A 72,089-nucleotide genomic window follows, 5' to 3' on the forward strand; every position below is an offset into this window, starting at 1 on the left:
ATGCCCAGAGGTATGCTGGTGATACGGATGCCCAGATCGTGAATATCCGGAGCCCCGTATCATTCCATGAGATGCTTCAGCAAGTCCGGCACCTTGAAGCGTGCCATCACTCCTTTGCCTCGGGAGCTGCGGCTCTTGGCCACGAAGGTCCTAAACTCTGCCGCAAACAACAACACGAGCGGGTTACGCAGAGCGCATGCTAGGGGAGCAACGACGACGCATTGATTCGGACGTGATCATTCATCCTGAAGATCGCGATATGCACACCGGATCGCGTGCGTAAGAATTTATGTTTTTGATTTGTATACGTTGCGTGTCATTGTTTCACATTGTCCAACACCCACCCACTCCAGTCACTAGAGCCGGCTGTGTTCACGTTTTAAAACAAGGCGTTGAATCTAGAATTTATTCACGAGCCCTCAATCGCGATAATCGATTGATTCGCGACATGGGTGGCTGGGGTGGCGCGTATCGCTTCTGTTTATGTCTGCAAGGAATCACTTGCTGAGCCTTCGTATCATTTCAAATACCAAACAAATTCATGCATCAGTAGCACTGGTGCCTTGAAAAAGGGAAAAAATCCGATAAGCGACGTTTCGGGCAATGACCCTTCTTCATATTGCATAGAAAGGCCAGAGAGATTGAGTCAACAATAAGAATTGGAAACTGCACTTCACAGCGATTACCGTGTTTCAAAAGTTATTAGGTAACCATTCATATGAACCTTATGGTGGGACCCCGGGGTCCCATAAGTCTCCGGCTTTTGCATAAACATTATATTATATATAATGTAAACAATGTATTATAATGTAAACATTATATTATATATTATATATAAACATTATATTATATATAATGTAAACATTATATTATATATTATATATAATGTAAACATATTATAATGTAAACATAAACTGTGGTCTTTTTCACCAATGGGTTTGAAGGATGGTGGCAAGTGTTGACTTGTTAAACTATGCCTTTAAAACTGAAAACTACTTACCTACAGTAGCTCTATTTAAATACACTATCGAAAACATAATCTACTCCCCTCTGTCAATCATCGTGTTTCTCAGTGTGGATTTGTAAACACACTTGTTAAACAATACTTAAAATAGTACGCGTTTTCAATGCGCTGTTCATATTGTAAAATGCGTTTATACCAATGTGACTCTACAGCAGTTGCACAGCCGCACTTTTATATAATTCAGGTCAAAGCCAGATAAACAGTGGAGGATAAACATCGCATGAAGGCGGGGCAATTGTTGTGCAATCATTTCAGGTCAAATTTACAGGTGCGTTTTATTCATGCCACACAGGTAGAGAATTGAGAGTGAAACCTGGCCCACTGGCATCGTGAATCATGGATCATGAGTCACCCGGACTTGTTGTGTTTGATTATGGTTGCTATACAAGCCATCAAATCTACACCACGAAGAGAGTTGATGAACAAGTAGGAGAGTGTGTAACTGGATTACATTCATGTGCACAGGCGTTTCAGATGTGAATATGAAATAAGGTCGACTCAAACGCCACTCTTTAGGATTTGGCACACTCAATAACATTTTAATTGATAAATTAAGATCAACAAACCATAATCAAATGGGTCATGCATCGATGTACCAATTGTGGTTACGGACTGCTTAAGAAGAAAATGATGAATGCAGATTCGAAGCGAGTTTAAATATGAATCTACACCATTTAAATATATTTTAAACAACCCGTTGCAAACATGACAGTAATTTGAAATGTAGCACTGTACATCAGAACAATTTGAAAAACGTTAGAGATTTTAAACTGTCCAAAAAGAAAGGAGGACAATAAATGTATTTTTACATAATACAGGTTTTTTGGGTAAGATCGCGTAAATATAAAAAAATGTCGGTAAACCCACCACCACCCGACACAGCCAATTAGTAAGGTTTGTCACTTAAACAGAACATGCCAATTCGTTACTAGTACAGCACACCGGTTGTGTGTTAGAGAGCAAAGCCACAACATTAACAATCTGAGTACGACGTTTCGCCAGTAATTACAACCAGCATCATCAGGAGGCAGCCAGATTTGTGGATTTTAAAATGTAGATTAATTTAAATCTAAATTTAAAAACATATAGAGAAACTGGAACATTATTAATACAGAATTTGGTGGGACATATGTTGAAAAGAGACTGACTCCAGCTTAGCTTGCAAGAACTAAGAGACACTGTGTGGCCATGTGGCCTTAATGAGAGAGACTGACTCCAGCTTAGCTTGCAAGCACTAAGAGACACAGTGTGGCCATGTGGCCTTAATGAGAGAGACTGACTCCAGCTTGGCTTGCAAGAACTAAGAGACAGTGTGGCCATGTGGCCTTAATGAGAGAGACTGACTCCAGCTTAGCTTGCAAGAACTAAGAGACACAGTGTGGCCATGTGGCCTTAATGAGACTCACTCCAGCTTAGCTTGCAAGAACTAAGAGACACAGTGTGGCCATGTGGCCTTAATGAGAGAGACTTACTCCAGCTTAGCTTGCAAGAACTAAGAGACACAGTGTGGCCATGTGGCCTTAATGAGAGAGACTGACTCCAGCTTAGCTTGCAAGAACTAAGAGACACAGTGTGGCCATGTGGCCTTAATGAGAGAGACTGACTCCAGCTTAGCTTGCAAGAACTAAGAGACACAGTGTGGCCATGTGGCCTTAATGAGAGAGACCGGCAGAACAAAGTTGACGTTGGAATGAAGACAAATGGACGAGGAAGGACACGGACTGCGTTTCACGCATCGCCGAGTGCGTCTCGAAACCTTACCACGCCTACATATATTAACGGACATCGATTACAGTGGTCCCATTAGATTTACAATTAGTCTGAATCTTTAGTACAAATTTAATGCCTAGGAATATAAAACATGTTGTAAGAGAATACAGGTCGCTTAAACAAATTCAAATATTGCTTACTACAACCAAAGCTCTTTGAAGAGTCGTAATTTAAAATCAAATGGCAGAGCAAAAGATTTTCATTAATTTCACTGCTTCCATTATAACATTAACGAACCTGTGGTGGGCCCATTGCTTGCATATTAAACACTCAACACGAGTCATTGTTATTGACTTCTTGCCGTTTCAGTGGCACATATCGCACAATATATACACAATTTTGCCATCTTCTTTGGTTATTTCGGTAAAGTCACGTAGAATAAGATAAAATAATAAATTGATAAAATAAAATAATAATATTCTCACGACGTTTCCGCCACAACACAAGTGGCCTTCATCAGACAGTCTCGTCCCCTTCACCTGATGAAGGCCGCTTGTGTTGTGGCCGAAAACGTCGTGAGAATATTATTGTGTTATTTTATTTTATCAATTTATTATTTTATTCTCATTCTACGTGACTTTACCGAAAGAACCAAAGAAGATGAATCCTTGCAGTCACGAAAGCTTTAAATCGAAATTTTGCCATCGTCTGTTTTGCAAAATATCGTCGCCAGAACATTTATCTTAAGTGCATTATTCCTGACCAAATGTTAACGATTAACAAAAGCGCAATAATTAAGGTTGCGCATAAAAACCTCACACGAGGCGAAAAATCCCTCAAGGGCCCATAAACTACAATCGCGTTTAAACACATAAACTGTACGTATATATCAATGCACACATTGTGTAGCAGCAGCATGATTATTATTAAACTCACCTTTAATAACGAGGCACATAAACACGAGTAAAAGTGTCAATATTAATGTGCCACTGTACACGACGTGACGTAGCTGAGGCCCCGCCGCCCCCCACGGTGAACGGTGACGCAACGCGTACAGTGCCCGCGTCACGGATTGGCGCCTCGCGTACACAGAGCGAGGCAGCAGCAGCAGCAGAGCCAGAGGGGGGGCGGCGTTGCCTAGGCGACGTCGGCACCCTCACGATCGACTCCACGGACAAGCTGTGTGTCACGTGGTGACGCCCACACCACCAACACCACCCGCCCCTTACTGGACGTCTGTGAACAAGAGCTTCATAGCGCTTCGGATTTCTCCAGGGTCGATACAGCGTGCGCGGCACCTGTACGCGGCGAGTCCTCGTTTAACGCGGTAGATGCGTTCCTTAAAAGTGCCGCGTTAAGCGGAAACTATTTTCCTCCCGTAAATAATAATAATGTCCACGCACGGTAAGATGGGGGTCCAAATAACTTGAGGGGACGCCGCCGCCGCGTTACCGTCTCATCTCGCTCAACCGCGCAGCTCAAGAAAGTAGTCCGCTCAGAAAGCGCGTTGTGACGGAGAAAACGCGTTGTAGTGAAAACGCGTTATCGTGTGAACACGCGGGACAGACCCAGGTGTTGTGGGTTAACTCCCCGAGATAAACTTTCTTCCAAATTTGCGTTTCATACGCCCGGCGCTCCGCCAATAATTGTTGTGAGCGTCGCTCCTCTGCCCTCTGTTGTTCATGGAGGGAGACTGCACCCCAGTGCCCAGTATCATCCTCCGCGAGCCTCTTCAAAATGCTGATCTTGACACCGCTGGAAGAAGTCATCGGCCTTGACCTCACCTCACAACAGTGCAATTTTAACAGCTCAACATCAAAACACAATGATGTGTCGCTTGCACCAATCGCACAACACCACAGCATTGACTCTCAGCTGTTACATTTTGATTTAAAGCTTTAGTGACTGCAGAGATTCATATTCTTGGTTCTTTCAAATTTTCTTGTGGTTTTCACACCTGATGATGATTGCTTGTGTTGCAATCAAAAGGTCGCGAGAATTTTATTGTTTTATATTTGTATTATTTTATTGTTTCCCTTCGACGTGACTTTCCCGAAAGAACCAAGAATATGAATCCTAGCTGTTTCTTGTGTAGAGGGGGTCACGTGTGTCACCATAATTGCCCTTATCCTACAACTCGTGCTGCGTAATATTTTCCTTTCCATATTACCTGTGACACACATAATGAGGACAACCGGTAAGTCAAATGAAACCAGAGGTGGGAAACCTGTTCTTTATAATATTTTTAATAAGCAATTTTAACACGACTTTTAGAAACACCGATGCAGCTATACACGTGCCACATTGTCCAGAAATTCAGTTGATACTAATAGGGTTTATTTGCCAGTATTGTACATTATTTAAATTACATTTGTTTGGGCGGCAGGGTGGTGCAGTGGTCACGCCCGTGCATGACATCTTCTGAAGGACTGCCTGGCTTCGCTTTTCTCATTCTGGTCCCTTTCTCTGTATGGGTTTACTCCCATAGCAAAACAACAACATACAATGTAACTGGTACTAGCCAAACATCCAAATTACTTCTGCGAAAAGTTGGCAGGCCCCTCCTGAACAAGAGTCTTGAGACTCAGTGAGATTGCTTGTGTGGCGATCGAAACATCGTGATCCATTATTATTTTTTCTACTTACGTGACTTTACCGAAAGAACCAAAGAGTAAGGATTCCTGCAGTCACGAAAGCTTCAAATCAAGATTAATGAGTGTTTACATGTGGGAGGAAATCGGAGCACCTGGAGAAATCCAATCAAATGCTCTATCACAAATCTACAGATGGAACAGGCAGAGTCCACATTATTCGACACCGCCTTCTCTACCTCCTTGACGACCAAGGGGTGGGAGTTGTCGCAACATTTTTGTAATCCACCAACCCTCACCTCCACGTAGTCGTGGATTACAGGCATACATAGCCACCACAACCATCCGGCTAAAGTAGCTGTAATGCACATCTAAAATTCTACAAAAGTTGACGGGGCAAATGTCGTAGGTCAATTGGTTTGATTTCTATGCGCATTAACCAGTCTCTAACGTATGCACATTTAGATTCGCATTCGGCCGCCAATGGAACAGGTGGAGTCCAAAAGCTAAGTGGATGTACTGATTGTATCTTCATTGCGGGACTCATCCAGCAGTGGATTGACATGGGTTTCAGGTATCCACGTGGAGACGGGCAATAAACACTGGGGCCACCTGGCGGTAAATGTTTGCCGGTGCACATTGGGACCGGCTTACACGTCACTAGCCCCAGGCAGCCCCCAGCCACTGGCGTGCAACACAGCGAAGGGAATCTCCCACCAATGAGAACCACGCACAACCCAGGGTGCAGTCCTATAACTTGGACTCGCAAACACAACAAAACCCATAGCCGCCAACCCACACGGTTTACCCGTATTCTGTTGGGGGGGAGTGAGTTGTCAGGTCCATACGGCAGACAGCCGTTTCAATACGGGCAACATTTTGTTAAGTTTATTTGTGTGTTTCTCCCTTGTCATGGGACTTATAAGGGGCACGGGGTGACCAACAAGGTCTGAATTATTCTGTAATAAGGTAGGCACTGATGAGGGGTTGACAGCGATGCAAACCCCACACAATACAAAACGCCAAACGGCCAGTAACAATAAAAAATAATACATAACTGTCCAATGAGTAATTAGATAATTAAGATCAAAGAAACGCGTTCCTTAAATTGATCAAGTTTATTGTTGCAAGAGTTTGGGAAAACAGGAAGACCGGGTGTGGATTCCAGAGTGGAGCAGTGCAAACTGATAAATCTGAAAAGAAGAGTGAGGTGACCTGCATGGTGGTGAGCGGGTGGGTGAGTAAATGGGTGAGTGTTTGAGTAAACGAGTGGAGGAGTGTGTGATAAGGTGATTGAGTCAGTGACCGGATGAGTGGGTGACTGGATGCGTGGGTGACTGAATGCGTGGGTGATTAGATGAGTGGGTGATTGAGTGGGTGACTAAATGAGTGGGTGACTAGATGAGTGGGTGAGTGGGTTATAGGGTGATTGCGTGGATGACTGGATGAGTGGGTGACTGGATGCGTGGCTGATTTGATGAGTGGGTGATAGGGTGATTAAGTGGGTGACTGAATGAGTGGGTGACTGGATGAGTGGGTGACTGAATGAGTGGGTGACTGGATGAGTGGTTAACTGGAGGAGTGGGTGATAGGGTGATTGAATTAGTGACGAGATAAGTGTGTGATAGGGTGATTGAGTTAGTGACTGGATGAGTTAGTGACTGGATGAATGTGTGATAGGGTGATTGGGTTAGTGACTGGATGAGTGGGTGACCGAGTTGTTTAGTTGAGTGCGTTGTTGTGAACTGCAGTGAGGCGCGGTGGTTGAACGCGGAGTGGATGAGACGAAGCGGTCAAAGTGTCTGGTAGACCGAGTCCCTTAACGTGGGTGGAGGGGGGAATCAACGAGGGGAAGTTCACTGCAACATTCACCACGGTGGTGCTAGTAGTCGCAGCGAAAAAAAGTGATACAGGGCTGACTGAATGAAGGTTGAGGCCAGGATGCAAGGTGGTGTAGAGGAGGCGAAGAGGAAGGTAGAGGAGGTGAGGTGGTGAGGAGGCGTAGAGGAGGGTGCCCCGCTCGTGGCGTTGATCTTGGTGAACACGTGTCCGCGCCCCGTCTCGTAGCTCTGCCCGGTGCTGATGCAGCCTCCACCGGCCGCAGCGCCCAGCGGCCTCGCCGAGTCCGTGCACAGCTCCGCTCTGAGCAAGCTCTCCATTGCACGCTGTCTGCTCGCAGCGACAAACACAACGTTAAACTTCCCCACCCCCCCCGTCCCGTGTGGCCTCTAACACAGGGGTCCTCAACCCCCGGGTTGCAAGAGCACTTGCTTCAAGTACATTAAAACCCACTTTTTGGTGTAGATATGTAGATGACACTTTGGTTGTCTGGCGACATGGGAAGGATACACTTAATGAATGAATGTCTAAATCATCTCAATTCACAAAAACCGGCCATCCAGTTCACCATGGAAATGGAGGTGAATAACACACTCCCTTTCCTGGATATTTTGCTCGGACGAGGCCTAAATGGTAAAGTAACACACACAGCATTTACCGAAAGGGAACACATACTGATGCCTATCTGAATGCAGATTGGCATCATCACCCCGAACAGAAATCCTTTCTCAACAAGATGCTCATACATCTGGCTAAAACAGTGTCAGATGGTCAAAGTCTGAGGAGAGAGATTAAACATGTCAAAGAAACGCTACGATTGAATGTCTACAATAATGCTCAAATTAACAGAGCAGTGAATGCTAAACCAAGATCAAACAGTAATACTGCTGAATCAGGTTATTAAATAATTAAAATACCATATATCGTGGGAGTAACTGACAAATTAGCTAGTAGTCGCAGGTAAAAAAAAGTGATACATTAATGACAGGGCTGAATGAATGAAGGTTGAGGCAAGAATGCAGGGTGGTGTAGAGGAGGCGAAGAGGAGGGTAGAGGAGGTGAGGTGGTGAGGTGTTGAGGTGGCGTGGTGAGGAGGTGAGGTGGCGTGGTGAGGAGGTGAGGTGGCGTGAGGAGGTGAGGTGGCGTGGTGAGGAGGTGAGGTGGCGTGGTGAGGTGGCGTAGTGAGGAGGCGTAGAGGAGGCGAGGAGAAGGGTAGAGGAGGTGAGGTGGTGAGGAGGCGTAGAGGAGGCGTAGAGGAGGGTGCCCCGCTCTTGGCGATGATCTTGGTGAGCACGTGTCCGCGCCCCGTCTCGTAGCTCTGCCCGGTGCTGATGCAGCCTCCACTGGCCGAAGCGCCCAGCGTCCTCGCCGAGTACGTGCCCAGCTCCGCTCTGAGCAAGCTCTCCATTGCGCGCTATCTGCTCTCAGGAACAGACACAACGATAAACTCCCCCCCCCCCCCCCCGGTCCCGTGTGGCCTCTAAATACTTATTTCCTTGGGAGAGGTGATTTATCGGACGAGGCCTAAATGGTAAAATAACACACACAGCGTTTACCAAAAGGGAACGCATACTGATGCCTATCTGAATGCAGATTCACATCATCACCCCGTACAGAAAACCTCTCTCATCAAAATGCTCATACATCTGGCTAAAACAGTGTCAGATGGTGAATGTCTGGGGAGAGAGATTGAACATGTCAAAGAAACGCTACGATTGAATGTCTACAATAATGCTCAAATATCGATTTAAAGCTTTCGTGACTGCAATGATTCATCTTCTTTGGTTCTTTCGGTAAAGTCACGTAGAATGAGAATAAAATAATAAATTGATATTTTATCAAATAATAAATTGATATTTTATCAATTTATTATTTTATTCTCATTCTACGTGACTTTACCGAAAGAACCAAAGAAAATGCTCAAATAATTAACAGCAATGAATGCTAAACCAAGATCGAACAGCAATACTGCTGAATCAGGTTATTAAACAATTAAAATACCATATATCGTGGGAGTAATTGAGAAATTAGCTCGAGTTTTGGAAAAGCAAAAATCTAAACATCTAAGTAAGATTTGGCACGGTACACAAAATTCAAAAAATAGTATCTTGTACTTAAGATGAATTGCCTAAGTTGTCAACGGATGGTGTGTATCGGATTAATGGCTTATGTGGCAGATGTTATATTGGACAGATGGGACGTAACATTAGCGTAAGACTAAAGGAACACCAAATAAATATTAAACACTCTCAAACATAACTGTCGGAAGTTGCAGTACATGCTTGCCAACAAGAACACTTAATGTATTTTGATAACGATGAAGTGTTGTGTAAAACTCATTATTACTGGTCAAGACTAATTCGAGAATCCATTGAAACTGAGAAAATTTGTATTATTTTAACCTCTCTGACAGCTACAGGCTTAGTGCGGCCTGCAAGCGTATTATTAAGTAATTGTAAGATGAGGAGATGAAGGCAGAAGAAGAAGACGTGGGGCGATGTGGTGATGCGGTCGAACGTGGTGGCCCGAGGAGCGGAGGGAGAGATGGCGCGGGACGGGGCGGTGTGGAGAAGGTGGCAAGGACGGCGGACCCCACGTGAGTGGAACAAACGCGTGGAAGAAGAAGACATCTCACATTTATCATTACTTATAGAGGAAACATACTAATTAAATGATTACTAATCAATTATATAATTTCAATAATCCCCCTCCCCGCCTCTGATTTCTGCACCTGATGGGTTATGAAATTAGGACAATTTATTAAATATATTGTATACCATAAAATACAGCAATTGACTAAAAATATACGGCAATAGATGTAACCTCGCAGCAGTGAACGTGACGAAATTTCATCATGGAAATGTCCGCTGCACAAAACCTTGAGTTCATCGCCCCACACGTGGTACCTCAGCCTCAGGATGAAATAAATCATCAGGGAGTTCTCCGTGAGCATCGTGCGCGCTCCAAATCCAGAGTTGAGCCGTGGTCTCGGCACCCAGCCAGACGCCTTCTCTTCTTGGGGCAGTCGGAGTCCAGCGCGCTATCGAAGGGCACGTGGTGAACGCTCAGGACGTGTCTCTTGAGCTTCGACTTCTGCATCGCTCCGTACGAGCAGTCACTGCACGGGAAGGGCTTTTCCTCTGGAACACAAGACATCCACCGTTGAGCACACGCACGCGCTAATACATAATTTATTTATCACCATGCAGTGGATGCCATAGCATTACTATGTATATGGGACGTTTTATCAATCACGGTTGCTGAGCACAGGCCCAAAGGCCCAAAATGCCAAATGGCCAGCAACAAATACCTCCGATTAGCACGGTTGGCTACGTATGGTACGAAAGAAGTTCAACATACGTACAAATAGTAGAAAAGCAAGATACTGATTTCCTGAAAAATATCATAATACATTTTTGGGGCTTATTTTGAAGCCCCAACATTTTGCACTTCTTCGTGTGGTTGATGTTGATGCAGAGCAACAACTATAATTAACATTGAGGTGGTTGAGCCAGATTATTCTATTACAGCTCATTAATTACACAATAATTACCTGCAATAGAACGAGTAAATACACATGGAAGTTAGGTGTGAGTACAATGAAGAGGAAATTCCCATCGTGGAAATGACTCGGTCTATACATTCAAAAATGTTCCCTAAATCTACCCACTTGTTTAAGTAAAATTTACCGCGGTTAAGAAATAGATAATTTTTGGAATTTGTCAAGCAATGTATTTTTATCAGTTTCCTTCCAATGGTGCTATTGGCTCCATGTCATGAGATGAAGTATCCCTGTGCAACTCTCACACAGCAGTGAACCACCTCATGTAAGGGAACAGCTCGTGGAAGGAGATATCATTGCACTGCTCATGACATCCCTTCGTGACCGTTTTTTATCCACTAGGAGGTTATTGCAATTTCCTACACATCACGCGACATCAGAAGTGTTTGCTGGAAGAAGTGTTTGGTAACTGGATAAGACCATCAATGAGAAGCCAGTTTAATCATGGCTCGGTGACTGAAACCCAGAGTTTCATGGTTTAACCCAACATCCGAGCAGCACCACATCAGATCTCTAGACTCCTCAGCGCAGGCATACAGATATGGTCAACATATGCGTACATTAACTAATTTGTTAAATTATGAATTACATCCAAATTAAATGTAGTGTGTGCATTACTCGGACGTACCGAAAGGTGCCAGGTTGGGTTCATCCACCTTGGGGATGTTCCGCTCCACGCAGCCTCCTGCTTCCGTGCAGTCCATCCTCTTGATGTCCGAATTCTGGCTGTTGCTACTGCTGCAATTGGTGACGCTGGTGGTGGTCTTCTTTTTTTTAATGGACTTAGGTCTACGTCGCTTTTCCTTCTTCTTCTGCTGCAAGGCCATCAACACTTTCATGCTCGTAATAGGATCGAGAGCAGCGTATGGTTTATTCTCACTGACTGGTGAAGCAGTTTGTTGATGTGGAACTAGGCCAAAGCATTCAAGAAAATTGGATTTCATGTCATTTATCTTAACGCCGCTATCTTTTGTCGAAGCGTAATCATGTTCAGGCTTCGGTCTGTACAAGAACTGTGCGTGAAGACTTTCATGAGTTTTCAGGATTTCAATAGGACATAAAACTCCGCAGACTGAGCACATCTCATAGGGCGATGGTGGATTCAACACCGCATTGGCAAAACTGCCGTTATTCACCAAGCCTGGTGCACCCTTTATCACGTAATCCTTCTCGTGGGTCTTCACATGGCTTTTAAATTTTCCTAGCTGTTCAAACCTTTGTCCACATATGCGGCACCATTGGTCATGGGTCTCTTTGTGCGTTGTTACGTGGGCTTCTAGGCACCATGCCAGTTGGAATTTTTTCCCACAGACGTCACAAGAGATAAGTTTTTTCGGTCTTGTAACTCTACCGGATTGAGGTGGGGTTGAGACGGGTGCTGATGAAGTGCCATCGATGGTAAAGGCAATTCTCCCAGCACCACCATGACTCACAGCGGAGTTGCTCTCGCACATCTGAAACAAAGACAAAGGTCACGCGCATGACACCCGTGTCACGAGTGTACTCACAAAGGCATACTTAAGGTGACATAAGATTAATATATACTACAACTCATTATACCAGAACTCCACAATATTGCAGTTCCTATCATGTACGATTTTACTCCTCTTACACCCAAATAATATTTTGTTTCTAAACAACAATGACCAACTACCTCCATTTTCCTAATGTTACCCACCAAATAGGCCTTTCTGTATATACACACCAACAATATAATGATTGCACCACACGTTCACTCCACTATTCACAACACTCTGACTTGCAATCTCCATAAAGATTGTAATATCATTTATGTACGAGGGCCAGTTAAAAAGTTTTGAGAATGGACACTTTTTTTACAAACAACTACGTAAAATAGTCTTCAATAAAAGTACAGTATAGTACTATTAATGGCACTTATACGTGAACGTCATTATCTCTCATGCTAATTATTACAATGTTAAATAGTTACCCAGGAAAGCTTCATTGAGTCTAAGTACTGCATTTTCAGAAAGGTCCCATTGCATTGAGATGTTTGTGTGAGTGGAACCCAGAGAGACCCCACCTTGCAAATGGGGAAATAACACAACTCCGCACTAATGGATTCAACCTACAAACTCAAAGCATTCCCTGTTCAACAAAGTATTCAAATCAAGTTATTTTCTTTTTACCACAGTACTTTATGGAATCCTCAATAATTAATGCATTTTAGAAGTATTAAACTATACTTGAAGATGTGTGAGAATGTAATTCTGCAGATGCAAGCACAGGCAAACTCGTATCTGCATATACAAGTTTCTGGGCCTCCTCACTTCACCAAACCCGCATTGACCGGCATGGTGAAGTATGGTTAAACAACTCCCACGAACGACATGGTGTGGGGGAGGCCTCTATCAAAACGCTGGATCGACAAAGGGCTGATACATGTCACGACATTGTACATTAAGACCGTTCTCTCGTCAGCACAAGCCGTCTATGTGGACAATAGAGGGCACGACACACGTGTACACGATGTTTGTGTGCGTATATTCAGCGTGTGCATCACGTCATAATTATATAAGGTCGCGATTATGCTCAAAACGAACCAAATGTATAACATCACGAATAACTTTGGAGGTCTCCAGAGCCTGAACAATATTTGAAGTAGACACTGACCCTTGTCACGAGTTCTTATGAACTATAAACTAAACTATAAACTATTTTTATTTAACCAGGTAAGGCCCACTGAGCTATATAACTCTTATCAGAAGCGACCTGGACACAAATGATAGCTCAACGAAAGTGGCTTATCATGTGGACATTTATAGCAGTCAAGTACTCTAAACTCACGTTTCTAAATGTGGAGGGGAAAACCGAAGGACCAGGAGAAGAATCTACGCGACCACAGGGGAAAAAAATAAACAAATACAGAGCAGGCGTCAGGGTCTCGATGGAACCTCCACGCTGCTGTAGGCCTAGCGAGGTAGTTAACATCTCGACACCGCGGCGCCCCTTATTAAAAGATTAACCATGTCTAGCAAGGTTATTGACTGATTTCACTCGACTCACGGCACCACAAGTAATGTATTAAACAAATAAAACAATAATAAAGTAGAGAGGCGCTACTTACATTTAACAATGTTGTTGTTAACTTTAAAAGGAGCGCGCTTCTGTCTGGCTTGCAGTCCGGCGATCGCGGTCTCCACTTCCTGGATAAGCCACGCCCGTCGCGGCTATGCCCCGCCCACTGTCGTGCAAGCCACGCCCCTGCGGATCGGGACAAGCTCATCCACGGTGAAAGCCCCACAATCGGAATCTTTATTTACAGACAGTCCTCGACTTACGAACGCCCAAATTACAAACAGCCGCCCTTCAGAACCAACTGGCATGAAATATAAATTATTTTATATCGCCTGAAAACGCGAACTCGCGCTTGTGAGTGAGTGCGCGTGCGTGAGTGTGAGCAGGGGGCACAGGTGGTGCATCAGCCAGTCATCTCAGTCATCTCAGTCAGTCGACCCGTGGCACCACCTGGATCTGCCCCGTGACCTCCTGCCAGCGGGCGTTCGACACTTCACGTGGCCTCAAGGTGCACATGGCCTGGCACAAGCGTCGTGGTGACGTCACCGCCACTTAGTGGCGAATGGCGGTTGTTGTTGTTGTTGTGAGACAGTGAGAGAGTGTGAGGTCGACTCAGCCTCAGATGAGTTCCTGGTGAGGAGTGGAGTGAACACCGCTACTGGGGGAGACAAAGGCGACCGTGGAGGAGAAACCTCAAGGTGCTCACTGATACACTCACCAACTTTACCTCACCAATTACACCTCACCAATCACAACACTCACCTCACTCACCAAACACCAACTCCACTAACCGCACAAATGGCACTCATCACACCTACTACACTCATCTCACCCACTACATTCACCACACCACCCACTACATTCACCAAACCAACCACTACATTCACCACACCAACCACTACATTCACCACACCAACCACTACATTCACCACACCAACCACTACATTCACCACACCAACCACTACATTCACCACACCAACCACTACATTCACCACACAACCCACTACATTCACTACACCAACCACTACATTCACCACACCAACCACTACATTCACCACACCACCCACTACATTCACCACACCAACCACACAGTCACCATACTGACTGCACCCATCTCATCCACTGCACCAACCTCACTCATCTCACCAATCAAAACTCATCTCAACGACCGCAATTCACCACCTTACATGCTGCCATCTACATCAGTGGCCAGCAGATGGCAGCATCTACAGGCCACATTCTTGGCCAGTCGATGGCAGCATGGAACGGAGGTTACCGAGCAATCTATAAACGTACGATATTTATTTTGGCTCTCTACGAGGCGTGAGATCTCAGGTAGGTCTGGTTACTCACACGTACACATTATTTGCTGAGGAATTGGCAAGACATCCCAAGCAGAATCCTAAAAATTAGAGACTCAACAAGGCATCTGTGGATGAAGTCAGGCCCGTGTCTGTCTGCTCGATTATTTCATATCTGTCAACCCCTTATCAGGGCCGAGCTTATCACAGACCAATTCATACTTTATTGGTCACCCCGTGCCCTTATAAATCTCAACGTAGTGAAAACGCGTTATCGTGTGAACACGCGGGACAGACCCAGGTGTTGTGGGTTACCTCCCCGAGATAAACTTTCTTCCAACTTTGTCTTTTATACGCCCGGCGCTCCGCCAATTATTGTTGTGAGCGTCGCTCCTCTGCCCTCTGTTGTTCATGGAGGGAGACTGCACCCCAGTGCCCAGTATCATCTTCCGCGAGCCTCTTCAAAATGCTGATCTTGACACCGCTGGAAGCAGTTATCGGCCTTGACCTCACCTCACAACAGTGCAATTTTAACAGCTCAACATCAAAACACAATGATGTGTCGCTTGCACCAATCGCACAACATCCCAGCATTGACTCTCAGCTGATACTTGTGTAGAGGGGGTCACGTGTGTCACCATAATTGCCCTAATCCTACAACTCGTGCTGCATAATATTTTCCTTGCCATATTACCTGTGACACACATAATGAGGACAACCGGTAAGTCAAATGAAACCAGAGGTGAGAAACCTGTTCTTTATAATATTTTTAATAAGCAATTTGAACACGACTTTTAGAAACACCGATGCAGCTATACACGTGCCACATTGTCCACAAATTCAGTTGATACTAATAGGGTTTATTTGCCAGTATTGTACATTATTTAAATTACATTTGTTTGGGCGGCAGGGTGGTGCAGTGGTCACGCCCGTGCATGACATCTTCTGAAGGACTGCCTGGCTTCGCTTTCCTCATTCTGGTCCCTTTCTCTGTATGGGTTTACTCCCACAGCAAAACAACAACATACAATGTAACTGGTACTAGCCAAACATCCAAATTACTCCTGCGAAAAGTTGTCAGGCCCCTCCTGAACAAGAGTCTTGAGACTCAGTGAGATTGCTTGTGTGGCGATCGAAACGTCGTGATCCATTATTATTTTTTCTACCTACGTGACTTTACCGAAAGAACCAAAGAGTAAGGATTCCTGCAGTCACGAAAGCTTCAAATCAAGATTAATGAGTGTTTACATGTGGGAGGAAATCGGAGCACCTGGAGAAATCCAAGCAAATGGGGGGCCAACGCTCTATCACAAATCTACAGATGGAACAGGCGGAGTCCACATTATTCGACACCGCCTTCTCTACCTCCTTGACGACCAAGGGGTGGGAGTTGTCGCAACATTTTTGTGATCCACCAACCCTCACCTCCACGTAGTCGTGGATTACAGGCATACAAAGCCACCACAACCATCCGGCTAAAGTAGCTGTAATGCACATCTAAAATTCTACAAAAGTTGATGGGGCAAATGTCGTAGGTCAATTGGTTTGATTTCTATGCGCATTAACCAGTCTCTAACGTATGCACATTTAGATTCGCATTCGGCCGCCAATGGAACAGGTGGTGTCCAAAAGCAAAGTGGATGTACTGATTGTATCTTCATTGCGGGACTCATCCAGCAGTGGATTGACGTGTTTTCAGGTATCCACGTGGAGACGGGCAATAAACACTGGGGCCACCTGGCGGTAAATGTTTGCCGGTGCACATTGGGACCGGCTTACACGTCACTAGCCCCAGGCAGCCCCCAGCCACTGGCGTGCAACACAGCGAAGGGAATCTCCCACCAATGAGAACCACGCACAACCCAGGGTGCAGTCCTATAACTTGGACTCGCAAACACAACAAAACCCATAGCCGCCAACCCACACGGTTTACCCGTATTCTGTTGGGGGAAAGTGAGTTGTCAGGTCCATACGGCAGACGGCCGTTTCAATACGGGCAACATTTTTGTTAAGTTTATTTGCGTGTTTCTCCCTTGTCATGGGACTTATAAGGGGCACGGGGTGACCAACAAGGTCTGAATTGTTCTGTAATAAGGTAGGCACTGATGAGGGGTTGACAGCGATGCAAACCCCACACAATACAAAACGCCAAACGGCCAGTAACAATAAAAAATAATAATACATAACTGTCCAATGAGTAATTAGATAATTAAGATCAAAGAAACGCGTTCCTTAAATTGATCAAGTTTATTGTTGCAAGAGTTTGGGAAAACACGAAGACCGGGAGTGGATTCCAGAGTGGAGCAGTGCAAACTGATAAATCTGAAAAGAAGAGTGAGGTGACCTGCATGGTGGTGAGTGGGTGGGTGAGTAAATGGGTGAGTGTTTGAGTAAACGAGTGGAGGAGTGTGTGATAGGGTGATTGAGTCAGTGACCGGATGAGTGGGTGACTGGATGCGTGGGTGACTGAATGCGTGGGTGATTAGATGAGTGGGTGATTGAGTGGGTGACTAAATGAGTGGGTGACTAGATGAGTGGGTGACTGGATGAGTGGGTGATAGGGTGATTTAATTAGTGACTAGATGAGTATGTGATAGGGTGATTGAGTGGGTGACTGGATGAGTGGGTTATAGGGTGATTGCATGGATGACTGGATGAGTGGGTGACTGGATGCGTGGCTGATTTGATGAGTGGGTGATAGGGTGATTGAGTGGGTGACTGAATGAGTGGGTGACTGGATGAGTGGGTGACTGAATGAGTGGGTGACTGAATGAGTGGGTGACTGGATGAGTGGTTAACTGGATGAGTGGGTGATAGGGTGATTGAATTAGTGACGAGATGAGTGTGTGATAGGGTGATTGAGTTAGTGGGTGACTGGATGATAGGGTGATTGAGTTAGTGACTGGATGAGTTAGTGACTGGATGAATGTGTGATAGGGTGATTGAGTTAGTGACTGGATGAGTGGGTGACCGAGTTGTTTAGTTGAGTGCGTTGTTGTGAACTGCAGTGAGGCGCGGTGGTTGAACGCGGAGTGGATGAGACGAAGCGGTCAAAGTGTCTGGTAGACCGAGTCCCTTAACGTGGGTGGAGGGGGGAATCAACGAGGGGAAGTTCACTGCAACATTCACCACGGTGGTGCTAGTAGTCGCAGCGAAAAAAGAGTGATACAGGGCTGACTGAATGAAGGTTGAGGCGAGGATGCAAGGTGGTGTAGAGGAGGCGAAGAGGAGGGTAGAGGAGGTGAGGTGGTGAGGAGGCGTAGAGGAGGGTGCCCCGCTCTTGGCGTTGATCTTGGTGAACACGTGTCCGCGCCCCGTCTCGTAGCTCTGCCCGGTGCTGATGCAGCCTCCACCGGCCGCAGTGCCCAGCGGCCTCGCCGAGTCCGTGCCCAGCTCCGCTCTGAGCAAGCTCTCCATTGCACGCTGTCTGCTCGCAGCGACAAACACAACGTTAAACTCCCCCCCCCCCCCCCCCCCGTGTGGCCTCTAACACAGGGGTCCTCAACCCCCGGGTTGCAAGAGCACTTGCTTCAAGTACATTAAAACCCACTTTTTGGTGTAGATATGTAGATGACACTTTGGTTGTCTGGCGACATGGGAAGGCACTTAATGAATGAATGTCTAAATCATCTCAATTCACAAAAAACGGCCATCCAGTTCACCATGGAAATGGAGGTGAATAACACACTCCCTTTCCTGGATATTTTGCTCGGACAAGGCCTAAATGGTAAAGTAACACACACAGCGTTTACCGAAAGGGAACACATACTGATGCCTATTTGAAGGCAGATTGGCATCATCACCCCGCACATAAATCCTTTCTCAACAAGATGCTCATACATCTGGCTAAAACAGTGTCAGATGGTCAAAGTCTGAGGAGAGAGATTAAACATGTCAAAGAAACGCTACGATTGAATGTCTACAATAATGCTCAAATTAACAGAGCAGTGAATTCTAAACCAAGATCAAACAGCAATACTGCTGAATCAGGTTATTAAACAATTAAAATACCATATTTCGTGGGAGTAACTGACAAATTAGCTAGTAGTCGCAGCTAAAAAAAAGTGATACATTAATGACAGGGCTGAATGAAGGTTGAGGCAAGGATGCGGGGTGGTGTAGAGGAGGCGAAGAGGAGGGTAGAGGAGGTGAGGTGGTGAGGTGTTGAGGTGGCGTGGTGAGGTGAGGTGGCGTGGTGAGGAGGTGAGGTGGCGTGGTGAGGAGGTGAGGTGGCGTGGTGAGGTGGCGTGGTGAGGAGGCGTAGAGGAGGCGAGGATAAGGGTAGAGGAGGTGAGGTGGTGAGGAGGCGTAGAGGATGCGTAGAGGAGGGTGCCCCGCTCTTGGCGTTGATCTTGGTGAACACGTGTCCGCGCCCCGTCTCGTAGCTCTGCCCGGTGCTGATGCAGCCTCCACCGGCCGAAGCGCCTAGCGGCCTCGCCGAGTCCGTGCCCAGCTCCGCTCTGAGCAAGCTCTCCATTGCGCGCTATCTGCTCGCAGCAACAGACACAACGATAAACTCCCCCCCCCCCCCCCCCCGGTCCCGTGTGGCCTCTAAATACTTATTTCCTTGGGAGAGGTGATTTATCGGACGAGGCCTAAATGGTAAAATAACACACACAGCGTTTACCAAAAGGGAACGCATACTGATGCCTATCTGAATGCAGATTCACATCATCACCCCGTACAGAAAACCTCTCTCATCAAAATGCTCATACATCTGGCTAAAACAGTGTCAGATGGTGAATGTCTGGGGAGAGAGATTGAACATGTCAAAGAAACGCTACGATTGAATGTCTACAATAATGCTCAAATATCGATTTAAAGCTTTCGTGACTGCAATGATTCATCTTCTTTGGTTCTTTCGGTAAAGTCACGTAGAATGAGAATAAAATAATAAATTGATATTTTATCAAATAATAAATTGATATTTTATCAATTTATTATTTTATTCTCATTCTACGTGACTTTACCGAAAGAACCAAAGAAAATGCTCAAATAATTAACAGCAATGAATGCTAAACCAAGATCGAACAGCAATACTGCTGAATCAGGTTATTAAACAATTAAAATACCATATATCGTGGGAGTAATTGAGAAATTAGCTCGAGTTTTGGAAAAGCAAAAATCTAAACATCTAAGTAAGATTTGGCACGGTACACAAAATTCAAAAAATAGTATCTTGTACTTAAGATGAATTGCCTAAGTTGTCAACGGATGGTGTGTATCGGATTAATGGCTTATGTGGCAGATGTTATATTGGACAGATGTGACGTAACATTAGCGTAAGACTAAAGGAACACCAAATAAATATTAAACACTCTCAAACATAACTGTCGGAAGTTGCAGTACATGCTTGCCAACAAGAACACTTAATGTATTTTGATAACGATGAAGTGTTGTGTAAAACTCATTATTACTGGTCAAGACTAATTCGAGAATCCATTGAAACTGAGAAAATTTGTATTATTTTAACCTCTCTGACAGCTACAGGCTTAGTGCGGCCTGCAAGCGTATTATTAAGTAATTGTAAGATGAGGAGATGAAGGCAGAAGAAGAAGACGTGGGGCGATGTGGTGATGCGGTCGAACGTGGTGGCCCGAGGAGCGGAGGGAGAGATGGCGCGGGACGGGGCGGTGTGGAGAAGGTGGCAAGGACGGCGGACCCCACGTGAGTGGAACAAACGCGTGGAAGAAGAAGACATCTCACATTTATCATTACTTATAGAGGAAACATACTAATTAAATGATTACTAATCAATTATATAATTTCAATAATCCCCCTCCCCGCCTCTGATTTCTGCACCTGATGGGTTATGAAATTAGGACAATTTATTAAATATATTGTATACCATAAAATACAGCAATTGACTAAAAATATACGGCAATAGATGTAACCTCGCAGCAGTGAACGTGACGAAATTTCATCATGGAAATGTCCGCTGCACAAAACCTTGAGTTCATCGCCCCACACGTGGTACCTCAGCCTCAGGATGAAATAAATCATCAGGGAGTTCTCCGTGAGCATCGTGCGCGCTCCAAATCCAGAGTTGAGCCGTGGTCTCGGCACCCAGCCAGACGCCTTCTCTTCTTGGGGCAGTCGGAGTCCAGCGCGCTATCGAAGGGCACGTGGTGAACGCTCAGGACGTGTCTCTTGAGCTTCGACTTCTGCATCGCTCCGTACGAGCAGTCACTGCACGGGAAGGGCTTTTCCTCTGGAACACAAGACATCCACCGTTGAGCACACGCACGCGCTAATACATAATTTATTTATCACCATGCAGTGGATGCCATAGCATTACTATGTATATGGGACGTTTTATCAATCACGGTTGCTGAGCACAGGCCCAAAGGCCCAAAATGCCAAATGGCCAGCAACAAATACCTCCGATTAGCACGGTTGGCTACGTATGGTACGAAAGAAGTTCAACATACGTACAAATAGTAGAAAAGCAAGATACTGATTTCCTGAAAAATATCATAATACATTTTTGGGGCTTATTTTGAAGCCCCAACATTTTGCACTTCTTCGTGTGGTTGATGTTGATGCAGAGCAACAACTATAATTAACATTGAGGTGGTTGAGCCAGATTATTCTATTACAGCTCATTAATTACACAATAATTACCTGCAATAGAACGAGTAAATACACATGGAAGTTAGGTGTGAGTACAATGAAGAGGAAATTCCCATCGTGGAAATGACTCGGTCTATACATTCAAAAATGTTCCCTAAATCTACCCACTTGTTTAAGTAAAATTTACCGCGGTTAAGAAATACATAATTTTTGGAATTTGTCAAGCAATGTATTTTTATCAGTTTCCTTCCAATGGTGCTATTGGCTCCATGTCATGAGATGAAGTATCCCTGTGCAACTCTCACACAGCAGTGAACCACCTCATGTAAGGGAACAGCTCGTGGAAGGAGATATCATTGCACTGCTCATGACATCCCTTCGTGACCGTTTTTTATCCACTAGGAGGTTATTGCAATTTCCTACACATCACGCGACATCAGAAGTGTTTGCTGGAAGAAGTGTTTGGTAACTGGATAAGACCATCAATGAGAAGCCAGTTTAATCATGGCTCGGTGACTGAAACCCAGAGTTTCATGGTTTAACCCAACATCCGAGCAGCACCACATCAGATCTCTAGACTCCTCAGCGCAGGCATACAGATATGGTCAACATATGCGTACATTAACTAATTTGTGAAATTATGAATTACATCCAAATTAAATGTAGTGTGTGCATTACTCGGACGTACCGAAAGGTGCCAGGTTGGGTTCATCCACCTTGGGGATGTTCCGCTCCACGCAGCCTCCTGCTTCCGTGCAGTCCATCCTCTTGATGTCCGAATTCTGGCTGTTGCTACTGCTGCAATTGGTGACGCTGGTGGTGGTCTTCTTTTTTTTAATGGACTTAGGTCTACGTCGCTTTTCCTTCTTCTTCTGCTGCAAGGCCATCAACACTTTCATGCTCGTAATAGGATCGAGAGCAGCGTATGGTTTATTCTCACTGACTGGTGAAGCAGTTTGTTGATGTGGAACTAGGCCAAAGCATTCAAGAAAATTGGATTTCATGTCATTTATCTTAACGCCGCTATCTTTTGTCGAAGCGTAATCATGTTCAGGCTTCGGTCTGTACAAGAACTGTGCGTGAAGACTTTCATGAGTTTTCAGGATTTCAATAGGACATAAAACTCCGCAGACTGAGCACATCTCATAGGGCGATGGTGGATTCAACACCGCATTGGCAAAACTGCCGTTATTCACCAAGCCTGGTGCACCCTTTATCACGTAATCCTTCTCGTGGGTCTTCACATGGCTTTTAAATTTTCCTAGCTGTTCAAACCTTTGTCCACATATGCGGCACCATTGGTCATGGGTCTCTTTGTGCGTTGTTACGTGGGCTTCTAGGCACCATGCCAGTTGGAATTTTTTCCCACAGACGTCACAAGAGATAAGTTTTTTCGGTCTTGTAACTCTACCGGATTGAGGTGGGGTTGAGACGGGTGCTGATGAAGTGCCATCGATGGTAAAGGCAATTCTCCCAGCACCACCATGACTCACAGCGGAGTTGCTCTCGCACATCTGAAACAAAGACAAAGGTCACGCGCATGACACCCGTGTCACGAGTGTACTCACAAAGGCATACTTAAGGTGACATAAGATTCATATATACTACAACTCATTATACCAGAACTCCACAATATTGCAGTTCCTATCATGTACGATTTTACTCCTCTTACACCCAAATAATATTTTGTTTCTAAACAACAATGACCAACTACCTCCATTTTCCTAATGTTACCCACCAAATAGGCCTTTCTGTATATACACACCAACAATATAATGATTGCACCACACGTTCACTCCACTATTCACAACACTCTGACTTGCAATCTCCATAAAGATTGTAATATCATTTATGTACGAGGGCCAGTTAAAAAGTTTTGAGAATGGACACTTTTTTTACAAACAACTACGTAAAATAGTCTTCAATAAAAGTACAGTATAGTACTATTAATGGCACTTATACGTGAACGTCATTATCTCTCATGCTAATTATTACAATGTTAAATAGTTACCCAGGAAAGCTTCATTGAGTCTAAGTACTGCATTTTCAGAAAGGTCCCATTGCATTGAGATGTTTGTGTGAGTGGAACCCAGAGAGACCCCACCTTGCAAATGGGGAAATAACACAACTCCGCACTAATGGATTCAACCTACAAACTCAAAGCATTCCCTGTTCAACAAAGTATTCAAATCAAGTTATTTTCTTTTTACCACAGTACTTTATGGAATCCTCAATAATTAATGCATTTTAGAAGTATTAAACTATACTTGAAGATGTGTGAGAATGTAATTCTGCAGATGCAAGCACAGGCAAACTCGTATCTGCATATACAAGTTTCTGGGCCTCCTCACTTCACCAAACCCGCATTGACCGGCATGGTGAAGTATGGTTAAACAACTCCCACGAACGACATGGTGTGGGGGAGGCCTCTATCAAAACGCTGGATCGACAAAGGGCTGATACATGTCACGACATTGTACATTAAGACCGTTCTCTCGTCAGCACAAGCCGTCTATGTGGACAATAGAGGGCACGACACACGTGTACACGATGTTTGTGTGCGTATATTCAGCGTGTGCATCACGTCATAATTATATAAGGTCGCGATTATGCTCAAAACGAACCAAATGTATAACATCACGAATAACTTTGGAGGTCTCCAGAGCCTGAACAATATTTGAAGTAGACACTGACCCTTGTCACGAGTTCTTATGAACTATAAACTAAACTATAAACTATTTTTATTTAACCAGGTAAGGCCCACTGAGCTATATAACTCTTATCAGAAGCGACCTGGACACAAATGATAGCTCAACGAAAGTGGCTTATCATGTGGACATTTATAGCAGTCAAGTACTCTAAACTCACGTTTCTAAATGTGGAGGGGAAAACCGAAGGACCAGGAGAAGAATCTACGCGACCACAGGGGAAAAAATAAACAAATACAGAGCAGGCGTCAGGGTCTCGATGGAACCTCCACGCTGCTGTAGGCCTAGCGAGGTAGTTAACATCTCGACACCGCGGCGCCCCTTATTAAAAGATTAACCATGTCTAGCAAGGTTATTGACTGATTTCACTCGACTCACGGCACCACAAGTAATGTATTAAACAAATAAAACAATAATAAAGTAGAGAGGCGCTACTTACATTTAACAATGTTGTTGTTAACTTTAAAAGGAGCGCGCTTCTGTCTGGCTTGCAGTCCGGCGATCGCGGTCTCCACTTCCTGGATAAGCCACGCCCGTCGCGGCTATGCCCCGCCCACTGTCGTGCAAGCCACGCCCCTGCGGATCGGGACAAGCTCATCCACGGTGAAAGCCCCACAATCGGAATCTTTATTTACAGACAGTCCTCGACTTACGAACGCCCAAATTACAAACAGCCGCCCTTCAGAACCAACTGGCATGAAATATAAATTATTTTATATCGCCTGAAAACGCGAACTCGCGCTTGTGAGTGAGTGCGCGTGCGTGAGTGTGAGCAGGGGGCACAGGTGGTGCATCAGCCAGTCATCTCAGTCATCTCAGTCAGTCGACCCGTGGCACCACCTGGATCTGCCCCGTAACCTCCTGCCAGCGGGCGTTCGACACTTCACGTGGCCTCAAGGTGCACATGGCCTGGCACAAGCGTCGTGGTGACGTCACCGCCACTTAGTGGCGAATGGCGGTTGTTGTTGTTGTTGTGAGACAGTGAGAGAGTGTGAGGTCGACTCAGCCTCAGATGAGTTCCTGGTGAGGAGTGGAGTGAACACCGCTACTGGGGGAGACAAAGGCGACCGTGGAGGAGAAACCTCAAGGTGCTCACTGATACACTCACCAACTTTACCTCACCAATTACACCTCACCAATCACAACACACTCACCTCACTCACCAAACACCAACTCCACTAACCGCACAAATGGCACTCATCACACCTACTACACTCATCTCACCCACTACATTCACCACACCACCCACTACATTCACCAAACCAACCACTACATTCACCACACCAACCACTACATTCACCACACCAACCACTACATTCACCACACCAACCACTACATTCACCACACCAACCACTACATTCACCACACCAACCACTACATTCACCACACAACCCACTACATTCACTACACCAACCACTACATTCACCACACCAACCACTACATTCACCACACCACCCACTACATTCACCACACCAACCACACAGTCACCATACTGACTGCACCCATCTCATCCACTGCACCAACCTCACTCATCTCACCAATCAAAACTCATCTCAACGACCGCAATTCACCACCTTACATGCTGCCATCTACATCAGTGGCCAGCAGATGGCAGCATCTACAGGCCACATTCTTGGCCAGTCGATGGCAGCATGGAACGGAGGTTACCGAGCAATCTATAAACGTACGATATTTATTTTGGCTCTCTACGAGGCGTGAGATCTCAGGTAGGTCTGGTTACTCACACGTACACATTATTTGCTGAGGAATTGGCAAGACATCCCAAGCAGAATCCTAAAAATTAGAGACTCAACAAGGCATCTGTGGATGAAGTCAGGCCCGTGTCTGTCTGCTCGATTATTTCATATCTGTCAACCCCTTATCAGGGCCGAGCTTATCACAGACCAATTCATACTTTATTGGTCACCCCGTGCCCTTATAAATCTCAACGTAGTGAAAACGCGTTATCGTGTGAACACGCGGGACAGACCCAGGTGTTGTGGGTTACCTCCCCGAGATAAACTTTCTTCCAACTTTGTCTTTTATACGCCCGGCGCTCCGCCAATTATTGTTGTGAGCGTCGCTCCTCTGCCCTCTGTTGTTCATGGAGGGAGACTGCACCCCAGTGCCCAGTATCATCCTCCGCGAGCCTCTTCAAAATGCTGATCTTGACACCGCTGGAAGCAGTTATCGGCCTTGACCTCACCTCACAACAGTGCAATTTTAACAGCTCAACATCAAAACACAATGATGTGTCGCTTGCACCAATCGCACAACATCCCAGCATTGACTCTCAGCTGATACTTGTGTAGAGGGGGTCACGTGTGTCACCATAATTGCCCTAATCCTACAACTCGTGCTGCATAATATTTTCCTTGCCATATTACCTGTGACACACATAATGAGGACAACCGGTAAGTCAAATGAAACCAGAGGTGAGAAACCTGTTCTTTATAATATTTTTAATAAGCAATTTGAACACGACTTTTAGAAACACCGATGCAGCTATACACGTGCCACATTGTCCACAAATTCAGTTGATACTAATAGGGTTTATTTGCCAGTATTGTACATTATTTAAATTACATTTGTTTGGGCGGCAGGGTGGTGCAGTGGTCACGCCCGTGCATGACATCTTCTGAAGGACTGCCTGGCTTCGCTTTCCTCATTCTGGTCCCTTTCTCTGTATGGGTTTACTCCCACAGCAAAACAACAACATACAATGTAACTGGTACTAGCCAAACATCCAAATTACTCCTGCGAAAAGTTGTCAGGCCCCTCCTGAACAAGAGTCTTGAGACTCAGTGAGATTGCTTGTGTGGCGATCGAAACGTCGTGATCCATTATTATTTTTTCTACCTACGTGACTTTACCGAAAGAACCAAAGAGTAAGGATTCCTGCAGTCACGAAAGCTTCAAATCAAGATTAATGAGTGTTTACATGTGGGAGGAAATCGGAGCACCTGGAGAAATCCAAGCAAATGGGGGGCCAACGCTCTATCACAAATCTACAGATGGAACAGGCGGAGTCCACATTATTCGACACCGCCTTCTCTACCTCCTTGACGACCAAGGGGTGGGAGTTGTCGCAACATTTTTGTGATCCACCAACCCTCACCTCCACGTAGTCGTGGATTACAGGCATACAAAGCCACCACAACCATCCGGCTAAAGTAGCTGTAATGCACATCTAAAATTCTACAAAAGTTGATGGGGCAAATGTCGTAGGTCAATTGGTTTGATTTCTATGCGCATTAACCAGTCTCTAACGTATGCACATTTAGATTTGCATTCGGCCGCCAATGGAACAGGTGGTGTCCAAAAGCAAAGTGGATGTACTGATTGTATCTTCATTGCGGGACTCATCCAGCAGTGGATTGACGTGTTTTCAGGTATCCACGTGGAGACGGGCAATAAACACTGGGGCCACCTGGCGGTAAATGTTTGCCGGTGCACATTGGGACCGGCTTACACGTCACTAGCCCCAGGCAGCCCCCAGCCACTGGCGTGCAACACAGCGAAGGGAATCTCCCACCAATGAGAACCACGCACAACCCAGGGTGCAGTCCTATAACTTGGACTCGCAAACACAACAAAACCCATAGCCGCCAACCCACACGGTTTACCCGTATTCTGTTGGGGGAAAGTGAGTTGTCAGGTCCATATGGCAGACGGCCGTTTCAATACGGGCAACATTTTTGTTAAGTTTATTTGCGTGTTTCTCCCTTGTCATGGGACTTATAAGGGGCACGGGGTGACCAACAAGGTCTGAATTGTTCTGTAATAAGGTAGGCACTGATGAGGGGTTGACAGCGATGCAAACCCCACACAATACAAAACGCCAAACGGCCAGTAACAATAAAAAATAATAATACATAACTGTCCAATGAGTAATTAGATAATTAAGATCAAAGAAACGCGTTCCTTAAATTGATCAAGTTTATTGTTGCAAGAGTTTGGGAAAACACGAAGACCGGGAGTGGATTCCAGAGTGGAGCAGTGCAAACTGATAAATCTGAAAAGAAGAGTGAGGTGACCTGCATGGTGGTGAGTGGGTGGGTGAGTAAATGGGTGAGTGTTTGAGTAAACGAGTGGAGGAGTGTGTGATAGGGTGATTGAGTCAGTGACCGGATGAGTGGGTGACTGGATGCGTGGGTGACTGAATGCGTGGGTGATTAGATGAGTGGGTGATTGAGTGGGTGACTAAATGAGTGGGTGACTAGATGAGTGGGTGACTGGATGAGTGGGTGATAGGGTGATTTAATTAGTGACTAGATGAGTATGTGATAGGGTGATTGAGTGGGTGACTGGATGAGTGGGTTATAGGGTGATTGCATGGATGACTGGATGAGTGGGTGACTGGATGCGTGGCTGATTTGATGAGTGGGTGATAGGGTGATTGAGTGGGTGACTGAATGAGTGGGTGACTGGATGAGTGGGTGACTGAATGAGTGGGTGACTGAATGAGTGGGTGACTGGATGAGTGGTTAACTGGATGAGTGGGTGATAGGGTGATTGAATTAGTGACGAGATGAGTGTGTGATAGGGTGATTGAGTTAGTGGGTGACTGGATGATAGGGTGATTGAGTTAGTGACTGGATGAGTTAGTGACTGGATGAATGTGTGATAGGGTGATTGAGTTAGTGACTGGATGAGTGGGTGACCGAGTTGTTTAGTTGAGTGCGTTGTTGTGAACTGCAGTGAGGCGCGGTGGTTGAACGCGGAGTGGATGAGACGAAGCAGTCAAAGTGTCTGGTAGACCGAGTCCCTTAACGTGGGTGGAGGGGGGAATCAACGAGGGGAAGTTCACTGCAACATTCACCACGGTGGTGCTAGTAGTCGCAGCGAAAAAAGAGTGATACAGGGCTGACTGAATGAAGGTTGAGGCGAGGATGCAAGGTGGTGTAGAGGAGGCGAAGAGGAGGGTAGAGGAGGTGAGGTGGTGAGGAGGCGTAGAGGAGGGTGCCCCGCTCTTGGCGTTGATCTTGGTGAACACGTGTCCGCGCCCCGTCTCGTAGCTCTGCCCGGTGCTGATGCAGCCTCCACCGGCCGCAGTGCCCAGCGGCCTCGCCGAGTCCGTGCCCAGCTCCGCTCTGAGCAAGCTCTCCATTGCACGCTGTCTGCTCGCAGCGACAAACACAACGTTAAACTCCCCCCCCCCCCCCCCCCCCCCGTGTGGCCTCTAACACAGGGGTCCTCAACCCCCGGGTTGCAAGAGCACTTGCTTCAAGTACATTAAAACCCACTTTTTGGTGTAGATATGTAGATGACACTTTGGTTGTCTGGCGACATGGGAAGGCACTTAATGAATGAATGTCTAAATCATCTCAATTCACAAAAAACGGCCATCCAGTTCACCATGGAAATGGAGGTGAATAACACACTCCCTTTCCTGGATATTTTGCTCGGACAAGGCCTAAATGGTAAAGTAACACACACAGCGTTTACCGAAAGGGAACACATACTGATGCCTATTTGAAGGCAGATTGGCATCATCACCCCGCACATAAATCCTTTCTCAACAAGATGCTCATACATCTGGCTAAAACAGTGTCAGATGGTCAAAGTCTGAGGAGAGAGATTAAACATGTCAAAGAAACGCTACGATTGAATGTCTACAATAATGCTCAAATTAACAGAGCAGTGAATTCTAAACCAAGATCAAACAGCAATACTGCTGAATCAGGTTATTAAACAATTAAAATACCATATTTCGTGGGAGTAACTGACAAATTAGCTAGTAGTCGCAGCTAAAAAAAAGTGATACATTAATGACAGGGCTGAATGAAGGTTGAGGCAAGGATGCGGGGTGGTGTAGAGGAGGCGAAGAGGAGGGTAGAGGAGGTGAGGTGGTGAGGTGTTGAGGTGGCGTGGTGAGGTGAGGTGGCGTGGTGAGGAGGTGAGGTGGCGTGGTGAGGAGGTGAGGTGGCGTGGTGAGGTGGCGTGGTGAGGAGGCGTAGAGGAGGCGAGGATAAGGGTAGAGGAGGTGAGGTGGTGAGGAGGCGTAGAGGATGCGTAGAGGAGGGTGCCCCGCTCTTGGCGTTGATCTTGGTGAACACGTGTCCGCGCCCCGTCTCGTAGCTCTGCCCGGTGCTGATGCAGCCTCCACCGGCCGAAGCGCCTAGCGGCCTCGCCGAGTCCGTGCCCAGCTCCGCTCTGAGCAAGCTCTCCATTGCGCGCTATCTGCTCGCAGCAACAGACACAACGATAAACTCCCCCCCCCCCCCCCCCCCGGTCCCGTGTGGCCTCTAAATACTTATTTCCTTGGGAGAGGTGATTTATCGGATGAGGCCTAAATGGTAAAATAACACACACAGCGTTTACCAAAAGGAAACCCATACTGATGCCTATCTGAATGCAGATTCGCATCATCACCCCGTACAGAAAACTCTCATCAAGATGCTCATACATCTGGCTAAAACAGTGTCAGATGGTGAATGTCTGGGGAGAGAGATTGAACATGTCAAAGAAACGCTACGATTGAATGTCTACAATAATGCTCAAATAATTAACCGCAATGAATGCTAAACCAAGATCGAACAGCAATACTGCTGAATCAGGTTATTAAACAATTAAGATACCATATATCGTGGGAGTAATTGAGAAATTAGCTCGAGTTTTGGAAAAGCAAAAAGATAAACATCTAAGTAAGATTTGGCACGGTACACAAAATTCAAAAAATAGTATCTTGTACTTAAGATGAATTGCCTAAGCTGTCAACGGATGGTGTGTATTGGATTAATGGCTTATGTGGCAGATGTTATATTGGACAGATGGGATGTAACATTAGCGTAAGACTAAAGGAACACCAAATAAATATTAAACACTCTCAAACATAACTGTCGGAAGTTGCAGTACATGCTTGCCAACAAGAACACTTAATGTATTTTGATAACGATGAAGTGTTGTGTAAAACTCATTATTACTGGCCAAGACTAATTCGAGAATTCATTGAAACTGAGAAAATTTGTCTTATTTTAACCTCTCTGACAGCTACAGGCTTATTGCGGCCTGGAAGCGTATTATTAAGTAATTGTGATTGTAAGATGAGGAGATGAAGGCAGAAGAAGACGTGGGGCGATGTGGTGATGCGGTCGAACGTGGTGGCCCGAGGAGCGGAGGGAGAGATGGCGCGGGACGGGGCGGTGTGGAGAAGGTGGCAAGGACGGCGGACCCCACGTGAGTGGAACAAACGCGTGGAAGAAGAAGACATCTCACATTTATCATTACTTATAGAGGAAACATACTAATTTAATTATTACTAATCAATTATATAATTTCAATAATCCCCCTCCCCGCCTCTGATTTCTGCACCTGATGGGTTCAGTGATGACATCGCCTTTCTCTATTTAAGACCGGAAGCAGGTGGATGGCTTCACTATTCTGGCAAATCGCCCGATGATGCTGGATGTAATTACCAGTGAAACGTCGTACTCATCTTGTGGATTTACTCTCCAAAACACCGGTGGGCTGAAGTAGTAACTAAGTGGAGTTTTGTTTACGTGACAAATTCCTTACTAATTGGCTGTGTCAGGTGGTGTAGGGTTATGACACATTTATACTTACACGATCTAACCCAAAAACCTTTGTTATGAAATTAGGACAATTTATTAAATATATTGTATACCAGAAAATACAGCAATTGACTAAACATATACGGCAATAGATGTAACCTCGCAGCAGTGAACGTGACGAAATTTCATCATGGAAATGTCCGCTGCACAAAACCTTGAGTTCATCGCCCCACACGTGGTACCTCAGCCTCAGGATGAAATAAATCATCAGGGAGTTCTCCGTGAGCATCGTGCGCGCTCCAAATCCAGAGTTGAGCCGTGGTCTCGGCACCCAGCCAGCCGCCTTCTCTTCTTGGGGCAGTCGGAGTCCAGCGCGCTATCGAAGGGCACGTGGTGAACGCTCAGGACGTGTCTCTTGAGCTTCGACTTCTGCGTCGCTCCGTACGAGCAGTCACTGCACGGGAAGGGCTTTTCCTCTGGAACACAAGACATCCACCGTTGAGCACACGCACGCGCTAATACATAATTTATTTATCACCATGCAGTGGATGCCATAGCATTACTATGTATATGGGACGTTTTATCAATCACGGTTGCTGACCACAGGCCCAAAGGCCCAAAGGCCTAAAATGCCAAATGGCCAGCAACAAATACCTCCGATTAGCACGGTTGGCTACGTATGGTACGAAAGAAGTTCAACATGTGTGCAAATAGTAGAAAAGCAAGATACTGGTTTCCTGAAAAATATCAGAAGAACACATTTTTGGGGCTTATTTTGAAGCCCCAACATTTTGCACTTCTTCGTGTGGTTGATGTTGATGCAGAGCAACAACTATAATTTTTAGGTTATTGCAATTTCCTACACATCACGCGACATCAGAAGTGTTTGCTGGAAGAAGTGTTTGGTAACTGGATAAGTCCATCAATGAGAAGCCAGTTTAATCATGGCTCGGTGACTGAAACCCAGAGTTTCACGGTTTAACCCAACATCCGAGCAGCACCACATCAGATCTCTAGACTCCTCAGCGAAGGCATACAGATATGGTCAACATATGCGTACATTAACTAATTTGTGAAATCATGAATTACATCCAAATGAAATGTAGTGTGTGCATTACTAGGACGTACCTAAAGGTGCCAGGTTGGGTTCATCCACCTTGGGGATGCTCTGCTCCACGCAGCCTCCTGCTTCCGTGCAGTCCATCCTCTTGATGTCCGAATTCTGGCTGTTGCTACTGCTGCAATTGGTGACGCTGGTGGTGGTCTTCTTTCTTTTAATGGGCTTAGGTCTACTTCGCTTTTCCTTCTTCTTCTGCTGCAAGGCCATCAACACTTTCATGCTCGTCATAGGATCGAGAGCAGCGTATGGTTTATTCTCACTGACTGGTGAAGCAGTTTGTTGACGTGGAACGAGGCCAAAGCATTCAAGAAAATTGGATTTCATGTCATTTATCTTAACGCCGCTATCTTTTGTCGAAGTGTAATCATGTTCAGGCTTCGGTCTGTACGAGAACTGTGCGTGAAGACTTTCATGAGTTTTCAGGATTTCAATAGGACTTAAAAATCCGCAGACTGAGCACATCTCATAGGGCGACGGTGGATTCAACACCGCATTGGCAAAACTGCCGTTATTCACCAAGCCTGGTGCACCCTTTATCATATAATCCTTCTCATGGGTCTTCAAATGCCTTTTTAATTTTCCTAGCTGATCAAACCTTTTTCCGCATATGCCGCACCATTGATCACGGGTCTCCTTGTGCGTTCTTACGTGGGCTTCTAGGCACCATGCCAGCTGGAATTTTTTCCCACAGACGTCACAAGAGATAAGTTTTTTCGTTCTTGTAATTCTACCGGATTGAGGTGAGGTTGAGATGGGTGCTGGTGAAGTGCCATCAATGGTGAAGGCAATTCTCCCAGCACCACCTTGACTCGCAGCGGAGTTGCTCTCGCACATCTGAAACAAAAGACAAAGGTCACGCGCATGACACCCGTGTCACGAGTGTACTCACACAGGCATACTTAAGGTGACATATGATTCATATATACTACAACTCATTATACCAGAACTCCACAATATTGCAGTTCCTATCATGTACGATTTTACTCCTCTTATCCACCCAAATAAGATTTTGTTTAACAACAATGACGAACTACCTCCATTTTCCTAATGTTACCCACCAAATAGGCCTTTCTGTATATACACACCAACAATATAATGATGACACCACACGTTCACTCCACTATTCACAACACTCTGACTCGCAATATCCATATCAGATTGTAATATCATTTCTGTACGAGGGCCCGTCAAAAAGTTTTGAGAATGGACACTTTTTTTTACAAACAACTACGTAAAATAGTCTTCAATAAAAGTACAGTATAGTACTATTAATGGCACTTATAACTGAACGTCATTATCTCTCATGCTAATTATTACAATGTTAACTAGTTACCCAGGAAAGCTTCATTGAGTCTAAGTACTGCATTTTCAGAAAGGTCCCATTGCATTGAGATGTTTGTGTGAGTGGAACCCAGAGAGACCCCACCTTGCATATGGGGAAATAACACAACTTCACACAGATGGATTCAACCCACAAGCTCAAAGCATTCCTTGTTTAACAAAGTATTCAGTGTAATGTTTAATATAATTTATTTGGTAATATATAGTATCGTAATTGTATAGTCAATATATAGCAGTGTGGTATACAGTAGGGTTGGTAAAATAATACAGTGTAATATTATTATAATCTAAGGTATAGGGTAGTGTATAGTAACGCTGCGTATAATTCAATGTTGGGGTCTGTCTATGGCAGTTTATAATAAAACAATATTTGGAGGCATATTATAATAATTTTTGCGACATAGAAGTGTAATGTATAATGACGTATTGTTAGTAGCTCAGCTTAGTGGAGAATATATTGAGTACATTGATTATATTGATGTAGTTTATATTTAGTTCTTTCACATCGGTTTATTGTATGATAGTTGGGTAGTTGCAGTTCTTTAGCGTCAATATACTAAATGCCTCAGTTGATATGTAAACCCTGACTTTAACATAGCTACTTCCGTCACCAGTTACATGCTAATTCCTCACATTAACATCATGCTAATCTCACAGTTACATGCTAATTTCTGACTTTAACATCCTGCTAATCTATCACATTAACACAGCTACTTCAATGCTAAATTATTCTGTTGATATGTAAACTCTTTTGGCAAGGCGCTCTGCTCCTCCCACCCAGCTTAAAATACGCTGCGAAGCTTAGCAGTGTTCATTGGAGCGCTGTCTTTCCGACAGTTCTGTTTCTTCACCTGAGGAAGGCTACTTGTGTTGTGGCCGAAACGTCGTGAGAATTTTCTTATATTATGTTTTATTTTTATTAGTTTATTATTTCCCTTCTACGTGACTTTACCGAAAGAACCAAGAAGATGAATCCCTGCAGTCACGAACGCTTTAAATCGAAATTTATTCAAATCAAGTTGTTTTCTTTTTACCACAGTACTTTATGGAATCCTCAAGAATAAATGCATTTTTAGAAGTATTAAACTACACTTGAAGATGTGTGAGAATGTAATTATGCAGATGCAAGCACAGGCAAACTCGTATCTGCATATACAAGTTTCTGGGCCTCCTCACTTCACCAAACCCGCATTGACCGGCATGGTGAAGTATGGTTAAACAACTCCCACGAACGACATGGTGTGGGGGAGGCCTCTATCAAAACGCTGGATCGACAAAGGGCTGATACATGTCACGACATTGTACGTTAAGATCGTTCTCTCGTCAGCACAAGCCGTCTATGTGGACAATAGAGGGCACGACACATGTGTACACGATGTTTGTGTGCGTATATTCAGCGTGTGTATCACGTAATAATCATATAAGGTCGCGATTATTCTCAAAACGAACCAAATGTATAACATCACGAATAACTTTGGAGGTCTCCAGAGCCTGAACAATATTTGAAGTAGACACTGACCCTTGTCACGAGTTCTTATGAACTATAAACTAAACTATAAACTATTTTTATTTAACCAGGTAAGGCCCACTGAGCTATATAACTCTTATCAGAAGCGACCTGGACACAAATGATAGCTCAACGAAAGTGGCTTATCATGTGGACATTTATAGCAGTCAAGTACTCTAAACTCACGTTTCTAAATGTGGAGGGGAAAACCGAAGGACCAGGAGAAGAATCTACGCGACCACAGGGGAAAAAAATAAACAAATACAGAGTAGGCGTCAGGGTCTCGATGGAACCTCCACGCTGCTGTAGGCCTAGCGAGGTAGTTAACATCTCGACACCGCGGCGCCCCTTATTAAAAGCTTAGCCATGTCTAGCAAGGTTATTGACTCATTTCACTCGACTCACGGCACCACAAGTAATGTATTAAACAAATAAAACAATAATAAAGTAGAGAGGCCTACTTACATTTAACAATGTTGTTGTTAACTTTAAAAGGAGCGCGCTTCTGTCTGGCTTGTAGTCCGGCGATCGCGGTCTCCACTTCCTGGATAAGCCACGCCCGTCGCGGCTATGTCCCGCCCACTGTCGTGCAAGCCACGCCCCCGCGGATCGGGCCAAGCTCATCCCACGGTGAAAGCCCCACAATCGGAATCTTTATTTACAGACAGTCCTCGACTTACGAACGCCCAAATTACAAACAGCCGTCCTTCAGAACCAACTGGCATGAAATATAAATTATTTTATATCGCCTGAAAACGCGAACTCGCGCTTGTGAGTGAGTGCGCGTGCGTGAGTGTGAGCAGGGGGCACAGGTGGTGCATCAGCCAGTCATCTCAGTCATCTCAGTCAGTCGACCCGTGGCACCACCTGGGTCTGCCCCGTGACCTCCTGCCAGCGGGCGTTCGACACTTCACGTGGCTTCAAGGTGCACATGGCCTGGCACAAGCGTCGTGGTGACGTCACCGCCACTTAGTGGCGAATGGCGGTTGTTGTTGTTGTGAGACAGTGAGAGAGTGTGAGGTCGACTCAGCCTCAGATGAGTTCCTGGTGCGGTGTGGAGTGAACATCGCTACTGGGGGAGACAAAGGCGACCGTGGAGGAGAAACCTCAAGGTGCTCACTGATACACTCACCAACTTTACCTCACCAATTACACCTCACCCACCTCACCACCCCAATTACACCTCACAAACCTAACCTCACCAATTACACCTCACCAATCACAACACTCACCTCACTCACCAAACACCAACTCCACTAACCGCACAAATGGCACTCATCACACCTACTACACTCATCTCACCCACTACATTCACCACACCACCCACTACATTCACCAAACCAACCACTACATTCACCACACCAACCACTACATTCACCACACCACCCACTACATTCACCACACCAACCACACAGTCACCACACCACCCACTACATTCACCACACCACCCACTACATTCACCAAACCAACCACTACATTCACCACACCAACCACTACATTCACCACACCACCCACTACATTCACCACACCAACCACACAGTCACCACACCACCCACTACATTCACCACACCAACCACTACATTCACCACACCAACCACTACATTCACCACACCAACCACTACATTCACCACACCAACCACACAGTCACCAGACTGACTGCACCCATCTCATCCACTGAACCAACCTCACTCATCTCACCAATCAAAACTCATCTCAACGACCGCAATTCACCACCTTACATGCTGCCATCTACATCAGTGGCCAGCAGATGGCAGCATCTACAGGTCACATTCTTGGCCAGTCGTTGGCAGCATGGAACGGAGGTTACCGAGCAATCTATAAACGTACGATATTTATTTTGGCTCTCTACGAGGCGTGAGATCTCAGGTAGGTCTGGTTACTCACACGTACATATTATTTGGTGAGGAATTGGCAAGACATCTCAAGCAGAATCCTAAAAATTAGAGACTCAACAAGGCATCTGTGGATGAAGTCAGGCCCGTGTCTGTTTGCTCGATTATTTCATATCTGTCAACCCCTTATCAGGGCCGAGCTTATCACAGACCAATTCATACTTTATTGGTCACCCCGTGCCCTTATAAATCTCAACGTAGTGAAAACGCGTTATCGTGTGAACACGCATGACAGACCCAGGTGTTGTGGGTTAACTCCCCGAGATAAACTTTCTTCCAACTTTGTGTTTTATACGCCCAGTGCTCCGCCAATAATTGTTGTGACCGTCGCTCCTCTGCCCTCTGTTGTTCATGGAGGGAGACTGCACCCTAGTGCCCAGTATCATCCTCCGCGAGCCTCTTCAAAATGCTGATCTTGACACCGCTGGAAGAAGTCATCGGCCTTGACCTCACCCCACAACAGTGCAATTTTAACAGCTCAACATCAAAACACAATGATGGGTCGCTTGCACCAATCGCACAACACCACAGCATTGACTCTCAGCTGTTTCTTGTGTAGAGGGGGTCACGTGTGTCACCATAATTGCCCTAATCCTACAACTCGTGCTGCGTAATATTTTCCTTGCCATATTACCTGTGACACACATAATGAGGACAACCAGTAAGTAAAAAGAAACCAGAGGTGGGAAACCTGTACTTTATAATATTATTAATTTCAGGCAATGTGAACACGACTTTTAGAAACACCGATGCAGCTATACACGTGCCACATTGTCCAGAAATTCAGTTGATACTAATAGGGTTTATTTGCCAGTATTGTACATTATTTAAATTACATTTGTTTGGGCGGCAAGGTGGTGCAGTGGTCACGCCCGTGCATGACATCTTGTGAAGGACTGCCTGGCTTCGCTTTCCTCATTCTGGTCCCTTTCTCTGTATGGGTTTACTCCCATGGGAAAACAACAACATACAATGTAACTGGTACTAGCCAAACATCCAAATTACTCCTGCGAAAAGTTGACAGGCCCTCCTGAACAAGAGTCTTGAGACTCAGTGAGATTGCTTGTGTGGCGATCGAAACGTCGTGATCCCTTATTATTTTTTCTACCTACGTGACTTTACCGAAAGAACCAAAGAGTAAGGATTCCTGCAGTCACGAAAGCTTCAAATCAAGATTAATGAGTGTTTACATGTGGGAGGAAATCGGAGCACCTGGAGAAATCCAAGCAAATGGGGGGCCAACGCTCTATCACAAATCTACAGATGGAACAGGCGGAGTCCACATTATTCCACACCGCCTTCTCTACCTCCTTGACGACCAAGGGGTGGGAGTTGTTGCAACATTTTTGTGATCCACCAACCCTCACCTCCACGTAGTCGTGGATTACAGGCATACATAGCCACCACAACCATCCGGCTAAAGTAGCTGTAATGCACATCTAAAATTCTACAAAAGTTGATGGGGCAAATGTTGTAGGTCAATTGGTTTGATTTCTATGCGCATTAACCAGTCTCTAACGTATGCACATTTAGATTCGCATTCGGCCGCCAATGGAACAGGTGGAGTCCAAAAGCAAAGTGGATGTACTGATTGTATCTTCATTGCGGGACTCATCCAGCAGTGGATTGACATGGGTTTCAGGTATCCACGTGGAGACGGGCAATAAACACTGGGGCCACCTGGCGGTAAATGTTTGCTGGTGCACATTGGGACCGGCTCACACGTCACTGGCCCCAGGCAGCCCCCAGCCACTGGCGTGCAACACAGCGAAGGGAATCTCCCACCAATGAGAATCACGCACAACCCAGGGTGCAGTCCTATAACTTGGACTCGCAAACACAACAAAACCCATAGCCGCCAACCCACACGGTTTACCCGTATTCTGTTGGGGGAAAGTGAGTTGTCAGGTCCATACGGCAGACGGCCGTTTCAATACGGGCAACATTTTTGTTAAGTTTATTTGTGTGTTTCTCCCTTGTCATGGGACTTATAAGGGGCACGGGGTGACCAACAAGGTCTGAATTGTTCTGTAATAAGGTAGGCACTGATGAGGGGTTGACAGCGATGCAAACCCCACACAATACAAAACGCCAAACGGCCAGTAACAATAAAAAAATAATACATAACTGTCCAATGAGTAATTAGATAATTAAGATAAAAAAAACGCGTTCCTTAAATTGATCAAGTTTATTGTTGCAAGAGTTTGGGAAAACAGGAAGACCGGGTGTGGATTCCAGAGTGGAGCAGTGCAAACTGATAAATCTGAAAATAAGAGTGAGGTGACCTGCATGGTGGTGAGCAGGTGGGTGAGTAAATGGGTGAGTGTTTGAGTAAACGAGTGGAGGAGTGTGTGATAGGGTGATTGAGTCAGTGACCGGATGAGTGGGTGACTGGATGCGTGGGTGACTGAATGCGTGGGTGATTAGATGAGTGGGTGATTGAGTGGGGGACTAAATGAGTGGGTGACTAGATGAGTGGGTGACTGGATGAGTGGGTGATAGGGTGATTTAATTAGTGACTAGATTAGTATGTGATAGGGTGATTGAGTGGGTGACTGGATGAGTGGATGAGTGGGTTATAGGGTGATTGCGTGGATGACTGGATGAGTGGGTGACTGGATGCGTGGCTGATTTGATGAGTGGGTGATAGGGTGATTGAGTGGGTGACTGAATGAGTGGGTGACTGGATGAGTGGGTGACTGAATGAGTGGGTGACTGGATGAGTGGTTAACTGGATGAGTGGGTGATAGGGTGATTGAATTAGTGACGAGATAGTGTGTGATAGGGTGATTGAGTTAGTGACTGGATGAGTTAGTGACTGGATGAATGTGTGATAGGGTGATTGAGTTAGTGACTGGATGAGTGGGGGACCGAGTTGTTTAGTTGAGTGCGTTGTTGTGAACTACAGTGAGGCGCAGTGTTTGAACGCGGAGTGGATGAGACGAAGCGGTCAAAGTGTCTGGTAGACCGAGTCCCTTAACGTGGGTGGAGGGGGGAATCAACGAGGGGAAGTTCACTGCAACATTCACCACGGTGGTGCTAGTAGTCGCAGCGAAAAAAAGTGATACAGGGCTGAATGAATGAAGGTTGAGGCGAGGAAGCAAGGTGGTGTAGAGGAGGCGAAGAGGAGGGTAGAGGACACGTGTCCGCGCCCCGTCTCGTAGCTCTGCCCGGTGCTGATGCAGCCTCCACCGGCCGCAGCGCCCAGCGGCCTCGCCGAGTCCGTGCCCAGCTCCGCTCTGAGCAAGCTCTCCATTGCACGCTGTCTGCTCGCAGCGACAAACACAACGTTAAACTTCCCCACCCCCCCCGTCCCGAGTGGCCTCTAACACAGGGGTCCTCAACCCACGGGTTGCAAGAGCACTTGCTTCAAGTACATTAAAACCCACTTTTTGGTGTAGATATGTAGATGACACTTTGGTTGTCTGGCGACATGGTAAGGATACACTTAATGAATGAATGTCTAAATCATCTCAATTCACAAAAACCGGCCATCCATTTCACCATGGAAATGGAGGTGAATAACACACTCCCTTTCCTGGATATTTTGCTCGGATGAGGCCTAAATGGTAAAGTAACACACACAGCGTTTACCGAAAGGGAACACATACTGATGCCTATCTGAATGCAGATTGGCATCATCACCCCGCACATAAATCCTTTCTCAACAAGATGCTCATACATCTAGCTAAAACAGTGTCAGATGGTCAAAGTCTGAGGAGAGAGATTAAACATGTCAAAGAAAAGCTACGATTGAATGTCTACAATAATGCTCAAATTAACAGAGCAGTGAATGCTAAACCAAGATCGAACAGCAATACTGCTGAATCAGGTTATTAAACAATTAAAATACCATATATCGTGGGAGTAATTGAGAAATTAGCTCGAGTTTTGGAAAAGCAAAAAGCTAAACATCTAAGTAAGATTTGGCACGGTACACAAAATTCAAAAAATAGTATCTTGTACTTAAGATGAATTGCCTAAGTTGTCAACGGATGGTGTGTATCGGATTAATGGCTTATGTGGCAGATGTTATATTGGACAGATGGGATGTAACATTAGCGTAAGACTAAAGGAACACCAAATAAATATTAAACACTCTCAAACATAACTGTCGGAAGTTGCAGTACATGCTTGCCAACAAGAAAACGTCATGTATTTTGATAACGATGAAGTGTTGTGTAAAACTCATTATTACTGGCCAAGACTAATTCGAGAATCCATTGAAACTGAGAAAATTTGTATTATTTTAACCTCTCTGACAGCTACAGGCTTAGTGCGGCCTGGAAGCGTATTATTAAGTAATTGTGATTGTAAGATGAGGAGATGAAGGCAGAAGAAGACGTGGGGCGATGTGGTGATGCGGTCGAACGTGGTGGCCCGAGGAGCGGAGGGAGAGATGGCGCGGGACGGGGCGGTGTGGATAAGGTGGCAAGGACGGCGGACCCCACGTGAGTGGAACAAACGCGTGGAGGAAGAAGACATCTCACATTTATCATTACTTATAGAGGAAACATACTAATTAAATGATTACTAATCAATTATATCATTTCAATAATCCCCCTCCCCGCCTCTGATTTCTGCACCTGATGGGTTCAGTGATGACATCGCCTTTCTCTATTTAAGATCGGAAGCAGGTGGATGGCTTCACTATTCTGGCAAATCGCCCGATGATGCTGGATGTAATTACCAGTGAAACGTCGTACTCATCTTGTGGATTTACTCTCCAAAACACCGGTGGGCTGAAGTAGTAACTAAGTGGAGTTTTGTTTACGTGACAAATTCCTTACTAATTGGCTGTGTCAGGTGGTGTAGGGTTATGACACATTTATACTTACACGATCTAACCCAAAAACCTTTGTTATTAAATTAGGACAATTTATTAAATATATTGTATACCATAAAATACAGCAATTGACTAAAAATATACGGCAATAGATGTAACCTCGCAGCAGTGAACGTGACGAAATTTCATCATGGAAATGTCCGCTGCACAAAACCTTGCGTTCATCGCCCCACACGTGGTACCTCAGCTTCAGGAAGAAATAAATCATCAGAGAGTTCTCCGTGAGCATCGTGCGCGCTCCAAATCCAGAGTTGAGCCGTGGTCTCGGCACCCAGCCAGCCGTCTTCTCTTCTTGGGACAGTCGGAGTCCAGCGCGCTATCGAAGGGCACGTGGTGAACGCTCAGGACGTGTCTCTTGAGCTTCGACTTCTGCGTCGCTCCGTACGAGCAGTCACTGCACGGGAAGGGCTTTTCCTCTGGAACACAAGACATCCACCGTTGAGCACACGCATGCGCTAATACATAATTTATTTATCACCATGCAGTGGATGCCATAGCATTACTATGTATATGGGACGTTTTATCAATCACGGTTGCTGACCACATACCCAAAGGCCCAAAATGCCAAATGGCCAGCAACAAATACCTCCGATTAGCACGGTTGGCTACGTATGGTACGAAAGAAGTTCAACATACGTACAAATAGTAGAAAAGCAAGATACTGATTTCCTGCAAAATATCATAATACATTTTTGGGGCTTATTTTGAAGCCCCAACATTTTGCACTTCTTCGTGTGGTTGATGTTGATGCAGAGCAACAACTATAATTTAACATTGAGGTGGTTGAGCCAGATTATTCTCTTACAGCTCATTAATTTCACAATAATTACCTGCAATAGAACGAGTAAATACACATGGAAGTTAGGTGTTAGTACAATGAAGAGGAAATTCCCATTGTGGAAATGACTCGGTCTATACATTCAAAAATGTTCCCTAAATGTACCCACTTGTTTAAGTAATATTTACCCCGGTTAAGAAATAGATACTTTTTGGAATTTGTCAAGCAATGTATTTTGCTCAGTTTCCTTCCAATGGTGCTATTGGCTCCATGTCATGAGATGAAGTATCCCTGTGCAACTCTCACACAGCAGTGAACCACCTCATGTAAGAGAACAGCTCGTGGAAGGAGATATCATTGCACTACTCATGACATCCCTTCGTGACCGATTTTTATCCACTAGGAGGTTATTGCAATTTCCTACACATCACGCGACATCAGAAGTGTTTGCTGGAAGAAGTGTTTGGTAACTGGATAAGACCATCAATGAGAAGCCAGTTTAATCATGGCTCGGTGACTGAAACCCAGAGTTTCACGGTGTAACCCAACATCCGAGCAGCACCACATCAGATCTCTAGACTCCTCAGCGCAGGCATACAAAAATGGTCAACATATGCGTACATTAACTAATTTGTGAAATTATGAATTACATCCAAATGAAATGTAGTGTGTGCATTACTAGGACGTACCTAAAGGTGCCAGGTTGGGTTCATCCACCTTGGGGATGCTCTGCTCCACGCAGCCTCTTGCTTCCGTGCAGTCCATCCTCTTGATGTCCGAATTCTGGCTGTTGCTACTGCTGCAATTGGTGACGCTGGTGGTGGTCTTCTTTCTTCTAATGGGCTTAGGTCTACTTCGCTTTTCCTTCTTCTTCTGCTGCAAGGCCATCAACACTTTCATGCTCGTAATAGGATCGAGAGCAGCGTATGGTTTATTCTCACTGACTGGTAAAGCAGTTTGTTGATGTGGAACTAGGCCAAAGCATTCAAGAAAATTGGATTTCATGTCATTTATCTTAACGCCGCTATCTTTTGTCGAAGTGTAATCATGTTCAGGCTTCGGTCTGTACAAGAACTGTGCGTGAAGACTTTCATGAGTTTTCAGGATTTCAATAGGACTTAAAAATCCGCAGACTGAGCATATCTCATAGGGCGACGGTGGATTCAACACCGCATTGGCAAAACTGCCGTTAATCACCAAGCCTGTTGCACCCTTTATCATGTAATCCTTCTCATGGGTCTTCAAATGCCTTTTTAATTTTCCTAGCTGATCAAACCTTTTTCCGCATATGCCGCACCATTGATCACGGGTCTCCTTGTGCGTTCTTACGTGGGCTTCTAGGCACCATGCCAGCTGGAATTTTTTCCCACAGACGTCACAAGAGATAAGTTTTTTCGTTCTTGTAATTCTACCGGATTGAGGTGGGGTTGAGATGGGTGCTGGTGAAGTGCCATCAATGGTGAAGGCAATTCTCCCAGCACCACCTTGACTCGCAGCGGAGTTGCTCTCGCACATCTGAAACAAAAGACAAAGGTCACGCGCATGACACCCGTGTCACGAGTGTACTCACACAGGCATACTTAAGGTGACATAAGATTCATATATACTACAACTCACAAAAATATTGCAGTTCCTATCATGTACGATTTTACTCCTCTTATCCACCCAAATAAGATTTTGTTTAACAACAATGACGAACTACCTCCATTTTCCTAATGTTACCCACCAAATAGGCCTTTCTGTATATACACACCAACAATATAATGATGGCACCACACGTTCACTCCACTATTCACAACACTCTGACTCGCTATCTCCATATAAGATTGTAATATCATTTCTGTACGAGGGCCCGTCAAAAAGTTTTGAGAATGGACACTTTTTTTTACAAACAACTACGTAAAATAGTCTTCAATAAAAATAGAGTATAGTACTATTAATGGCCCTTATAACTGAACGTCATTATCTCTCATGCTAATTATTACAATGTTAACTAGTTACCCAGGAAAGCTTCATTGAGTCTAAGTACTGCATTTTCAGAAAGGTCCCATTGCATTGAGATGTTTGTGTGAGTGGAACCCAGAGAGACCCCACCTTGCATATGGGGAAATAACACAACTTCACACAGATGGATTCAACCCACAAGCTCAAAGCATTCCTTGTTTAACAAAGTATTCAGTGTAATGTTTAATATAATTTATTTGGTAATATATAGTATCGTAATTGTATAGTCAATATATAGCAGTGTGGTATACAGTAGGGTTGGTAAAATAATACATAGTGTAATATTACAAGTCTAATATTATTATAATCTAACGTATAGGGTAGTGTATAGTAACTCAGTGTATAATTCAATGTTGTGGTCTGTCTATGCCAGTTTATAATAAAAATATTATTTGGAGGCATATTATAATATTTTTTGCGACATAGAAGTTTAATGTATAATAACTTATTGTTAGTAGCTCAGCTTAGTGGAGAATATATTGAGTACATTGATTATATTGATGTAGTTTATATTTAGTTCTTTCACATCGGGTTATTGTATGATAGTTGGGTAGTTGCACTTCTTTAGCGTCAATATACTAAATGCCTCTGTTGATATGTAAACTCTGACTTTAACATAGCTACTTCCGTGACCAGTTACATGCTAATTCCTCACATTAACATCATGCTAATCTCCCAGTTACATGCTAATTTCTGACTTTAACATCCTGCTAATCTATCACATTAACACAGCTACTTCAATGCTAAATTATTCTGTTGATATGTAAACTCTTTTGGCAAGGCGCTCTGCTCCTCCCACCCAGCTTAAAATACGCTGCCAAGCTTAGCAGTGTTCATTGGAGCGCTGTCTTTCCGACAGTTCTGTTTCTTCACCTGAGGACGGCTGCTTGTGTTGTGGCCGAAATGTCGTGAGAATTTTATTTTATTATGTTTTATTTTATTATTTCCCTTCTACGTGACTTTACCGAAAGAACCAAGAAGATGAATCTCTGCAGTCACGAAAGCTTTAAATCGAAATTTATTCAAATCAAGTTGTTTTCTTTTTACCACAGTACTTTATGGAATCCTCAAGAATAAATGCATTTTTAGAAGTATTAAACTACACTTGAAGATGTGTGAGAATGTAATTATGCAGATGCAAGCACAGGCAAACTCGTATCTGCATATACAAGTTTCTGGGCCTCCTCACTTCACCAAACCCGCATTGACCGGCATGGTGAAGTATGGTTAAACAACTCCCACGAACGACATGGTGTGGGGGAGGCCTCTATCAAAACGCTGGATCGACAAAGGGCTGATACATGTCACGACATTGTACGTTAAGATCGTTCTCTCGTCAGCACAAGCCGTCTATGTGGACAATAGAGGACACGACACACGTGTACACGATGTTTGTGTGCGTATATTCAGCGTGTGTATCACGTAATAATTATATAAGGTCGCGATTATGCTCAAAACGAACCAAATGTATAACATCACGAATAACTTTGGAAGTCTCCTGAGCCTGAACAATATTTGAAGTAGACACTGACCCAGTTACTATTAATAGCTCAGATGTGTAGGCTTTGACTTTAACATAGCCATTTCTGTGACCAGTCACAAGCTAATCACTCAGTTATTTCAATGCTAAATTTTCCTGTTTGATTTTTACTAGGTGCCTCTGTGAATGTGTATGCTTTGACTTTAACATAGCCATTTCTGTGACCAGTCACAAGCTAATCACTCAGCTATTTCAATGCTAAATTCTATGCTAATTCCTTTGTCAAGGGGTGCCTCTGTGGATGTGTATGCTTTGACTTTAACATAGCCATATCTGTGACCACTCACAAGCTAATCACTCAGCCATTTCAATGCTAAATTCAATGCTAATTCCTTTGTCAAGGCGCTTTGTTCCTTCTCACACAGCTTAAAGGTCTCGATCTGAGCTTGGCTTTGTTCGCTCCAGCGCTGTCCTCCAGACAGTCTCGTCCCTTCACCTGATGAAGGCCGCTTGTGTTGTGGCCGAAACGTCGTGAGAATTTTATTGTGTTATTTTCTTTTTTCAATGTATTATTTTATTCTCATGCTACGTAACACTACCGAAAGAACCAAAGAAGATGAACCAAGATTATGGCGTGTATATGCTGCCATCTGCCGGCCACCAACGTGGCGTGTAGATTCTGCAAATTGAAAAATTAAAATAATAAATTGAAAATAATAAGCAAAAATCCAGATTCATATTCTTGGTTCTTTCGGTAAAGTCACGTAGATTTAAAAATAATTAAATAAATTTAAATACAAAATAAATCGGAAATAATAAAATTACTTTTATTTGTAATTTTTCAATTGGCATAATCTACACGCCATATTCTTGGTTCTTTCGGTAAAGTCACGTAGATTTGAAAATAAAAAGAAAATAATTAAATGAAAATCATGAATTGTTATTATTATATTTTGATTTAAAGCTTTCGTGACTGCAGTGATTCATATTATTGGTTCTTTCAGTAAAGTCACGTAGAAGGGAAACAATAAAATAAAATAAATATTTTTTAAAATATTATTTAAATTTTTACTTTTCTTTTATTATTTATATTTTCTATCTACGTGACTTTACCCAAAGAACTAAGAATATAGCGTGTAGATTCTGCCAATTTTAAAATACAAAAAAAATAAATGGAAAATAATAAAAGCTTTTATTATTTTCAATTTATTATTTTAAAATCAAAATTTTGTTTCATTTTTTTTTATCTCTGTGACTTTACCGAAAGAACCAAGAATATGAATGCGGGTTTTTTGCTTTTATTATTTTCCATTTCACACTTTTTATTTGATTTGATTATTTTTTTTATTTTCTATCGACGTGACTTTACCGATAGAACCAAGAATATGGCATGTAGATGCTGCCAATTAAAAAAATAAAATAGATTGAAAATAATAATCAAAATCCAGATTCATATTCTTGGTTCTTTCGGTAAAGCCATGTAGGTTGAAAATAAAAATAATAAAATTAAATGAAAAATACAAAAGATAAATGGAAAATAATGAAAGCTTTTATTATTTTAAATTTATTATTTTAATTTGTATTTTTTTTTAAATTGGCAGAATCTACACGCCATATTCTTGGTTCTTTCGGTAAAGTAACGTAGATTTGAAAATGAAAATAATAGAATTAAATGAAAAAATACTAAATCATGAATTATTATTTTTTTACTTTTTTTTATTATTTCTATTTTACCCAAAGAACCAAGAATCTGGCGTGTAGATGCTGCCACCTGCCAACGTTGTTGGCCACCAGATGGCAGTATCTACACGCCATATTATTGCTTCCTTCGGTAAAGTAACGGAGATAGAAAATAATAATAAAATTAAAAAAATGAAAATTATGAAAGCTTTTATTATTTTCAATTTATTATTTGTATTTTTAAATCAAATTCTATTATTTTTATTTTAAAATCTACGTGACTTTAACGAAAAAAACAAGAATTCGGCGTGTAGATGTTGCCACCTGCCGGCCACCAACGTGGCGTGTAGATTCTGCCAATTTAAAAATTAAAATAATAAATTGAATATAACAAAAGCTTAAATAATATGAAAAGCTTTTATTCAATTGATTATTTTAAAATTGTATTTTTTTTATCTCCGTGACTTTACTTTTAAATAATATTAAAAGATTTTATTCAATTGATTATTTTAAAATTGTATTTTTTTTTTATCTCCGTGACTTTACCGAAAGAACCAAGAATATGAATGTGGGTTTTTTGCTTTTATTATTTAAAATTTCACATTTTTATTTGATTTGATATTTTTTTTATTTTCTATGGACGTGACTTTACCGAAAGAACCAAGAATATGAATTCCTGAAGTCACGAAAGTTTTAAGTCACAATCTACACCCAACAATGGTGGCCAGCAGATGGCAGCATCTACACGCCAGATTATTGCTTCCTTCGGTAAAGTCATAATACTGGTAGGAACGAAGTTGTAAACTGAGTGTACCAGCCTGCAATAGATGAATGTGTCCGTCCGTCCCCTTTCAATACTTTAACGAAGTGAAATCTCGTGCTGTTGGGTGTAAAATCAGCAATAGGCAGCGCAGAGACTTGCCCTACCAGCCCACCCTGCAGGGACCTGTTAATACAATTAAAATAATAAATTGAAAATAATAAAAGCTTTTATTTTCAATTTATTATAAAATAATACAAGCTTTTATTATTTTCAATTTATTATTTGTATTTTATTTTTTTGTATTTTAAAATTTCAAATAATAAATTGAAAATGATAAAGCTTTTATTAGTTTAAATATTAAAATTAATATTTTTAAATTAAATTTAATTATTTTATTTTCAAATCTACGTGACTTTACCTGAAGAACCAAGAATATGGCGTGTAGATTCTGCCAATTTAAAAATTAAAATAATAAATTGAATATAACAAAAGCTTAACTAATATTAAAAGCTTTTATTCAATTGATTATTTTAAAATTGTATTTTTTTTTATCTCCGTGACTTTACCGAAAGAACCAAGAATATGAATGTGGGTTTTTTGCTTTTATTATTTAAAATTTCACATTTTTATTTGATTTGATATTTTTTTTATTTTCTATGGACGTGACTTTACCGAAAGAACCAAGAATATGAATTCCTGAAGTCACGAAAGTTTTAAGTCACAATCTACACCCAACAATGGTGGCCAGCAGATGGCAGCATCTACACGCCAGATTATTGCTTCCTTCGGTAAAGTCATAATACTGGTAGGAACGAAGTTGTAAACTGAGTGTACCAGCCTGCAATAGATTAATGTGTCCGTCCGTCCCCTTTCAATACTTTAACGAAGTGAAATCTCGTGCTGTTGGGTGTAAAATCAGCAATAGGCAGCGCAGAGACTTGCCCTACCAGCCCACCCTGCAGGGACCTGTTAATACAATTAAAATAATAAATTGAAAATAATAAAAGCTTTTATTTTCAATTTATTATAAAATAATACAAGCTTTTATTATTTTCAATTTATTATTTGTATTTTATTTTTTTGTATTTTAAAATTTCAAATAATAAATTGAAAATGATAAAGCTTTTATTAGTTTAAATATTAAAATTTATATTTTTAAATTAAATTTAATTATTTTATTTTCAAATCTACATGACTTTACCTGAAGAACCAAGAATATGGCGTGTAGATTCTGCCAATTTAAAAATTAAAATAATAAATTGAATATAACAAAAGCTTAACTAATATTAAAAGCTTTTATTCAATTGATTATTTTAAAATTGTATTTTTTTTAATCTCCGTGACTTTACCGAAAGAACCAAGAATATGAATGTGGGTTTTTTGCTTTTATTATTTAAAATTTCACATTTTTATTTGATTTGATATTTTTTTTATTTTCTATGGACGTGACTTTACCGAAAGAACCAAGAATATGAATTCCTGAAGTCACGAAAGTTTTAAGTCACAATCTACACCCAACAATGGTGGCCAGCAGATGGCAGCATCTACACGCCAGATTATTGCTTCCTTCGGTAAAGTCATAATACTGGTAGGAACGAAGTTGTAAACTGAGTGTACCAGCCTGCAATAGATTAATGTGTCCGTCCGTCCCCTTTCAATACTTTAACGAAGTGAAATCTCGTGCTGTTGGGTGTAAAATCAGCAATAGGCAGCGCAGAGACTTGCCCTACCAGCCCACCCTGCAGGGACCTGTTAATACAATTAAAATAATAAATTGAAAATAATAAAAGCTTTTATTTTCAATTTATTATAAAATAATACAAGCTTTTATTATTTTCAATTTATTATTTGTATTTTATTTTTTTGTATTTTAAAATTTCAAATAATAAATTGAAAATGATAAAGCTTTTATTAGTTTAAATATTAAAATTTATATTTTTAAATTAAATGTAATTATTTTTATTTTCAAATCTACGTGACTTTACCTGAAGAACCAAGAATATGGCGTGTAGATTCTGCCAATTAAAAAATTAAATAATAAATTTTTAATAATAAAAGCTTTCATTATTTCAAATTTTTTTGTATTTTTAATTTAAAAAGCTTTTAGTATAGCTTTTATTATAATATCATATTATAATCAAAGCTTTTATTATAATAAAAGCTTTAATTATTTTAGGATTCTCCTCCACGGCGGCCTTTGTCTCCCCCAGTAGCAATGTTTACGACACACCGCACCAGGTACTCATCTGAGGCTGAGTCGACCTCACATTCTCTTACTGTCTCAAAACAACAACCGCCATGCGCCACTAAGTGGCGGTGACGTCACCACGACGCTTATGCCAGGCTATGTGCACCTTGAGGCTACGTGAAGTGTCGATCGCCGGCTGGCAGGAGGTCACGGGGCAGACCCAGGTGCCACTGGTCGACTGACTGAGATGACTGAGATTACTGGCTGATGCACCACCTGTGCCCCCTACTGTGCCAACTTGCTGAGCTTTAGCCACCCGACGCTCCGCTCGTTTTTCTGAGCGTCGCTCCTCCGCCCTCCGTTGTTGTTGGAGGGCGACTGCCTCCAACTGCCCAGTAGAGACACCGCTGGTACCAGTCATTGGCAAGTCCACTCAGCTCCACATCCTCCTGTACCACATCACTCCATCTCTTCTCTAGTCCGTGCCACGCCCGTTTAGCTCCCTCGATCCGGCCGAACAAAAGCTGTTTGGGCATGCGGTGATTGGGCATGCGGGCTACATGGCCCAGCCAACGCAGCCTTGCCTGCTGGAGGAGCTCACCGATGGGACTTTGTCCAGATCTTTCGAGGATTTGTGAGCTCCTCACACAATCCAGCCTGGTTAAACCCAGGATTGATCGTAGGCAGGCCAGCCTAAATGTTTCTAACCGGTGAAGATGCTGCATTAGGGGGGTCCACGTTTTGCAAGCGTAGAGAAGGGAGGGAATGACTGTGGCCGAGAAGAACCGAAGCTTCATGCGGAGCGACAGACCAGGTAGCTTCCACACAACGTTACACAACTGATGAAAAGATAATGCCGCTCGACTAATTCGGAGTGAGACCTCTGCTGTTAAACCGGAGCCGATCATGAGCACACTGCCCAGGTATGGAAAACTCTCCACTCTCTCCCCAACTGCCCCATCACCGATTGGGAGTTGTGGGGGTAGAGTGCCCGATGGCACAAAATACCCAGGCAGGTGCTTCGTTTTGGTGGGGCTGATGGTAAGGCCCCACCTCTTAGTGGCACACTCCAGTTTCAGCAGCAGCGCCTCCAACTCCTCCTCTGAATGAGCAGCAATTACCAGGTCGTCGGCATACATAATGTGGTTGACCAATAGGGAGACATCCCTTGACCGCACCTGGGCATCGATCAGCCTCCCATTGTATCTGTACCAGGCGTAAATTCCTCTAGTACAGCTACTGAAGGCTTCACGAACTATGTGGTCGAAATAGATGTTAAATAATGTTGGAGCCAGAGGACATCCCTGTCGCAGGGAATGGCTCTGACTCCCGGCTATGTAGTTTTACTCGGGTCTGCTCACCATCATGAAGGTCCTTAATGAGTGTGAGCAGAGGGTCAGGGACTCTGAAAGCACAAAGAACAACCCAGAGCCCAGGCCTACTGATGGTATCATAGGCCTTAACCAGGTCAATAAAGCAGAGATGTAGGTCTAGTTGGAATTCCCTCAACCTCTGCTGTAGCAGACGGACAGAAAATATGACATTTTTGCAGGACCGCCCTTTCTTGAAACCGCATTGGGGCTCCGCAAGCCTCTCCTTAGCGTACCTAGCAAGGCGATGTTGAATAATCCTTGCCAGGACCTTTCCCGGCACACTGAGGAGTTAGATGCCCCTGTTGTTGTTACAGTCTGTGCGGTCCCCCTTCTTAAAGAGGGGGACCGCCAGGGCATCCTTCCAATCCTGCGGAACCCGTCCAGTGGCCCAGACTGTTGTTATGATGTCACGTAGGGCAGTCTACGCACAAACGCCACCCTCCCTCAGCATTTCGCTTGGGAGATCATCTCTGCTCCGTGCCTTTCCTGTTCTCAGACTCTGGATCGCCCTCAGTACTTCCTCAACGGATGGTACCTCAGCCAGCCACTCACAGAGGGTGACTTCCTCCTCCAATATTTGAGGCACCGCATCCTCAGCAGAGTCATCCCCACTTTGTCCCATGATGTTTTCCAGGCTGAGGGATTCCCCCTCCCCCAGGACCTCACAGAAATGCTCAGCAAATCTGCAAACCTGTCGCTGGGGGTCGGAGATTGGATCACCCTTCGTTCCCCTAATGATGGTGTAGTGGGTATAAATTGACGAAGAAACTTCTGATGAGGCAACACGATATTTATTGTCTTGGCCCCTTTTTGGGCCATGGACATTAGCCCTGGCGTGATAGCGCTTCCGCCCCCTATTGACGATAAGGGGAAGCTACCAGCCCACAGAGTGGTGAGTGACGATTACCCCTACAATGGTAATAGGTGTGGCGCTGTAGGTTACTTTTTTAATGGAGTTAAATAGGGATTTGTGATCGCGGGCCATTGAGGCAGACTCCATCTCCTCAGCAACCCGCGACCACCACCCATCCTTGCAGCGCCTAACGTCTCTCCGAACCTCCGACCGAAGGCTGCGGTAAGCCTCCTCATTCTCTGACGTGGGATGCTGTAGACGATTAGAGTGGGCTTGTTGCTTTTTCTGAACCATCCTGAACGCCTCCTCTGTCGGCCAGGGTCTCTGGGGCGGTCTGGACCGCGTACACAAAGCAGCCATTGCAGCTGCATGAGTCACAGACCTAAACCTCGCCCATTTACCCTCGACATCAGGAGGAGTGGGGGACGATGCTGTCTCACTCACACTCACTCACAGCGCGAGGCCGACTCATTACATCTCGCGGAGGATCGCGCTGCTGAACAAAAAAAGTTCCGCGTTTCAGTTTGCCAGCGCGAGTTCGCGTTTTAAGGCGATGGGGGCCGTCCATAAATGACGTCACGCACCTGGGGAGGGGGGGGTCAGACATTTGTGATAAGGGGGGGGGTTTGAGAAATGTGACGTCACGTCAAAATGCGCAACTTTAAATAAATATAGACAACACGTTCTATTTAGTTAAATAGACTTTTTAATAAATGTTTTCTCCTACAACATCAGAGTGCAGCGCCACATTAAATACAATGACAATAGTTTAAAGCGATTTGAAGCATGTTTTATTTTCAAAATGAAAATATGGTTTTGGGGGGGGGGCAGAGCTTTGTGACGTCATACTTGAGGGGGGGGGTCTGACTTTTTGTGACGCCGTGTGACGAGGGGGGGGGGGGGTCAAAAATCGTCCAAAATCGCGTGACGTCATTTATGGTCGTGATATATTATTTTTTATTTTATTTTTCCTACCTACGTGACTTTACCGAAAGAACAAAAGAGTACTTATGTTCTGTTATAATGAATCTGTTGTAATGAATTTCATGTCACCTTAAGTATGCCTTTGTGAGTACACCCGTGACACGGGTGTCATGCGCGTGAACTTTGTCTTTTGTATCAGATGTGCGAGAGCAACTCTGCTGCGAGTCATGGTGGTGCTGGGAGAATTGCCTTTACCATCGATGGCACTTCACCAGCACCCGTCTCGACCCCACCTCAATCCGGTAGAGTTACAAGAGCGAAAAAAACTCATCTCTTGTGACGTCTGTGGGAAAAAATTCCAACTGGCATGGTGCCTAGAATCCCACGTAAGAACGTACAAGGAGACCCGTGATCAATGGGGCGGCATATGCGGACAAAGTTTTGATCAGCCAGGAAAATTCAAAAGGCATATGAAGACCCATGAAAAGGATTACATGATAAAGGGTGCACCAGGCTTGGTGAATAACGGCAGTTTTGCCAATGCGGTGTTGAATCCGATAGAGTCACTAGAATCTGATAGAGTCACAAGAGTGAGAAAACAAATCTCTTGCGACGTCTGCAGGAAAACATTCCAACTGGCATGGTGCCTAGAGTCCCACATGAGAATGCACAAGACCGGTGGTCAAAGTTGCCACATCTGCGATCAAAGCTTTGATCAGCCCTACAAACTCAGAAGGCATATGGAGACCCACGGAAAGAACTCAAGGGGCGCACGTGGCACGGTGAATGACGGCAATTTTGCCAATGCGGTGTTGAAGGTGTGTCAGAGCTACTCGGCTGCGAGTCATGGTGCTGGAAGAATTGCCTTTGCCATGGATGGCACCAGCAGCTCCAGCAGCAGCTTGTCGAGTCCTGGTGGTGAGGAGGCGGAGTTGCAGACAATGCCACCTTCTGCAAAGGGCGCACCTGCATGCAACAAAGTTATTGCTATCACAGCGACCACGCATGGAACGAAGGCGCCTGCTGGGAAACGCCACGCCTGACCAGCGCCCGTCTCGACTCCACCTCACTCCCATAGTCACTAGAGTGAGAAAACAAATGTCTTGCCAAGTCTGTGGGAAAGCATTCCAACTGCCATCATGCCTAGAGTCCCACATGAGAACGGACAAAGAGACCCCTGACCAATGGCATCTGCGGTCGAAACTTTGATCAGCCAGGCAAATTCAGAAGGCATATGGAAACCTACGAAAAGGACTATTGGATATTTCTTTGCTGTTCTATTACTGAAGCTATCAACAGAAGGTGTGTACCGGATTAATTGCACTTGTGGAATGCTATGTTGGGCAAACAGGATGAATGATCAGCACAAGACTATAAGAACACCACAGAAATATGAAATGCTCACAAATACAACTGTCAGCAGTAGCAGAACACACGTGCCCACAAGGACACTCAATTGATAATGTTGAAGTTCTGTGCAAAACTTGTTACTACTGGCCAAGACTAATTACAGAATCTATCGAAATTTAAAGAAATAAAAATAATTGTAATCGTTTGGATAGCTACCGACTTAGTGCTGCATGGAAGAGAATCATCAAATTACCGTTTGTACGGCTATTTTAATACACACAATGGACACTAAGTACAAGATCAATGGGCTAGCATAATGTGCATGTATAATGTATGTTGATTCATTAATCCCCCCCCACTTTGCGCTCAAAGAGTGCACAAGTGTTGTCACCACATCTACGTCTCTATATAAGGAATTAAACAGGTGGACTTCTCCCAAACCTTGCTGTTGCCTGATGAAGCTAGTTGTAATTACTGAAACGCCGTACTCCGATGGTAAATGTTGTGGCTTGGCTCTCCAACACACCACACACCGGTGTGCTGTACTAGTGATGAATTGGCATGTTCTGTTTACGTGACAACCCTTACTAGTGGGCTGTCGGGTGGTGGCGGGTTTAACGACACATTTAAATTGTAATAGGTTTTTATCCTTTTATCTGGCACCAAAACTGACACCTTTATGGAAACATGATCCCTTGTATAAAGGTGTCAGTTTTGGTGCCAGATAAAAGGGTAAAAACCTATTACTATATCTTGCTACTGGCAAAGGAGGTCTCATAATGTAAATTCTTACCCCGAGCTCTCAATACTCTGATAGTGCGCTGTTTTTGAGTTGTATGCCTTTTGGCGTCATCTGGTCCAACACCAGTGGAGACTAGGCTCTAAGAAAAGCCGTCTCGGGTGTGGACCATTCAGCTTCAAGGACAGTGTATATCATTATCAGAGTTGTCTCTTTTTGTTTGCATTTTGACTGCTTTTGTTGTGGTTATTGCAAACATGATCCCTTGTATAAAGGTGTCAGTTTTGGTGCCAGATAAAAGGGTAAAAACCTATTACTATATCTTGCTACTGGCAAAGGAGGTCTTATGACACATTTATATATTTACGCGATCCAACCCATAAAACCTGTATTATGGATATTTGTCGCGAAAGCCTACGTGTTAAACTGCCATGTATTTTTACGTCTATTGCTGTATTTTCTTACGTGCAATATATTTAATAAACCATCCTAATTTATTCATATTTTTGTTCATAGTTATATCATTGTTGCGCGTGCGGTGTGGTCAGTGGATATTGTTTAGTGGATCAAACCGAGACAAATATTTTTGCAGCAGCTGTGGCTGCACATTGCAACAGCGCATTCCGAATGGTGTAGAACGCATCGCCCAGAATCTGTATCTGTGTGCAAACACCAGGTATGGTTGGTAAGAAACACGTTTGGTTTTAAATGAATAGAACTCGAGCTTCAGCCATATTGTTCATTATAGACCCCACTTTGTAAGCATGAATCACGCAAACCTTGCGCCTGATTCATTTGAGTCGGTGTGCTCATGAGCAACAGGGCATTTGTGGCAAGGTGTTAATGTATCACAGATTAGCACGGTTGGCTACGTACACTGCGAAAGAATTTCAACACATATTCTTTGGGTCTTTCCGTAAAGTCACGTAGATAGAACAATAAAATAATGAAAATAAAGTGAATAAAAAAGTAAAATATATCACGACGTTTCGATCGCAACACAAGCAATCGTCATCAGGAGAAAAATGATAACGATTGCTTGTGTTGTGATCAAAACGTCGTGATATTTGTATTATTATTTTGTATTCACTTTATTTTTATTATTTTATTGTTCTATCTACGTGACTTTACCGAAAGACCCAAAGAATATGAATTCCTGCAGTCACGAAAGCTTTAAGTCAAGATTCAAGTTCAACATACATTCATACATTTTGTAAAGCGAGTATCCTTGCACGTACAATGCACTGGACCGCATGTTCGTGTTAAGTGATTCAGGGGATTTGTCACTGCCTACCCCATGATATAAATAATCTCAGGGAATTCAATTGCAAGTGTGCAATCTCCCTTCCGGTGGGCATCGAGGATGAGTCATACCCTGGCTTGCCAGGAGGCAGTGGAACACAACTGTGGAATCCTTTCCATATGCACGGGATAGAACGTTGCCCCCTTGCTCACATTCGTTCGTTTTCTGCGAGTGTACTGGTTTCCCCCCACATGTAAACACTCAGTAAGTGGCTGCAAATATCGGAATGTAAAGAGAACCGCAGATCTTGGGCGATTGTTGGTAGTGCCGGCTCACCGCCTGGCTGCTGTCTCCCCGCTCGTCTGTGGGAGACATATAGAGGTACTGAATTAGATTTATATTCTCTACATAACATGATTCCTATCTACACAAAGCACTCACCGCGTGGAGTACAGCAAGTGATATTCCACGAAATAAAAAATAAACGTACATGACCATAACAGAAGCCAATGGGTACAGCTGTGCATGCACGTACACACATATACACGATTCCTACTGATGGAACGATTCACCACTGCCGGAGAGTCAAGGAATTGTCATGATTCAGGATCATGAATGCAAACTGTCCCCGTTCTCAAACCTGAGTATGATTGAAAAGGTCGTAGAACGCCTTTGTCGGAAGCAATTACTTCCCCATGTCACTGCGATGGGCAGATTCATGCCATTGCAGTCGGCTTACACATTGTCAGTAGTACGCAAGCGTACGCATTTGGGTTAACCCCTCCTCCCCCCTCCATGCATACATACTAAATGGATGCCCCCTGACAGCTACACCACCACTCCCCGCACGAGACAAGCACGTGACTCTCGGTGTAAATGGAGCCGGAGCGCGAATAAACGTGCCGATGCCCCAAGTACAGTTGCCACCATTCCTACGACAGAGCAAACCCAGGCACATTTCTCAGCGAGCCGAGGTCTATTGTTAAAACTGTGCAGTTCACGGTGATAAAATTCAACCATAGCCATACCCGGGGTACCAGATCTCGACACAAATTAATTCCTGCTGCCACCCGAACACTGTCCGGGGGTCAAACACAGACAGGTGGCAGCCCCAGTCGCGAGGCCACATCTGCACCGACTCACGGTAAACGTGTGCAGGGCCAGCAGGAAGAGCCCCGGGATCTCGGAGCGCAGCCACTGGTTCCACGCGCTGTCTCGGTCCACGTCCTCGCGTGACGACGACACTTCAAAATCACCTGACCGGAAGGAGGGGGGTGGGAGGGAGAGTAAGAAGGTACGAAGGGGAACCTTCTAACTCTTTCACAGTGACGCGTTCTTCGCGTGCGTCACCCTGCAGCCAACCTCTCTGCTCTCGTGTGTGAACGTGGGTCAGTTTGGTTTAATCGTTCAGAATGAATGGGGCATGACCCTGGCCCTTGTGCAATTTATTTTTTTCCATGAGATAATACCAAACACATCATTCATGTGTGTGTGTGTGGCCTGCAAGCAAAACGTCTGACCTCTGTGATTGCCAACAAGGGGTCAAATACTTATTTCCCTCATTAAAATGCAAATCAATTTAGAACATTTTTCACATGCGTTTTTCTGGATTTTTTTGTTGTTATTCTGTCTCTCACTGTTCAAATAAACCTACCATTAAAAATATAGACTGATCATTTCTTTGTCAGTGGGCAAACGTACAAAAGCAGCAGGGGATCAAAGACTTTTTTTCCCTCACTGTATGCATTAGTTCTGCCTGTACCTCTTTGTGCCTGTGTAGTGGGCGGGCAAGTGTGGTGGAGCAGCAGGTCCAGCACACGGGGTGTCCAGCAGAGGAGAGGAACTCCCCGTGGCCGTGGCCGGGGAAGCAGAGGTCGGCGGCGCTGGGAGCGGCGTCAGTTGCGCAGCGTCTGTGGGAGAAGGCACAGGCCTCTGCTGAAGAATATCATCCGCAGACACATCACACGGCTTGCCAGACACGTCACGCACTCGGCCCTGTGATTGTGGAGGTGAGACAGGTTCGCGCGTGGCAACGAATGGCTTGTCGCTGGACAAACATCGACGGCAACATCGGGAGAACGCGGCACGAACTCGTGCAGAGTTTCTGGCACCGTATGAATTTACACTACTTGTAGGTATGTACGTTGAACCTCTTTCGCGCCGTACGTCAGCCAGCCGTGCTAATCGGAGGTGCAGATGGATGCAATTGAAGGAAGTGGAGCAGAGATTTCAAAATGAAACAAAAGAAATTGATACAGAAATTATACAAGTCCAGGGGACTTCACCAAGGCCGTGTTATCGCAGACTCTGACAGAGCACAAAAGAAGACTGGCAATGGCAAAAAATGGCTTCATAACTATCATTGTCAGATGGCACACTTGCACCTTCAGTCTTCAGTCGGCGTCAGTAATTTAAGAATGCACGCATGATGCGTGACACCAACTAAAATGGCATCGATGCTGACTAATCACATCCTCTCCAAGATGTGGAACTCAAGAGACATGGATGCCTCTTCCAAACAGGACTACCCTTGACAATTGAGTTGTCGCCTGGGTAAAGATAAAATGAACTAGGAGATTTCAACTTGAAAATCCAAACCATCGCACCAACAGTAATGGACGGAATCCTATATAAGGCGCACACTGCAGGAGCTTCAGGTGGACTCTGGTACCTGCTTTAACGTCTGTGTGAGAAGCATCTTCTCCCACTGAAATTCAAACAAAGTTGACAGTTAGACAGGACATGTTTTAAAACATCCGCAGTAAAATTCAAGTATGTATACCATTAAAGTAAACTATTTTTTATTTACCAGGTAAGGCCCATTGAGAGCTATTAAGCTCTTTTTCAGAAGCGACCTGGCCACAAATTATAGCTTAACGAAGTGGCTTATCACGTGGAAATTTATAGTAGCCAAATACTCTAAACGCATTACTTACAAATAGCTCACAAAGCGGTTATCCTCCCACTACCCTTGGGTTACCTCCTGTCCCGGTCCAGCCGAGACAGTCTGTGAATTGGCATCTGTGTTTGGGTGGCATGAATTAATTTGTACCGAGATCTGGTACCGGTACTGTGCTGAACTTTACTACTGCATGGTTGTTGACAGACCTAGACAGACTGAAACATAGGTCTGGGTTTGATCTCCATAGTGGAAAAGGTGGTAACCTGAAAACTAACCCAAACCCTTCCACATTCAACGATAAACACTTTCAAACCGAGTTCGCTCGGAAATGACCCCACTAAACCGCACGTATGTAAACGTTTCACTTCAGTGGTTCCTCCGCCGCGTGCGAACGATGAAGTGCACGGCCTCTCGTGATGATGACCTCACACCCGCATGGCTGCACGAAAGGCGGTGCTGACGAGCATGAGGCAGGTGGAAGAGGCAAAACGAGGAGGCAAGATTAGAGTGCTGTAGTCGGTGGGGTATAGTGGGGCCTATTTCCGAATGATTGATTTATGCGGAAATGAAATTGGTCAAGAGTCCGTTACTTTGTAAACATTAGCATGTATCTACTTTAATACCAAGTCTGCAGGGGTGGGAAAGATGAGGCATGTTCATTCTGGTGGGCAAAGGTAATTTAGACACTCCAAGTCTGGTGGCATAAGGATGAAATGCACCTTACAAATGTAAATAATAATGCTTATTAATCAATCTTCTTCTTCACTCCCACGGTGTTCCAACCAGGGTTAGGCCATGTAATGATCTGACGTGCTGTACACTTGTACAGTGTTACTGAATTATTGTATCATTATGAATTCAGTGCCCCTTCTGCGACCTTTCCCTAGATACCCCTCTGGTGTATAACCTGGCCTGCTGACGTCAGGGCCGTAAGCCGCAGATCCCTTTCCCTGCCAGCAGCCAGCGCTATACTGTTACATTACGATTCTATGCCAAAACACAGGGAATCCTCTACTTACGATCATTCAACTTACGAACTTTCAGAGATATGATCAAACCTGTCCGTATGTCCAGTTTCCTGTTCGGACCGAGAGTCGTAAGTTCAACTGCCGCACAATAGGTGGTGATGGTGGCATCTACATCTGCAGAACGTGAAGAACCAGAGGCAACTATTAAAGCCATTCCCCGTGTTTAGTGTACAAGCCGTAAAACGTGTTTGAAATCGACGGGAGTAAAGTTGGACTCACGAACAAATCGACTTACGAACAGACCTCTGGAACCGAACTCATTTGTACGTACAAGAGTCTGTATATGGTGGTCACTCTGAACAACACAGACCCAGCCTCCTTTTTACTATTTTTGGTCCATTAGGACATTACCAGACCCATCTTTCTGTGCTAACGACCACACAATACACATTAGACGTGTCACAACAGGTCACGTTTAATAGTCTAAACTTGTCTGGAGTAAGTCGCATATGGTAGACATTTCTGCACATTTGCAGAATTACATGTCAATGATAAAGGAACCATGTGTATTGCATTACACAGGTGTTTTGATCATGTGTGGATGCAGATTCCCGCAGCAATACAGGGAATAGGTTGTTCGCAGAGCCACTGATTAATCAGAATCAGAATCTTTTTTATATCCTGGAGGAATACGAAAAGACACTTTTTTTGCTAATTGGCCGTGTCGGGTGGTGGAGGGTTACGACACATTTATAAATAAACGCGATCTAACCCAAAAACCTTTATTATGAAGGATTGTTTTTATTTACATGCGTTTGGGTAATTTGTTTACCTTTCTTGTACTTTGCACTGCTATCGTATTTTTGTATTGTTTGTTGTTGTAACGTTCTCACCCGCCCCTACTGGACGTCTGTGAAAAAGTTCTTTGTAGCTCATCAAATTCCTCCAGTATAAATACACATGCCGATTCTGACATTCATTGTAAGTATGTAATGTTGAACTTCTTTCGCACCGTATGTAACCGACCATGCTAATCGGAGGTGCAGAGGAAGGGCAACAAACTAAACACAAACAGCGTGTTGACGGTGTGTTTAATGGTTCCCTCAGCCATTGGGATTCACACTCTTGGCTTAGGACCACTCATGGAGGGTGAATGAGCATTGCCTCCGCCCCTGCGTGTTGCGATGCTCAGAGCGAGGTGACAACTCTCATTCCGTGCGTTCTCCCCCCCCCACCCCACAGCATCAACAACAAGAGACAGCAGCTGGAGTTGGAGATCATGAAGATCCTGCAGAGCAAGGGGGACCCTGACAACAACAACATCGTCACCCTCCTGGACAACTTCACCTTCCGGGGACACAACTGCGTCGTCCTGGAGCTCATCAGGTGAGTGTCATGGTGTCCGATGAACACCGATCCAAAGACAAAGATTAACCAGTATAGCCTGAGAAGATTGTTGGGGCAAGTGCTGTTAGCAAGTAGCGCCTATGAAGACGGGCAAGGCACACGAGGAGGTGGGTGGGCAGCACCACGCCCGGCAGCCTTTGTCTCCCCAGTGGCGATGTTTACACACCGCACCAGGTACTCATTTGAGGCTGAGTCGATCTAGGGGAGGCCCAGGATTGGTTCAAATAATCGTCACCGGTCTTGGCCGTGAGCGGGAATTGTAGAGCAACGCGCTAAACGCCGCACCACCGCTCCCCCAAACACCGATGCGTCCGTGTGTTCACACACATGAGTCATTTGGATGTAGAATAAATATCCGTAGGCTTTCAGAATGCCCTAGAATTATTGTCTTTGTACACGGCTCCATGGTCAGACATAACTCTTTATAATGCCTTCCTGCCTCATTGACTATCTTTTGAGTTGAGCGGCAACCCTGTATGGTTACTCCGTGCGGCTTCGCCTCAGTCAAGCACGTGTGCTCCCGTTCAAGGGGCCAATCAGGGAATGGGTCACAAGCAGGAAGAAACTGTAACCGTTCACGTTTTGTGCCGTCACGCAGCGGAGACCTCCTCCAGAAGCTGGACGAGACCTATGGCTTATACATGACGGAATTGAAGCCGTACGTGGGCTCCATGCTGCGGGCCCTGGCAAAGCTGAAGGCGATGCACATCATTCACGCGGATCTGAAGCCGGTTAGTAAACTAAGCAGCCCGCTGCGTCTTTTGTCCGTCAGTATGGAGTTAGTGCCTCAGGTCGTGCAGTTGTAGAAAATGAGAACACTCTTGTAAACCTTAGTAACAGGATTTCGAGATATCTTATTCTACACCGCAACAACACTCATGCCACGACTTGCTATTTCATAAACACAGATAGCCAAAACTTGCATAGAAATACAACTTTTCACGTGGATCTCTGTTTGCTCTCAACAACCAACGCTCCGCGGAACATTTAATATTTTCTAATTTGCGTTAAACAACAACGACCACTGCCCTAAGCAACAATTCCGAATGCCAAAGCTAAATGATGGGCGTAGCAGTGGTGGGGTAGTTCGCAAACTGCACTCAGAGGTTAATGACCCGAATTCGATTTCTGGCCACGGCTAAAACCAGGGTTTGGGCGATATCTGAACCGGTCCTGGATCCCATTGCCTTCAACAGCCCCTGAGCAGCATGGTGAGGTATGGCCATACAACCCCCTTGATTAACACGGCATGGGGTAGGGAGATCTTTAAGCATGATTACATTTACAAAGGGCATTAAGTGTTCAACAAAAATGAGTACATGAAATCCTTGAATAAACCGCCATGAACCAATTCAACAAGACGCAATCTCACCGACACACCACGAGTTTCACTGACAACCACTCTGTCATTTTTGCAGGCAAACATCTTGGTCAAAGACCACATCAGTGGCAATATCAGGCTCACGGATTTTGGCCTGAGCATCAGCGAGACCTGTCCAAGTGAGTGATCTAGCTGCCCTGTGTGTGTGTACGTGTGTAGCAGCATGTGTGTGTGCGTGTCACAGAGTTTGTGGGGAGCGGTGGTGTTAACGGTTAGCACGCTGCGCTACGAGCCTGTTTAAGCTATATGGGGGGGTCTTTGTCTTCGTGCTGTGGTGGTGTGGTGGTTAGCACCGCTTAAACAAAGTGTGGTAATGACACTGATACCCTTCAAACGTTACATTTCGTCAATCATTTGGCCAGGATTTCAACTCTCAACCTCCCAGTTTTGAGGAGGGTAGTTGTCAAACAATAACCAGTAAACCGGTAACAATTTTCATAATCGATTGCTGGTATTGAAAGTCTGGAGCCAGTAGCCAATCCCATTGGAATTTTCATCGCGGATGGCTGATTAACGTGTGATTTACATGTGATTTACGTTTGCAAATGTACAGATCGCATGGCAGCCCTAAGTACCTTTGTCCTCATTCCTCACGTAACCTTTTCCCGTTCCGAGACGTCTGCACGTTACAGGGTGGTGGTAGGTGTCCCCGATTCATCACTGAATCTTGAAACGTGCAAAGTGGCTCGGCGTTAATTTTATTCAGAGAGGCGTCGCAGCGCCGTTGCTTTTAAAGAAGTTGTTACTCACCGCAGAGAACTCTCGCGACACGACAGCTGCACTCTATGATAGCTGGCACCAGTGTAATGAAAATAATTTACATTTCTAAGTGCTACCCAGCTGATACACGCATTTACGTGGGCGATCTTTGTCATTGTGCGTATTTTGAGTGCCATACGTGACTGCGTGTGCATACCCTCATCTATTCAGCACTTCACAAGTACAGGTGAATAATGTGCAAGTGCCACCTTGTTTGGTCACCTGTCTGTCCGTGTGCTGCTAGGAGCTTGGTGTCTTGGCTCGATGTGGTACATGGCCCCCGAAATGTACTTTGGGCTCCCGGTGACATGCAGCGCGGACATGTGGTCACTCGGATTTGTGGTGGCCGAGATGCTCCTCGGGAACCCGCTCTTCAAGACAAGCTCGGAAGACCACATCGGCTATCTCATCCAGGTATCTGACGCGTAGGAAAACACCATTGCATATATATCCAGTTGGTTATAAGGTCCTGCTGTTGAGCTACAAGGCTGTCAGTGGGTTAGCCCCACAATACTTACAGGAGCTGATCCACTCATGTACACCAATGAGGTCCTTGAGATCTTCTGATCTCCTACTCAGTTTTCTGAGGTCAAGTCTCAATTCCTGGGGGCGATCAGGCTTTTTGCCAGTGCAGCTCCAAGACGATGGAACGCGTTGGCCTCTGATAACAAGACAGAATTTTTAAAGCTATTTAAATCTCGCCATGAAAACTCACCTCGGTAAAATGGCCTATTCCCCATTGTTTTGGTCGTCTCATTTCCTCGTTTTGGTCGTCTCATTTCCCTGCTTTTCATACACGGGGCGCATTGGGATCATCGGATTAAATGCGCCTTACAAATATTAATTATTATAACATATACATACTGATGAATTCTATAATTTGTATTGTAACAAACCTCGAGCCCGATACGGCACCACCAAACCGGGCGTCGTATTTCCGATGGGACCGTTCCAACTGCGCCATATAAAGGAGGAGGGAGGGTTTAATTCGAATTTGAACCAACGATGGAGTCCACGATAAACAACAACAGCAGCAGCAGCAGGGGGTTGGTTATGACTGATGGCGCACGACGATCCACCAGCGTACAGACCCGCTGTGCGATGGCTCATGCGACAAAGCTGGTTACGTGCAGGGCTGTCGTCATCCTCTGGGCCTTTCACTGGTCACAAAATGTCGCTCAGCTGCCGGTACACGGGAGAGGAGTGGACGTGTTCACTGCGTGATCACGCACCATTTGCATGAGTAAAGAAGTAAAGAGAGATTTCGGGATCATCGGTAATACCAAATAATCAGAGCGTCAGGCTGATGTCCTTCGGAATGATTACTATTGTTATGATTATTGTGGTTTGTTGTTAATCCCCAAGGCTTTCAGAGCCTGTGTTGGAGAGCAACGAAGCCACACGTAGTAACCACGTCATAAATTAAAGACCAAATATGTATGCTTCGCCTGATGATAGAGATAAATATCTGCAAACAGTATGTACAAGAGCAGGCAAAGTTAATTGTTCATCGACGTTTCAATGAGACAAAGAGCAGCGTATGTACGCTCTGTTCACTCGAGCGACGGACCTCATCCAACTCATCCCTCTTGTGATCTTGGTTTCAGATGCTGGGGCTCCCACCCAAAGCCATGATTGACGCCTCGACCCACAACATTATCTCCTTTGGTGAATGGACCGGGGGGGTGGTGAGGTGGTGGTGTTGGAGTTCGTAGCTGCTGCTGCTGCTGTCACTGCCCGGAGAGTCGTGGCCGTGCAGCCGCGTGTCTCGTGCTCTGTGCTTGAATAGAAAGGCATGGAAACTGCTTCGCGTAATGTAAAAATGAACTGTGCTTTATTTGGGTTTAAAAGTCACAACGGTCTTGGCAACGTACTCGTCAGTACGTGTTGAATTAGTGTGACAGTAAGGAGTCTTATGAAAAAATACTTTAAAAGGAACGGTTATGTTTAGGTAGCAGAGTATATTTGGAAAACCTTATAGGGATTTGCAATCCAACAGAGGACGTGTGTATTAATTACATGGAATTCTGGCCATCACATTTTTTATAAAGATGAGTGGCCGTTTTTTTTTATTTCAGCATGACTTAGCACTATTTTAAAAAATTGTGTGGCAGATGCGACGGTATCCTAAATCAGCATAGAGCAGTTCTACCATAGTACAAAACAACCACAGAGAACAACCCTCCACACAAACTGTGGGTCCTTGATTGAGAAATAGATTATGCTTAAAAGCACGCTTGTACAACAAATTACCATCCTCTCCAAGTGATGCAAATAATAATATAATACTAAAATAAACATCAAAGTGTCTCCTTGCTCAAACAAGTATCAGGAGGTTCTCGTCTCCTCCGGTGACCCAGAGTTGAGAGTGGGAATTTCACTTTCACGCTTAGGAGCCATCCTTTCCACACGACTACTGCAAACGTCTCACAAACGGTTACAAATTTTATCGACCCTGGAGGGATGACAGGCTGTAGTCGACCGCCAACATGGAATCATATTTGCAAACATCGCAATTGGAGGGTTAAGGACCGCCCCCGCATTGTACTGATCGCCACAGCTAATTCAGTGTTTCTCTCTTTTTCTCTCTCCAATAAACAGACAAAAAGAATCGCCCCGTCGTCAACGGGAAACGGATCGTCCCGTGCTCCGTGTCTTTGAAGGCGGTTCTGGGAACCCGCAATCAAAAGTTCATCAATTTTCTCCGCGGGTGCCTTCAGTAAGAGACTTGTTACTATTGTCTACATTTCACCTCGTACAAATAATTAAATATAAATCACTTTGCGTCTACCATCAACATTACTGGAAACGATCTTAGACCTCACGCGTCGTTTGGGCTAGGACTGCAAAGTTTTGTGTCACACCGGGGCATCGTTTCTTCATCTCGTCGCTTTTTCAAATAAATATCGTTTCTGACAAAAGTGTTGAGGATAGAATTGCTCATTTCACCCCAGACCACGATTCAATGAAGCGATTTTAGAATGCAACAGGCACCTGACTCCCTCCGTATGCCTCCTTGGCAGGTGGGATCCCCAACGTCGCCTCACACCCACGGAGGCCCTCAACCACCCATTATTGTTGGGCGGCAGGGCCGTGCCACCGCAAGCGAACTTCCCGCCTTGCCCAGCCATGGACACGGAGCCGGTGGCGGCCTGCAGCCTCTTGGCAGTCCCCCGTCTCAGCCAGGGAGATTGCCAAGTCCCTGCTGCAAGGAGGCAGACTTCGGAGTCCACTTGGTCAAATCAGAATACTGCAGGCTCAGTTTCTGGGAGCGAGTGGGCTTCAAACTCTGATTGGGGAATGGAGTCGGAGTGGGGAGTGGAGTCGGCAGGTGACTGTGCGGTAACACGCCTGTCTGAAAAACTATTCGATCAACGTGACAGCACCAATGACGTCATCGTTGAAGAGCAAATGGAGCCGATGGTGGCCTGCAGCCTCTCGGCAATCCCCTGTCTCTGTGAGGGAGATTTCCAAGTCCCTGCTGCAAGCGAGCAGACTTCGGAGTCCACTTGGTCAAATCAGAATACTGCAGGCTCAGTTTCTGTGAGCGAGTGGGCTTCAAACTCTGATTGGGGAATGGAGTCGGAGTGGGGAGTGGAGTCAGCGGGTGACTGTGTGGTAACACGCCTGTCTGAAAAATTCCCCAAAGTGGTGGCACCAATGACGTCATCGCGGAGGAGGAGGAGATGGAGTTGGCCACGAGACAAGAGTGAGTCTCCACGCAGAAGTGCACCTTGAGAAACATGTGTATTGGGGAGGTCATTCAGACAAAGTGTCTCCTGATATAAATTAGCATATAGCAAACACCATCATCATCATAAATTAGTTATTTGAGTAAATTACACATTCCTATAGCAAGGGCAAGTCTATTTATATTACAACCACTGTTGATTCCCACAATGTAGTATTCACGATTGAGAGGAAGAAAAAAATATTGAGGAAACATGAGATTTGGGTTCTGTATCAGATGAGACAAGTTCTGTATTGTAAGAACGGGGAATCTGTTTCATGAGGAGTTGTGAAATGAGGATTCTGTAATGGCATTCACCTCTTTAGTTCATCTCACTTGAAGATGTAAATATCCCAGGGCTCCACAGGATGTAATATCTTATCCCTAACCTCATCTCCACCAATCTGCAGCTAAATGCATTCCTAGTAAAAATATATATCTTAATTATAAATATATGAATTGCACTGCATCCCACTTGGAGGTGCTGCGGTTAGAGCACTCCACGATCACTGTACGCTTGCGAGTTCAAAATCCAGGTCAAGAAGGTTAACAGCTTATTTATCAACCCGAGCTATAGTCAAATAATGAATCCCATTTTGTGGGAAGTCAACAGCGGTGATCCTATTATACACCACCATTGGCTCCTGTTATAGGAATGTAGCATTCCGCTACTGGCCATAGTGAGAGATGTGTGGCATCCTCCTACCTCGCATTTGAGCGGCCGGACACATGTGAGGTGCACTGCAGCAACCAGTGTAAGCACAGCCGAGAATGCACGATGGGGCAGACGGTGGCATTATAGATACGCGCATGTTTGTACGTTGAAATAATTTTGAACGCGTACGTAGCCGATCGTGCTAACCGTAGCCGACCGTGCTAACGATGGCGCGTGCGTCCATTTGCCAGGCGGGGCCCTGCTCACCAACCAGGCAACAACAACAACGAGGAGGATGATGATGATGCCGTCGACAAGATTGGGCCAAAGGCGTCACGCGGGCCTGGACGGAGATTCTCCCGCCTGAGGCGGAATATTCGGGGGATTCTGCGATTCATTCGGGAGCACTGTTTCTGTTACCGTGACGATAGCGCTGAATAAATCCTGTCATGCGGCTGGGCCCTCCCTGCCCTGTGTACATATTTTTCAATGTTACTGTCGTTTTTATCTCGCTTCTTTCTGGTCCAATGACTCCAAGACTCACGGTTTAAACTAAAGATCCCAGTGGTCCTCAAAAATATTTATGGGGACTCCTTCACTTAAAAAACATTCAACTTAGAAAGTCTCAGAGATACAAAGAAACCTGTCCATATGTCCAGTTGCCTGTTTGTACCGAGATTCATAAGTTCAACCGCCACGCAATAGATGGTGGTGGTGGCATCTACATCTACACAACGTGAAGAACCAGTGGCGTCTACGTCTACAGGAGATTATACAACTCTTAAAGCCATTCCCTGTGTTTAGTGTACACGCCGTACAACATGTTTGGAATCGACAGGAGTAAAGTTGGACTTACGAACAGACTTCTGGAACCTAACTCGTCCGTAAGTAGAAGAGTCCCTGTATATGGTGGTCACTGAACAACGCAGACCCAGCCTCCTTTTTACGATGTTTGGTCCATTAGGACGTTACCAGACGCATCTTTCTGTGCTGACGACCACGCGATACACATTAGACGAGTCACAACAGGTCACGTTTAATACTCTAAACTTGTCTGGAGTAAATTTTGATTTAAAGCTTTCGTGACTGCAGTAATTCATATTCTTAGTTTTTTCGGTAAAGTCACGTTGAAGGAAACAACAAAATAATAATATAATATATATGACCGTTTGAGTTATGGTCGAAACGTCGTGAGAATTTTTTATTGTTTTATATATATTTTGTTATTTTGTTGTTTCTCTTCAACGTGACTTTACCGAAAAAACTAAGAATGTGGATACATTGTTAAGAATACAAAAAATAGTTTAGTTAAAAATCATTTGGTTGATAAGGACCTGGGTAGTGATCTGCGATTATTGAGTGGGGGTTTGGGAGTCGCTGACTGGGAGGAGTGGGAACGGGTGAAGCCGGATCTGCCACGCGTTGCGCTCACCAACTCGAGCTTCGCCGGGACAGCAACAAACGAAGAGACGGAGAGAGGAGCTACCCCGGGTTTACATCGCCACGACTCACGACGCACACAACACACACGGCACATGCCCAGGGGGAGGAGGGCGATGACCACCCCACAGTGCGATAGCTACGACTCTCCTTTCAATTAGTGAGCCGTCCTCACACAACGCTGCACGGAGTGTGCAGCGTTATCAATGAACACGGCACTACCACTGCACGGAGTGTGCAGCGTTATCAATGAACACGGCACTACCACTGCACGGAGTGTGCAGTGTTATCAATGAACACGGCACTACCACTGCACGGAGTGTACAGTGTTATCAATGAACACGGCACTAACACTGCACGGAGTGTGCAGTGTTATCAATGAACACGGCACTACCACTACACGGAGTGTGCAGCGTTATCAATGAACACGGCACTACCACTGCACGGAGTGTGCAGCGTTATCAATGAACACGGCACTACCACTGCACGCGAGCAATCGGCTGCTTAGTGAGTTACACGGCACGGTACGGAGCTATTAACGCGACACGAACCACAGCGTGTTCCTGGGGTACTCAACTACCTTAGTTTCTCAACTACCGGGATTACTCAACTCAATATTTCAAGAGGCGCAATGCACTGTGGTGAATACGAGACAGTGGTCCTTCATAAATAACATCACCAAACAGTCTTTAAATAGCAGCATGCAGCACCGGGAGACGCAGATTGCCAATCCCTGAGCTATTCTATTCCTGCGCATGAGGGCAACATGTTCAGGAGCCATAAGCCAATGTCCAAGGTCTGCTGGTCATGACGAGAGGGCTTCATGTAGGGTTACTATTCCAGCTCCTCCTGTTGTTTGTGGAGTGACTCATGCAGCCAGCTGT

Source organism: Petromyzon marinus, chromosome 15, assembly GCF_048934315.1.
Source record: "Petromyzon marinus isolate PM22_M1 ecotype Great Lakes invasive population chromosome 15, UKy_Petmar_22M1.pri1.0, whole genome shotgun sequence".
Classification (NCBI taxonomy): Eukaryota; Metazoa; Chordata; class Hyperoartia; order Petromyzontiformes; family Petromyzontidae; genus Petromyzon; species Petromyzon marinus.